This window comes from Oryza brachyantha, chromosome 10 (assembly GCF_000231095.2).
Source record: "Oryza brachyantha chromosome 10, ObraRS2, whole genome shotgun sequence".
Classification (NCBI taxonomy): Eukaryota; Viridiplantae; Streptophyta; class Magnoliopsida; order Poales; family Poaceae; genus Oryza; species Oryza brachyantha.
Window position 1 is genome coordinate 2,895,389 of NC_023172.2, and position 65,679 is coordinate 2,961,067.

Here is a 65,679-nt window from a genome sequence, read left to right on the forward strand (position 1 = left end):
CCCGCGCCTGGTACACTCGGTTTGCATCCTTCCTGTTGACGCTTGGTTTCTCGGAGGCCAAGTCCGACACCTCACTCTTCGTCCTCCACTGTGGCCGCGACACCGCCTACCTCCTCCTCTACGTCGACGACATCTTGCTGACTGCTTCTTCCACCAAGCTCCTCCGCAAGTCCATCTCGGCTCTCCAGTCCGAGTTCGCCATGAAGGATCTCGACGATCTTCACCACTTCCTCGGCGTTCGGGTCTCACGCCACGCCTTTGGTCTCCTGCTCAGCCAGCGCCAGTACTGCCTCGACATCCTGGACCGCGCCGGCATGACGGACTGCAAGCTGCACCACGCCTGTCGACACCTGCGCCAAGCTCTCCGCCTCTGATAGAGCCCCGGTCACCGACACTATCGACTTCCGCAGCTTCGCTGGGGCGCTGCAGTATCTCACCTTCACCCGCCCCGACATCGCCTATTCCATCCAGCAAGTGTGCCTCCACATGCATGACCCTCGCGAGCCATATCTCTGTGCTCTCAAGAGGATCCTTCGCTACATCCGCGGCACTTTGGACCTCGGGTTACACATTTAGCGCTCCTCCGCCACAGATCTCATCGTCTACTCCGACGCCGACTGGGCTGGTTGCCCCGACACACGGCGATCTACCTCCGGCTACGCCGTCTTTCTTGGTGACAACCTGGTTTCTTGGTCTTCCAAGCGCCAGGTCACGGTATCCCGCTCTAGTGTCGAGGCCGAGTACCGTGCTGTCGCCAATGCAGTCGCTGAGGTCACATGGCTCCGTCAGCTTCTCCACGAGCTCCACTCGCCCCCTTCCAAGGCTACCTTGGTCTACTGCGATAATGTGAGTGCGGTGTACCTCTCCTCCAACCCGGTGCAACACCAAGGGACCAAGCATGTGGAGATCGATCTCCATTTCGTCCGTGAGAAGGTGGCGGTCGGTGCCCTCCGGGTCCTACATGTCCCTACTTCCTCGCAATACGCCGACATCTTCACCAAGGGACTTCCTACTCTGGTGTTCATTGAGTTTCGCTCCAGTCTCAACATCCGTTAGCTCGATGTTGTGCGTGCGGGGGGTGTTGGAATATAATCTTCTCCTCCTCCATTCACGGCTTCCTTCCATCTCCTCCCGATCATACTTCTATAAATCGGTGAGTGCAGTATGGAAGGTAGAGGCTATATATGTGTATTGCTCTGTGATGAATACACCTATCGCATTGAGTCATATCGTCTATCACGCGGTGGCGCCGTGGCGGCGGACTCGAGCGCGGCCACCTCCCTGACCATCTGATGCTCCTCCGCCTGCAGGCGCTGGATGTACTCGATCGTGTCCTTGATGATCGATGCCTTGTCCATCTGCATTGACAAGAGCACCGACGATGCGTGCGACCTGTCCGGCGAACCGATGCGTGCAACCTGTCCAGCGAGCTGGAGTAGTAGTTGGTGAGGGAAAGAAAGAGAAAGAAGAGAAGGAAGAGAAATACAAATAGAAAGAGGGAGAGGGAGAGGGAGAGGGGGAGGGGGAGGGAGAAAAGGAGACTGATATGTGGGACTCGATGATGTCAGAGACTCAGAATAGAGAGAATGGATGTAGAAACTATTGAAGTAAAAAATAAATTAATTTGCTAAATAAAAATAGAGAGTGGGCAAATAGATATTTGAAAAGTAAAATTTAACCATGCTGTTGGAGATGCTCTAAGATGTGGCAAAACAGGCCCCTTCTCCACCAGCCCCAACCCACACAAAGTTGTTATGGAACCCCATATCTTGTATATAGGCCACCGGAGTTTCATTCCGTAAATTGAAAGAGAGACAGAGAGTTTATGGGTAAATCCTTCTTTCTTCTCATTCATCGTTCTGTTGTTTACAACAATGAGTCTCCTCTCTTTTATATATATATATATATATATATATATATATATATATATATATATATATATATATATATATATATATATATATATGCTAAATTCTCGTACATGTAACAGTGAAATATAAATTATATAGTATGTTAGTATTGTTTGAAACGATTTGTATATGAGCGATGAAAACTATAGTCAATGTAAGACTATTTATAATATTTTATATATAAATTATTAGTTAGTAAGACAATATATATAATATACATAATAGAGTTGGTGTACGACAAATTCCACAAAATCTGTAGGTAGTATATTGAGGGATGGCCCTATTTAGTGGATAATTTGGCTGGGACCTTTGTGGGCAGTGGTTTCCCTAACAAAAGTAGTAATAAGTTCTTTAACTTAAAACCAACAATCTAAAAGAGAAATTTTGTGATGCGCCTTGGCCAGACTTCTTATACAAAATATCATCTATGAACGTAGGTTTTCCCATAGTGCGCACTTTTTCTTTCTCCCTATGCATTACCGTTTGCAAACAGTTAATTTAACTACATTTGGCACCATAAAAGATCGAGGCGGTGATTGTTTGGAATAGTAGAAATAAAAAATAATTTATAAATAAAATATTTGTATACATATTTTTAGTGATCTAAAAACAAAGGCTAAAATAAACTTTGGCGAGAAAAAAAACAAAGGCTAAAATAAACTTTGGTGACAAAACTAAAAAATATTTTAGCTATCCAAGCATTCAAGTACTCTCGGAAAAAAAACACAGGCCACCGTGCAATAATTCACAGCCAGAGCAGACCAGGGCTTCAAGTCTGCAGGAGTAGTAGCTGCGAGCTGCAAGCAGCAGTGTACTATAGTGTATAGGCTGGTCCCTAGGATGAGTTAAGACTGCTCATGTCCCAAAAATTACGTGGTTTAGCACGATTTAAGAGCCTGCTCGCTTTCCTCTGATTTATTTAGCCATGTCAAATCGAATGTTTAGACACTAATTAAAAGTATTAAATATAGACTACTAACTAAATCTATCTCATACTCTGGACTATTTCGCGAGATGAATCTATTGAGCCTAATTAGTCCATGATTACTGAATGCGATGCTACAGTAAACATTTGCTAATCGTGGCTTAATTAGGCTTAAAAAATTTGTCTAATAAAATAGTCTGTATTTATGTAATTAGTTTCGTTATCGGTCTATATTTAATACTACTAATTAACGTCCAAACATCTGATGTGACAAGAGACTAAAAAAGTCCCTGGATCCAAATAGCCACTAAGTCTATGGAGAAAAAACTACAATGTCACAAATAAGGAATAGATATGTATGAGGATATAGGCCGTGTTCGGCTCATGAATAAGTTAGCCTAGATCCACCATCGTTGGTACGTCTTTTGAACATCGTGGACGAAAAAGGGCGGAGAAGGTAGGGGAACAACACCGCCGATGTCGCCATGCCTCCGCTTCTCCGATGACAACATTCATGACTTCCTGGAGGATGCATGACCATTCCGGTAGCTTCTGTGCGCCTTTGCTTCGTCGGTGGTGACTGCGACTACAACTTGCAAAGGGAAGCTCATCGTTGCCTGTATAACAACCGACAAAATGGGCTCCCGTCCGACCTTGCCATCAGCCTGGCTCCTCTTCCCCTCGTTCGCACTTGTTGCCGCCAGTCCATTCCTCCTCCCCTTGTCACCCCTCATCGTCATCGCTGCTGCCTACAGTGTCACCTCTCTGCCCTACCGATGGAAAGTAGAGGAAAAGACGGACATAGGAGAGAGAGGAGATAGTTTTTATTTTTTTTCTCTATTTGACTAATAGTTGAGTCCTACAAGCTGACGGGATGTCATGTAAGCAAACTCATCTTCCATACTACCTAGAAACCTCTATATGATGGGGTTCATGAGTTTAAGGTCCAAGATTTCTTTTATTAGGATATGGGGATGGTTTTGAAACTAAGCATCATCCGTTCAAGGAAAAAAAAAACTAAGCATCAATAGGAGGGACCCAATATGGACTTATTCCAATGCACAAAACCTTTTTGGTAAGGCCTATTGGCCCATCAGCAAAGGCAACCTAGGAGAGTTTGATTCAGCAAGTTGTCATACTAATTTTAAATTCGTGAGACTGCTTTTAGAGGTGCTAAATATGTGTTTTTAAAATATTTTACTTTCTTAGAAATCAAATAAATCTTATTTTTAAGTGAGTAATAACTAATACGTAACTAATATCGCACAAATGATTGTGTTTGTTTCGTGGGTCACCAATAGGGATGAAAATGGTACGGATAGTTTCCGAGTTCTGGAACTGTTTTTGAATTCGGATAGCTTCGGTTCGGATTTTTTTTGGATTTTTTCGGATTTGGATATTTTTTATCGGATATGGATTCAGATACAGTAGTGCTGTTATCCGGTGGATAGTGGAAACGGTCAAAAACTATCTGGAACTTTTTACCAGATATCCGCAGCTCTCATATGCTATAGGCCAGCCCACAGCCCAAAATTCGTTAAAGCCCACAGCCCATAACCAGTTAACGCTGTGCTGTGCTATTCGTGTGTACGTGCAGCTGTGCTGTGCGGGCTGCTTGCGCGCGGAGAGAACGAGAGACCGAGAGTACGAGAGAACGCGTGAATTGTACGGCTATTGTTTTAGATAAATAATGAGCTCGGTTTGAAGGATTTTTTATACTTTGGTAATTATTCGTTACCGTATTCGTTCCGTTTCGTATTCGCTCCATATTTGTATTCGACAATATTCGATTTCGTTTTCGTATCCGGAGTTTCCGATTCCAAAAAAATATAAAAACAAATATGATAAAGCTAGTTTACGTCCGTATCCGATCCGTTTTAGTCACCAATAAGCTTAGCCGAAACGCTGATCCTAACTGGTTTGGTAGGTTGTCCAACACCTTATAGCTTAACTATAGAATTACCTTACCTTGGGTGTTAGAACAGGGTATTCATATCTGAATCCATATCCACTACATTACATGTAAATAATTCTTGCTATTGTCTCGTACCGATGGATGGTATATTATGGTGCTAATTTTTTCATGACTTCTGCTCACTGCAGGACTTGTGGTTCGATTAATAAACTTGTTTGGCCATTTTATAAATTTTAACTACACAATTTGAAATACTAGTAAGCACACTAAAAAAATTAGGGCGCACGGCCGCACGCAGAACAGAAGAATTTGCGTTATTTCCCGCGGAAATAAGACGCGCGCGCAAACGGCTCGGAGCGCGCCAAAGTGCGAAAAGAAAACCCCCACTCCCGCGCTTTCCTACTTCCCGCGACCTTTCTCTCGTCCTCCCATTCCGCGACCGCCGTTGCCACCACCGCCGGCGTTCGTAGCAATGGTGCAGCCTGTTGATTCCTCTGCCTCCATCGCTAGCGGCGGCCTCGCCGCGCCTCCCGCAACCAATCCGCCGCCACCGCCGGCGGTTCCCGTCTCCGGCGCGGCTCAGATGGTCCATTCGGGTCCGGAGAACCTTCGTCCATCTCCGCCTCCACCGGCGCCCGAGGCCCCTGTCGCGCCGCCGCGCCGCCCCAAACGCAAGTGGTACGAGGTTGACGAAGAGACGATCCTCGAGATCCTCCGAGACGACTTCCGGCGTCACGACGATCTGCCGCGCGGCGTCGACCTCCTCATGTCCGTCTTCGGCCGCCTCAGGAAGACGGACTACAGCCTCGGCGACGTTGAGGAGCTTGTCGCCGACCTCAGGCGGCGCTTCCAGGAAACCGACGCGCTGCTCTGCAGCGGAAGCGGCGGCCCTGCTCCCGGCCACGAGCTCCGGCTGTACACCTCTCCCTCGAGGTGTGGGGCGCCGCTCGGAAGCCCGCCCCGGGGCCAGCCAAGAACGCGCCGGGGCCGAAGAACCCGACCCCGCCAAATGGCCGCGCCGCTGCCGGCGAAGAAGATGCGGTACGAGGTGATGCGCGTCAAGTACCCGAGGCTGGCGGCGAAGGTGGACAAAATGACGAGGAAGGCACTCGAGGGCCTCAGCGACATGACGGCGTGGTCGCTAGAGCTGAAGCTGAAGAATCAGAAGCTCGCCGGTGTCTCGTCGGCGGCGCGTACTAAGGACCGCGCGAAGGAGCTCACAGGCTTCATCTCCACCCTGATTTGAGACTCATCGGATCTCACATTTCGGGGGACCAAACCAAGGTACAAACTTTGTTAGGAAATAGCACGGAAATGGGCGGGTTTCGTGCTCTTTGATCTCTCGCTTGCTACCACCATTGAACTGCAATTTGGTGATTTCGATGGTGTCAGACATGCTGCTGATGTTCATGTGGTTTTTGTTCTTGATTAGAACAGTGCTGCCTACTTGATTTTGCAGTGTCGCTAAATTAAGATCAGTCTTCAGTGTATCATACTTAGCGTAATCATGTGATGGGAACTTTAGAATGTTAGGGCAATTTGGGGATTTTAGGATGCTGAATACTTCAGTTCACTTTGATGATCCCTTTCTTGATTAGCATGACATGGGATGAGATGTGCCTTATGTTGTGCTGCCAGGGATGCTAATCTCTTTTAGATAATGGAATAAAAATCCCTTCTTCTGCATCACATTATGTACACAGCTGCTATAAGGATGCTAATGACATTGTTGTGCCATCTTCATTTCCTTTCCCTGAGATAATTTGCTAACCGCATCAACGGCATACGCCCTTGTGCATATTTAAGTCTGCATCTTACTCTGAGCTTGCATATTGTTTTCTTCTGAACAACGGGATTGTGTTCTCGTCTATTAATGCTTTATGTTTCATAAACAATAAATATGAATTCTATGATAGTAAGTAATCAAATCTGATTTCTTATCTCTCAGTTGCAGTAGGTGAACCATATTACATTTTTCTTGAAGTTTACTGGAAAATGGTAGACCTTGTTCGTTTGTATTGTACGAGAATCCACAGTGAAGCAGATCTTTTGATTAGGAAAAAACATGTTACATGTTTTGTGCAATAACAGCCTCATACTGATGTTTGCAGATTGCCATCTTTTGATTCATAACACATCAGTTTTTAGTGCTCTGTCTGCTAAATATCTTTGTGGTTTTGACAGGCATATTCTACATTTCAAGCGTATAATGCAAGGTTTTAGGTCTACCGTATCATTTTTTTTCTAATTTCTTGAATTTCACGCTCTGTTATCGTTTCACTCGTTCCTAAGAATGTTAACTCTTCTGATAATACGGAGTGTCTCTTTATTCTGCTTTCATAATAAAAGTGACAGTTTACTATAACCTTGTATTATTAATGCCAAACAAAAGGCCCAGGAAAACACTTCAAATTTCCAGACACTAATTACATACCCGTACTTCGCAATGAAACTATATATGACAAGAAAGTAGTAAGCTTAAAGCACAAATTTCATTCCAGTATACCAACCACAAATACGCTTTATAAATCTTAAGTAAAACATGTAAAAAAAATAATAACATATAAAATATTCCACATCCATACATACTACTATTTAATAACTTAAACAACCCATATAATATAAACATGTCTTATTTGATATTGCAATATAATTTTTTAGTATAAAGAAGCAGTTGTATGGCAAGGTCTAAGAAGTTAGCACATCTCTGTGGGCAATATTTTTGGTATATGTGCTAACAACACATATATTTTTGTTCTTTTCTGGCGCAGCAAGTAGTTTTAAATTGCTCCTTGAGAAAGTGCAACATAAAGTTGAGCATGTGAGAACACTAGTTTTGGAAGGTAGACACCAACATTTGGGGTCGTTTGATCTTGAGCCTTGTAATACTAGTAGGGTTCAAAACGGTACGGGAAATTTCAACCGTACCGGCTACCGTTTTCGTTTTGTGCCGACCGTTTTAGCCGGTAACGGTAATCCTCGGAAGCGGTAACGGTAAAGTTATCCGGAAACGGTAGCGGAAAGGGTAATGCATTTTTTTTGACCGTTTTGTCGGAATTCTGTATTGGGCCGGAAATTTCTGAAAATTTCTGAAAAATTTCCGAAAGCCCAGCTAGCCAAGTCCCAAGTTCACAGAAGTCAAGTGTTGGCCCATTAGCTATAAAGTCCAAAATGCCTAACACTAACCAGTCACCACGAGTCCACAGTCCAGTACACGCATATGTGATAGGAGAGTAGGCAAGACTACAGGAGACGCCGACGCCGCCGCACACCGCTCACGCACCTGACGCACGACACGACACCACCGCCGCGCCATCGTCATTGCTCTGTCGGCCGCCACTGCTGCTAGCCTCAAATGGTGACCTGATCTGCCCCGCTGGCTGTTGTCGCCGCTGCACATGGCTACGCCGTCGGCCGTCACAACGCCCAAAGCCATCGGTCGTCGCTGCTCCTTCTCTGGGAGTATTTTGTCCACGCTACTGCCGCTGCTCGCCTGCTCTGCACGACCGCGCCGCCGCTGCTCGCCTCCTTCATGTCGTTATAGACTTATCTTATTCATCGACTCTCCAACGATGTGATCGACTATATATCATTATTTTTGACATGCATTTCCGCTTACCGACCATTATCGATACATTTCCGTTTCGGTTGTTCCGTTTCCGGAATTCTGACAATGCCGATATCGTTTCCGTTTTTGTCTTTACCGTACTGTTTTCGTTTCCGGACAAAAAATATGGAAATGGAAATGGGAGAGGCAGTTTTCCAACCGTTTCCGACCGTTTTCAACCCTAAATACTTGTAATGGCAAAGCTTAATCTAATTGAAAATTGCTTCCTCCTAAGCCTAAAAGAGAACACCTCATTATTAGATGGTCATGAAGGTATTCGAGGTAGAAAAACCCTCTTTCCTGCAGGTTGTCTTACCATAATTTTAGCGTCCAAAGAATTCCTTTGGAAGGAACTAATGACTAGCTTTGTTTCGTTACATGATCCATTTGCTAGATCCAAGTTCCTGAGCAAAATCATAAGGCAATTGACTTTTAGTTTGAGCATGTGAGGAGGCAATCCATTTGGTGTAAGACAATTTAGAAACTTGGGAGTATAGTAGCTGTGTGGGTCATCCTCTACACGATCGAAGCTATGATATGTTATCTTATCCCTATGAAATTGTTTGATCATTCGAATGCTTATATTGTCAACATACTCGTTTCAAGTCGATAAAACAACTTGCAACGTGATGTAGTTTGGATCATACATGTTCGATGACAACATAGGAAATATATCACTTATGAGGTCATTGATATTAGGAAGTTGCACATAATCATGTTCAATGGCTTCCTTGGTCTCATTTCCAACACATAGAAAGTATTCCAAAAACCATGCGTTTGATTGAGCCCTCATGTTACGAGTGATTTTCAATTGTCGCATAATACTCCATAAGCGAGACTTACATAATGCTGCATCTGTTATTTGTGGTCTTGTTCCTTTCCTTACAATAGGAAGAACTTGTCGGAAGTCTCCTCCAAACACAATTGTCTTTCCACCAAATGGAAGATGTCACGCCCTGAGTTTTTCCCTAGCAAAAACTTAATTAAATGATGCATTAAAAATAAATTGTTTAATTGAGTTCAAGAGAAAACCTTGCATTAATTAATTAAATTAATGGAAGCTTTTCCGAATATTTTCAAATGTCCCAAAAGTATTTTAAATGATTAACAAGATTTAAATTTGAATTTCAGATAACAAAATTTGCTTAGATAAATTTAATAAAAATCAACAAAAGTTGGAGGCAAAATCTTTTTCCTTTTTCCCTCTCTTCTTTTTCCCCTTTTTCCTTTCTCTTTTTCTCCCTCCTCCTTTCTCTCTTTTCTTTTTTGCTAGTCAGCTGGGCCGGCAGCCTATCTCCCTCCTCTCTCCTAGCTGGCCTCCTCTCCTTTTTCTCTTTTACCTAGGCCGGCTCAACTTCTTTCCCTGGCCCGCTCACTCCCGCCTCCCTCCTCTCTCTTCTCTTCCGCTTCGGGCCGAGTCGCAATCACGGCCCAACTCGCCCCAAAGTCCACTTCACTGCCCTCCCTCTCCCTCGGCTACCGATAGGTGGGACCCAGCTATCAGAGGCGTCTCCTTCTCTAGTCGACGCCCATGCGTGCCGCGCCGCATGCCGTGGCCGTCATCCCACCCAAGTCGGCCCCCTCCCCCGCTACTGGCACCGCGCCTGCACGCGGGCATCTTGCCATGCTGCCGCTCTGCCCTGTGCCACGTCGTGTTGCCACCTCGCCACGCCTACGGCCTCGCCGCCGCTCTCCTTTGCCTCGCCTCTGCTCGCGCCCTCGCCATCCTGCGCTCGCGTTGCCGCGCCGTGGTCACCGCGCCCATGTTAGCGTGCACATCGCGTCTCAGTCGTGCTGCACGCGCTGCTCGCAACGGCCACCGCCATTTTTGCCCGGCCCACAATCGCCGCCACGAAAATGTTGGCCTCTGCCGATTCTGCAAATCCGCAATCCCCACCACCAATCCCGCGCGGCGCGCGCTGCTGCCGCCAACCACCTCCCCGCCTCCTCCATGTCCGCATGCCACAATTCGCGCGTCGCCGCGATGCCAGCCTCCCAATAAATTCCCTTATGGCAGCACCGCCACCTTCCTTCGCCTTGTGCGCTTGCCGTCATCGACGAGCTAATCTGCCACTGATCTCCACCGTCGAGCATCGCTCGTCGCCGCTTGTCCACGCCTTCCAAGCCATCGCATGCACATCAACCCGCCACCGCTGCCACCCCGGTGAGCCCGCTCTCCTCCCTTCTTTCTCGCTTCCTCTGTTTCTTCGCGCTGCCGTGAGCGTGCCCCACTGCTCGCCGTCGGCCGTCATCCTCCGCTGCTTCTCGGCCATCCACCGTCGCCCGCCGCCATCTTCCCGTGCCGTGCCGACTTTACACCGTCGCCCGCATGTCGTCTCTCCCCTGTCGCCGCTCTCCTCCCCTTCTTTGCCGAGCCGCTGCTGTCGTGTGTAGCCGCCATCGGCCTTCACTGTCGTCGTCGTGTGCAGCCGCGCTGCTCGCTGCGGGCCGCCGCTTGCCGCCCACCGTCGTGCGGTGTAAGTCCACGCCGCCACTGTCGTCGCCAAGCCGCCGCCACGCGTTGCCCCTTGCTGCTGCTCCTCCACCGCCGCTCCCTGGCTGCTGCTCTTGCGTCGCCGTCGCCCCCTCTCGGGTTGTCGTCGCCCGTCACCTAGCACCGCCGGTCTCGTTGGCCGTCCGCCTTGCGCCACCGCCCACCGTTGCTGCTGCCACCAGCCGCGCCGCTTGGCTGAGCGCCAGCACCCCCTCTCTGTTTGCCCCCACTGACGGGTGGAGCCTACGCGTCATGCTCACTCTGTCTCCCTTCGCGGGGTCAGTGTTAGAAATTTTTTAAATAAGACGGATGGTTAAACGTTGGATATATAGATATAAAAAATAAAGTTTTTTAAGGATGGAGTAGTATTATGTAGCGCCAGTATGGTAGGTCTCGTAGCCCATTCGACATATAGATGTTTGAAAAATACAACTATAGTCTAGCTTAGGTTGGTGTTATGGTCCAACCGTGCATGCGTGCTTTAGATGGGTCAGGCTTAATGGGCTAGTTAACGAGAACTAAAATATCAACCACATTAAAGTTACCATTCTAGATGGTTAGAATACGTTCCAGGATTCTCTGTAGATAGTCAATAGCACTTAGGTTGGCAAGCATTCGGGAGGACAGAGTAAGGTCGAGATTGGTTGAAAAAAATTGCGGGAGCTCAAAGTTAATTAAATGATTTTTTTACCCTGTGATTTTTTTGTTAGCTGTACAATATTAGTTGATTAGTTTTAATGCAAACGATGGTAAAAGAAACTCGAAATCCGTGCAAGCATTACATCAAGCAAGAAACTCAACAATCAAACACATAAAGAGCACAAAATACCTCTCTAGAAAAAAAAACATTTGGCAGTTGACTTTTCTAACGGTCTTAATATGCAAATTTCACCATAATTTATTATTAGAATGAGTTTACAGTAATAATAAGTCTTGGGATTATGAAAATAGCCTTTTTCAAGGAAAATGCACAGAATGTTTTTATGCTCTCAAACTAAGTGTTTTAACTGAAAGTCATTTGTAGTTAGAAGTTCAAAAATTCACTCGATCTCCGAAATGTTAAAGTACTTGTGATCGGAGGGAGTAGCGGATTGTTAGGGGCAATTCCAGTTTATGCCTTTGTAAAATCAGTTATCTATGGCAAATAGCAAAAATACAGACCTGTATTATTTTTCTTCTCTCGAGTACAATACCAGGTTTTTGCTCTTTGATAGTGCATTCTTGGAGTCAGCTTAAGTTTATAGCTCTGTGCAAAATAACTTCATTCTAACGAATAGCAAAAATAATCTCGACCAAAACCATTTGTTTCCTCTAGTACAGGTACAAGCTAGAGATAGTTCTCAAAATGGTCCATATGGGACATGAAACTATTTGCATCATTTGGTTAGATATCCACTTTCCTACTACGTATTATCTAGATAGTCATAAAAAATTTAAAAGAGATAACAATATAGAGTAATATAAAATATATAAGTACACAAAATTAAATACAAATTAAAATTAACAAATTTGAATTTGAATGTACGCATATTAGTTTTACTTTAACTTTTTTACAACTTGTAGGAATTGAATTTGAATTGCATGTTTTTGAAGTGATAGCTCTCATATTAACTGTCCTGATAATATTTTTTTCAATTTTTATAACTATTTAGTCGATATGGATAAAAGGAGTTGACATCCAACCGAGCTATGAAAATCCATCTCCATATGAGACAACTCTGATTTAGTCCTGTATTTGACAATATTTTGTTAGATAGGGACAGTGAAAAATCGTATATGACGACCTAGAATTATCATATGAATAAGTATGCTCTTTCCGAGATGACTACATATACCTTTTGGTGGTTTTTAACTTGATTCTTGTGAAAATGAAGAGAGGACTCCAACGAAATGGAAATGGTTCGTTTATTTCCTAACGTAGATCATAAACAAAGCAAGCAAGCTAGTCTATAGAACTGGAGATTTGATTTGGTCTAACAAAAAGTAACTTAAGGTACTAGTACTTCACGGTAGTAAATCGTTTTCTACCATTGAATCTAGCTTAATTAGCAGGATGAACATCGTTAGATCCAAAGTTAAAAAACGATTTATTACTGTGAGGTACCGGTATCTCGAGATACATTTTGTTAGACTGGAGCAAATCTCATACAGCTGATATTCGTTTATGGCAGATACACATGCGCGCAATCTCAACACCACAGCTGGATCATCAGTTCACCAATTTATGCAAGCAGTTCAAGTATCAAACCACAGCAGCATACATGCATGTGTTTTTCGTGTACAGACAGATTAACATTAGAGATGGCGATGAAGGCCCGCGACTCGAGACCCGATGGGTATTTACTCCATTAGGGTATGGGTATGGGCTAAATGCATTACCCGTGGGTAAGTAAACGGATAAATGCCTTCACCCAACGGGTACGTGGGTACGAGAACGTTTCTATAATACCCATACCTGTTTACCCCCAGGTAATAAATACCCGGAAGCCTAAATGAACATTCTGGCCCATATATGAAATTAGGCTAGTCCAATATGAAACTCTAGGTATTTAAGCCTCAACCCATATATGAAATTACGTGGATTTATATATTGTCTACTACTACTTAAGGACTACTTGATGGGATTTATGATATTGTGTGACTGATGCGGATGCCTTGTCGTTGGCTGGTTGCTACAATTAGATCAAAACATTTTGTGTTATTTTTATCGTCATGTCAAATTTGGCGGGTAAATGGGTGACTCGCGGGTGAGGCTTACCCAGGCGGGTACGGGTATGGGAAATTTTTTATACCCGTGGCGGGCATGGGGATTTTGGTAGGTCTAAATTTTAATAATGGGTATGGGTATAGGGTACCAATACCCGATGGATATTTACCCATTGCCGTCCCTAATTAACATACGCATATAAGTCTTCCTAAATTGAATTAACATGACATACTTATTTGAAGTCTAACCACTTGAGAGACCCTGAACACAAGCAACAGGTCAGTAAACTCCCATGTCAACTTCTCTACGGGCAGAGCACATACAAACGCTTGACATCCATAACAATATAACTGCAGCCTTCCCTATACGATAACAGCAAGCAGTAATACACAACAAATGTTATTTTAACATTCACACCAACGTTGACTTGAATATCTATGTACAAGTCAACCGAAGGAGTCCATACGTGGCTGGGACACGTAGCTGGATTAATAACAAAGAACATGCATGCATGCACGCAAAAGCTGGTATCATGGACACCTCGTCCATCCTGCTCTATCTAATGTAGCGTAATCTCGATCCTTTATTAGACAAATAGAATGGCATCAAACATCAACAAATTTTTCCTATAAATACATCAACTTATTGGCACAAACTCACCAACAAACCAAAGCGCACACAAGCCCCCAACACTCAGCCAAACAGCATCAGCAATGGCTCCCAAGTCTGCAGCTTTCCTTGCCCTAGTCATCACCATGAGCTTTCTCTCCCTGGAGGTTGTCCATGGCTGCGGCGACACAAGCTGCTCAAACCCGTCTCCGCCGCCGCCGGCTGTGCCGTCGCCGTCGGGGGGAACGTGCCCGATCAATGCGCTTGATCTCGCGGTGTGCGCCGATGTGCTGCAATACGTTCTCAGGATCACCACAAATGCTCCGTCCTCGCAGTGCTGCCCGCTGCTTGCACGGCTCGTCGATCTCGATGCCGCGGTTTGCCTGTGCACCGCCATCAAGGCGAATGTCCTGGGTGTTGTCGCCGTCGATGTCCCGCTTGATATCACTCTCGTTCTTAACTACTGCAACAAGACATGCCCTCCTGGCTTCACTTGCCCACTCTAAGTGTATATGTACTCCTCCCCATGTTTGTTTTGCTTGCTGCGAAGTTTAATTCCACTGTTCTTGTACGTACCTTTCAGTAGGTACTATGTATCATCACAGCCTTAAGGGCTTATGAATAAACGTTCCTGTTCTACTTGTTGAATCACACTATATGTGTACAACACTACAACTAGGTTGTTGTGTTGTTTATCCTGTCTACGCATTATAGGGGTAAGCCAAACGGCATATAATTTGTGAATAAAACTTTCATATCCAAATTTATAGTGATCTAATAGCTAATAGTGTAACAAAAATTAATATGGTAGAGAAAAAAACTTAAAATCAAATCTAAATATAAGGTTGAAGATTCAAATTTTAGCTTATAAGTAAAAAGCAAAAGCCACAAGATGGGGGCGTTTATGTTTAACTCATTTCCATATTACTTAGATTCACAAGCATATCTCACAAAGTCAGCTTGGCATCCTGTTATGTGAACATATATCTCTTGTTGGACATGATTTGCACCTGAGTGAATATTTTTCAGAGATTTTTTAGGTGAGTTACTAATTAAAATTATGCCCACTTTACAAGTTTTGGTACCAACAATTGTTTGGTAAAAAGGATTGAAGTTTGCCAAATTTATGTGGATTGCTCTTATGCATCCCAAATCGAGTGGATATTGCAAGTTGCTCCCAAACCCATTATATATGTACATATATACATATATACACACACACACATATATATAGTCTAGCTACGATGAGTTGCAACTCACGGGCTGCTCCGTGAGTTCATCTCTAAATTTCGATTTACGTGGCTCACTAGATTCTTCATATTAAAATCTTGTAGCACGCAAAAAAATTTTCATTTTTGAAGATTTTTAAGTAATTGTTTAAGATTTTTAAGTATTTGTTTGAGATTTTTTCACTTTTAAAAATCTCAAATAAATACTTAAAAATCTCCAAAATGAAAATTTTTTGCGTGCTATAAGATTTTGATATGAAGAATCATTGAGCCATATGAATCGAAATTTAGAGGTGATTTGATATGTTTTTGGACCCCGACTCACGGAGCAGCGCATAAGTTACAACTCACCGTAGCTAGACTATATATATATATATATACATACATACATATATATATATATAGGAAACTAATATGTGCACCCCTCGTAGAATTACTCCCCCCGTAAGACTCAAAACCACCCCCACCCTCTTCCAAGAGCCCAAAACCTCTCAACTAGCCTGGTCAAAACTCTCCCCGCCAGTTAAACCCGTCCTTTGACCTTTCTCCACACCCCACATTTGTCTAGTCCCATCTATCTGAAAAATATAGTAACACGAAGACAAAAATACAGTAATATGTCTTATAAAATACAGTAACAAAATCATGACAGGTCTAGTTTTTTAAATCATATTTTTTTAACCACGATAGTGAAAACGGTTTTAAAAATAATGTAAGACACATGAGATATTGCTCTCTAAAGATTGAGAATATAACATTTTAGCTATCCCACATGTATTAGTTGTAGTGTAGCAATAATATGCAGTCACACCTCGTGTTACTGCACTTTTATGCTGATGTTACTATACTTATATTATGATGTTACTGCAATTACAATTATACAGTAAAACACACATGTTACTGTATTTATATCACTGTGTTACTGCAATTATGCAGTACCACTTATAGTAACATGACGTTATTGCTACATAGAATGTATAGTGTTACTGTAGCTATTGCCATAGCATTAGTGTATACTAACACAAATCATATAGATATTTCTTAAGATTTCAAACTTTAAACAACTTTATCTCTCAACTCATATATTATTTTTTAAAAACATTTGTACAATATTGTTAGAAAAAATGCTTTAAAAAAGTCGATCTCTAATTGGTATGTTTCGATGTTGTTACTGTAAAGTAGTTATCGTGTTACTGTATTTTTGTCTTCGTGTTACTGCAGAATTCACATGAATAATCTCGTGCTTAAAATAAACTCGTCCTTTGACCTTCCCCTACACCCTACCTTTATTCACTCTCGTCTGGCTGAAAAGTGCAATAACACGAAGGTAAAAACTTCGATTAATAAATTTAAAATCAACTCTGAACTTAGATTAAAAATTAAAAATTTGGTTTATAAGAAGCGAAAAGGTTGAGAAATTAACCATGCTCTATCTCCCATCAACTCACTGCATGCAATTGATCATCCATTGTACAGCTAGCTAACGCGTGGCGCCCGCACGGCAGGATGCAAGACCCACAGCCAGCTGCCACGCGGATCCTTTCCGCCCGGTTGATTGATCTCAACGGAGGCGCGCGTGAGGCCCATCCATCCATCTACTTACCTGTGACGCGAGCGCGGCGCGAGGCGGAGAAGATTGCGCCCGGTGACGTAGGGAGGGGTAAAAAATAACTTAGTCTAAGAGTACACATTAGTGTGTGTATATATATATAAACCCATATATCTTAAAGCCAGCCAATGCATGAGTCTATAGGTCTGCTTGCAACATAATGCCTATAAAACTATAAAAATAAGCATCTATTTGATAAAACGAAGTCTTCTAACAGCACGTAATGATTAATGGACTGTGCATATCATTCAGTTTAGCCCATCCAGCAGACTTGAAATATAATAATATTGCTCTGTCATATATGCGTTGAAAATATGAAGTATCCAATACAGCTGATAGTCAACTCTGAATTTTGGCTACGTGTTGAGACTACATGCAGTTGACTTCTACAGACCTCAAAAGTTGGCGCATATCAAGTGTACTTATGTGAACAGACGACTAATACACACATAACGCAGAAATAAAATATAGTGTGCATATGTATACTCTTATAAAAAAAATAGTGCTAGTGATGTGTGATGGTGAATCTATCACCTATCTCACCAACCAACTCCCTTCTATTTGTTAAAATGAAAAACAACTTAAATCTATATATCAAACCACTTTTTAAACTTTATTTTCATAACATGCTAATGATATATTTTATTAAAAATCCATTGTAATGCATGGGCAATACACTCGTACATATATAGCACAAACGAAGAACAGAACTTTTCCCCCGTGTGGCAGCTTCCTGCACATGCATGTAGCGTAGTTTTCATTATTTCGTTCCTATAAGTAGCAGTTTTGACGTACATTTTCCTATACTAGTACTAAACATCAAAATAATATCTAGGAGGTGAGTGACATTTGCATATGGGTGTGTTTTTTTTCAACTGAAAATAAAAGATAAAAGGTTATCTAAATTTTATTATAGCTATTTAATGGTGTAGACAATAGAATTGCTACTACAAAGTTAAAAAATATATTTTAGAAATATATTGTGATGAACTTCTATATATAATTTTTTGTAAAAAGAAATTTACCGTTTAGTAGTTGGAGAAGTGTGCACCGAGAAAAAGCTGAGAATAATCATGAGAAAAAACACAGCAAGTAGCCAGGTTGGATTAGTATAGTTGATTTCAACATTTTGCTCGTGTAAATAATGGCAAAAAAGATAAAGTAATAATTAAACAAGTACATGTAGATATATCATGTCATATAAATTTCTGTATTTTTTATTATGCTGAGAGAGAAAGAAAAAAGAGAATATTTATGAGGAATATGAAATGAAAATATGCTAATTTTCACCCTAATTAATTCTGTGATATGTGTAGCAGGCCTTGTTAGCGAAAAACGCAGATCGAACACCTTGCTCACAGACTGCAGCTGTCCGGCACGGCAAATGACAAGCACAAGCTTCTGACGAAGCTGAAGAAATGGACACAAGACAGAACAGCGAGAAGTTTCAGAAAACGAGAGAACTCGAGAGCGATTGCGGCACGATTTTCTGGGGTTTATATCCAACTGAATGCATAAACTTCCAAGAGAATTAACGAGCTACCTACTACTTAAACTCTAGTAAACAGAAAACGAATCCTAGGCCTAAAATCGTGCCATCCCACGACTCGGTTTCTCCTGGATTCATGCAGATGCAGAATGCAGATACTTGCGCCCGAAGTTGTCGCCATCTCCATGAACTCTGCGGCATCTTCGAGCATGCAAAACAAACTTTTCTAGCCGTTGGACAACGACTTTGGATGCATTGGGGCCAGAGCTGAAATAACAGCAACAGGCCAGTTGCTCCGGTTTCATGGTGCAGAATCTCTCCTGGCCGTTTTCTGCGACGTCCAAGCTAGCCATCGCATGCGACTAAAAGATGATGCCAGAGCTAACTAAAATCCCCGCTAGAGCTGCCACTGCGAGGTATGGGTAACCCATATCCATATACAATTTTACTCATATATATTTTCAAAGAAAATTATCCATACCTAAATTAAGTATGTATTACCTAGGATAGCCAATGGATAAGAGCATAGACATATATGGCTCTCACATGTATAAATTGATCAATTTGTACAAAGTTGCTCTTATACATCATAAATCATCCCTCCAAATTTCAGTCAAATTTGATAAATTTTAGGTTTGAGTTTATACATGCTAAATGAGTATGAATAAAACGGGTAAAATGGATAATACTCTTCCTATACCCTAACCAAACGACATGGGTATGGGTATGAGATTAAACTAATAAATGTTAGCATAGAGATATGCATTCCAAAGTTCACCGGGGTAAAATGATATATCTCTCAAGGGGGCTAACAGACGTCATTTGTATGATGACGTTGCAAAAAAAAAAGAAAATTATTTATATGATTGTATTTTATAGAACTTGCATTTATTGATGATAACAATAATTAAAATTAGATCTATTGTGGGCTATTATCGACGGAAAATTATTGGGTTTCTTAGGAATACCTATACCGAGCAGTCTATGGCCATAAAACCTAGAGCCTAAAAATTCTATTAAAATATTTGACCTTCGTTGCACTGGCAAAAATTTAATTTCGTGGTTGTTGCCTTGTAGTGCTAGGTGTGACTCTTTCTATACGAATTCTCTCATAATATGCAGTCTATAATCGAAAATTGTATGTTTTATGTTTTTGCATGAGGTGGTGCAAAAGCCTCTACTAGCATCTAATTAAGGTTGCCACCGGTGATGCCAACTAGCTAGTCTTATTGCAGCTATGACATGCATCGTTAGACTCGTTCGGATCAACTATGGTATCCAGTACGTAGATTTGTCTATCTTGGCTACTGTACGTATTCGTTTTGTTTCATACAATAACTCACACAAATAATAACTTTTTTACAATAATTTTTTTACTCCGAGACAGTTGTGTTCACTATTCAGCCTCTCAATGTGATATATATGTAGTTGTATGACACAGATTTTTATACAAGTTCTAGCCCGCTGATCTAAGTAATAATCTTATATCCTGATCTGAGCGGACCTTAATTAGGATCTTGCCAAAGCTAAATTGTAGCATTTATCTGCTTAGAATTCTGACGGATTGCTTTCCGTATTGGTACAATTCTCTCGGATTCATATTAGCAAATTAACATCTTTAGGGTATCCCATATTTTGTACACCGACTGCATCCCATTGACTTCTATCTGTCATCATGGTAGCATGACGAACTGTAGGATTTTGCTGTACCTTTGAACTTCTAAATAATATATATATATATATATATATCAAAGTTTAGAGATAATTTGATATGTTTTTTTGACACCGACTCATGGAGCAGCCCGTGAGTTGCAACTCACCGTAGCTAGACTCCACACCCCACCTTTGTCAACTCCTGTCTATCTAAAAAGTGCAGTAACACAAAGCCAAAAATACAATAACATGCCTTATAAAATACAGTAACAATGTTAAAATATAGTCATAGCGGATCTAGTTTTTTAAGTAACATTTTTTTAACCATTGCGGTGAAAACGGTTTTGAAAAGTAATATAAACACATGACATATTGCTCTCTAAAGGTTGAGAATACAAGTTTTACTATAGCAATAGTATGCATTTATGATGTTACTGTACTTACTGCATGTATATCGTGATATTACTGCAACTATTTCACGACATTAGTGCAATTGTGTAGTAACAACACATATATTTTATAGCAACATAGCGTTATTATTAGAAGGCACATTGTTACTGCACTTATAAATATTTCTTAAGATTTCAAACTTTAAACAACTTTATCTCTCACCTCATATATTAATTTTTAAAAACATTTATACGACATTGTTAGAAAAAAGTGCTTTAAAATAGTAGATCTCTCGTGGGAATGTTTTGATTGTTACTGTAAATTAGTTGTCGTGTTATTGCATTTTTGCCTTCGTGTTACTGCAGAATTTCTGCGAGATGAGATGTGGTCTTAGATAGATATGAGGGGAAGCCTATAAGGGGTTGACCCACGGGGAAACTCTTTGACCAACCTTTAATTGAGATTAAAGTGATGTTTAGGCCTTAGAAAGAGAGGTGGGAGATGAGATGGGCCTTAGGAGGCCTTGGAAGTGAGGGGTGTAGAATAGCTTATACTAAGTGGGTGCACATATTAGTCTTGCTATATATTATAGAAAAATTATATACTATTACCAGGTGTAGTACTCCCTTCACGTCCATGATGAAAAACACTTTCATAACTGTTTTTGATCCCTCCCCGTCCTCCTCCTCCCCCCTCCAAGGCTGTATCACCCCCTCCTCGTCTTCCTCCTTCCCCATCAAACGCGGTAGCACCCCCCTCCCCCGTCCTCCTCCCCCGTCCTCCTCCTACCCGGTAGCATCGCCTCGCCCCCCTCCCCGTCCTCCTCATCAACTGCAAGGCAGCAGGGAGCACCTCGCCATCCCTTCCCCTCCGGCAGGTTTGTTCTCCATCCCTCCCCACCATCCCTCCTTAGTTTCGGCCTCCTCCCCTGCAGCAATCACAATCTCGGCCTACTCCCTATCCCCGTTGTAAACAGAAAACTGCTATATTGATGATGGTGCTGCATAATTTTTTTTGTTACTGCAAATTCAGACGTTATGTTACTGCAAATTCAGGTTTCGAACTAAATGCATCAATTACGTTGGTTACTGCCAAAAATGTACTGTTCTTTGTTTCTGCGGGAAAAAACAGCATTTCCCCTCTTTTTGAGGTTTCGTGTTTACTGCATGTTAATTATGTTGCTGCAGAAAATTCATGCTTCGTTGCTACAAAAATACCGAGACATTTTCCGTGTTTTTGTGCTGCCGCATGAATAGTTCGGTTTACTGTAAAAAATTAGGTTTGTGTTACTGCATAAAAAGGAGAATAATCCCTCACCAATTGAGAAATTTTTGTGTTACTGCATATTGACAATGTTTTACTGTAAATTCATGCTGATTTTTTTTGTTCCAAAAAAATCATGCTGAAAAAATGAGGCATTTCAAGGTTTTATGATACTACATGAATAGTCTGGTTACTGTGAAAAATTTATGGTTTGTGTTACTGCAAAAAAAGCAGGATCACCCCTTCCCAAATTGAGGCTCTGTGTTACTGTATATTGATTAAGTATTTACTGTAAATTCATGCTTTATGTTGATGAAAAAAATTCAGAACATGTACGAAGTGTTTGAGAAAGGAAAAGAACACGCGATAAGGTCGACGAGGAAGAAGACGAAGATGATCTTTTGTACTTAAACAAGTTTAATGTACTGTTTTGGTAGTTGTTGCTCCAGACATACACTTATAATGCTATAATGATAATGCAATGTTACTGTAGTTCTGCTGCATTTCGTGGTCTGGTTGGTTTGTTGATTGCAACATTGTACAGCTAGACGTCTATTACTGTATATATACACATATGTTACTGTGGAAATGTACATACGTTACTGTGTACTATGCAAAATTTTGGCAGAGTTCTACCTGTAGATATGAACATGCATGACAGGAGATTAGTGGAAAATATACAAGGATGTATGATAAAAAGAATCACAATGTTAGCATTGTTACTGCAGATATACACATGTGTTGCTACAAACATACACATATGCTATTGCATATTATGGAAGCAATGGATGTATGTTACTGTATATGTATTACTACAGAAATCTACGTATGTTACATGCAATATGGAAAATTTTGGCAGAGTTTCTCCTACAGATATGGACATCCAGGATAGGCAATTAGTGAAAAAAATATACAAGGATGTACGATAAAAAGAATCACAATGTTACCACTGTTACTGTATAGAGTTTTTCTTGAAAATATGGACATCTACGACAGACAATTAGCAAACACTCATATATATATAGCAGTGGAGCAGTTTATGAAACAAAAAAATCACAATGTTATCACAAGCTGCCACCAAACACAGTTATAAACACATGAAACTAAACTTTCAATGCCCCCACATTTTGGCACAAAATACATGCCATTCACAAAAAGGACGCTGCTGCAACCACTTAGGTATATATGTTTGGTTTTTACATAACGAGGATACTAATTGGGGGCCTTTGCATTTACATAACTAGGATACTCTCTTCATCATCAGCTTGTTTTGGCTTTTCTTTTCTTTGGCCAGTTTGTTTTTGATTACGTCGGCGCCCTGGTGTTGTCGTCGTACTTTGTGTTTGCGTGATCGAAAGAAACCTCCAGGTCATGTTCACCATATCTAACCACGACCTTGGTTACTTTCAGTTGCTTCCCTTACTTTATAACTGACCTTACTGCAATGCATCAAAAAACAATAGTTTACGTATGAACCATATTCATTAACATCAAAAAAAACTTATCCCTACAAAATGAGTTACTGCATATTTAGAGTATTGTTACTACACACTCAAAGCTATGTTACTGCATATACAGGGTTGCGGTGGTGCACATTGAAAAACAAAATTGAATTTGTAAACTGTTCATTGATATTGAAGGAAAATTTAAATGTGTTTTTGCAAATTTATAAATGTGTTACTGCATATTCAGATTTGTGTTACTTCATGTACACGGTAATATTACTATATATTAATTGCATGTTTTCTACATATTAAGGGCAGTATTACTGTAAATTCTAATTCACACACATAAAAATGGTCATCACACACCCGTCATAAATTCAGACGCAACAAAACATTCCATATTTCATTTCCACAACCAAACAACATAAATGATCACACACTTTTATCGATTAAATAACATGAAGTACTCCTCCGAATAAACATGACATACTCCACATTTCATTTTTGATCCAATAAACATGAAGTAATCACATTTCATTTTTATATGAGGAAGTATCACTAAATCAAAAAATGCCTCTCCACATCACCGTTCACTGCAATCCGAAACAAAAATAATCACAACCAAAAATCACTTTAAGTTGAAGATATGAAAACATGAGTTTGAAAAAAAGGAGGCGAAGAGAAAGGGGACAAAAAATTACCATCCAAGGTTGGGTGCCTCCACCTCCTGCCCACCATAGATGGCCGACCTCCCCCGACGCCGGGTGCCTTCCCCTAGGATTTTCCCCGTCTGCGTCGGCCCCCTGCAGCCCTGACGCCGGCAGTCCCCTGCAGCCCCGCCGTCGGCAGACTGCGACGACTGCCCTGCCTTTTTAGCCCACGTGAGCGCGGCCTGCATCGACGTCAGGCGCCCATGATAGAATCTGCCCCCGACGCCAGTTGCCCGTCCCTCTGCCCGTTGCATGCCGCCCGTAGCTGCCGCCGGAATCCGCGTGACGCTGACGAAAATCGCCCAACCCTAACCCTACCGCATGAGCACGGGCGCACGACTTGCGGTTTTTTCTGATTTTGGGTTTTTTTCCTAGCATATTATCTTTCTTGATTTTTTGTTAGTGGGCCGGTGAGAGCGCAAGCCGCGCAAGCGGGTGGGAGGGGAGGTCGCGCGCACACAGGCGAGGGGAGGGAGGGCGCAAAATAAGTTATTCTGCACTTTAGACGTGAAAGGAGTAGTTGCACCTGATAGTAGGATAGAGACTTTATACATATATATATATATATATATATATAAAAGAGGAACAGAACATATATGAAGCAGTAAATTGATGTACTGGACAGAGCTAAATGACTATTAGATAGAACAGATGAAAAGGCAAAGAGTTTTCTTGCATCACCTGGAGGGTTTATACATCCCAACTACTATGAGACGAAAAAGATTTAAATCGGCCAGATTTGAACAAGAAATGGAACTGTCCATAGTATCTAGGTCTTTTATCTTCTTGGATGGTTTTTTTTTACCGAAAAACAGTTGGAGATGCCTTTACGGTATATTAATTTTTGAATTATAACAGGCTTATTTACAAGCAGCATAGTGACATAATGTCAATCCATGGTTGAAGAAAATATCGATACACATCTCTAAGTCTAATTAAATGTAGGCTTAGTTATTTCTTAACTAACACCTTCCAGGAGGATAAAGATGGCTGGACATTGTTGAAGATTAAATTATTTCGCTGCAACCAAATGTTACCATGCTGTCACCAAGAAAACTTACAGAAAACATGTTGAGCCAATGATATTCTTCTGATTCTGTGTTATCTGATAAAATTCCAAAACTTTTTTGTTAGCTTTCTTAATTTTGGAGTAAGACAAATACTATGTAAACTGAATGGTTGACTGCATGTCTCATACAGAGGCTAGCTAGAATAAATATATTCCTTTTGTTGAAATGGACAATTAGAATATGGGAGTTCTAACTTTAGAGAGCATTTTTCTCATCCTTGAGGAGGTACCATGAGGTACCACTATTTTCTATGTAAAATTTGGTACCATCTAGTATCTATGGTACTAAGAGATACTAAATTTTACATAGAAAACAATAGTAACTTATGCTACCTCCTTAAGGATAGGAAAAATGCTTGACTTTAGAAGTTTTACATGACTTATTATGCCCTATTATAGCCACACTAAGGTCTACTTATAGCACTAACAAATTGGGGGAGGGGTTATATGTTTGATTACGTACAAGATTTCGCAGGACATTTTTAGGGTACAACCGAGAAGTTACCTAGGTATAAGCTTAGTTGAGCCAAACTAATAATGGGCCACCCCCTGTTCTCTAATTGTGATGAATCACCACTTGCCAAACGCCCTTGTAGCCACAAGCGTTCCCCCACAGAGGCGCACTCACTTGCCATGAGTCGGTGTCTCCTCTGATGGAAGGTAGTCTCTGATCGAAGCCCTGGTCAGGCAAAGACCTTCTGGTCCGAACACTTATTAGGGCCGTGTTAGTTGGTGGCTTATTTAACCGGTACGGAAGACGTTACACCAGATTAACATATAATTAATTAATTAATTATTAATAATAAAAAACTTGTAAAATGGATTAATATGGTTTTTAAATCAACATTACTATGTAATTTTTTAAAAAAAATTAAACTGTTTAGCAGTTTGGGAAGCATGCGGGCGAAAATCGAGAGAATATGTGCTACTTAGCTAGGCAAACGAACGTGGCCTAGGTCGCTTTCGTAGCCCAGATTACCTGAGACCTTTACCAGGCCGGTACTCAGCCTCCTTGATTCCTAAATATGAAAAATTCCAAATTTGTTATCACTGTTTTAAAATATAAGTATTTTAGTATTTTGATTTTTTACCAAAATATAAGCATGTTAGCACTATTTATAGTACTGGTTATCCCATCAATCATTTATAGTTTATTTTTTCCATTTTATCCCCAATTACTCTTCCACCACCATTTATTCCTCATTTATGGAGAGAGACTTTACTTTCTCTTTGAATCCAACAGGAAATCGTGAAGACCAAGGCCTAGCAGCATAAATTTATCTATTAATTAGAGTTAGTTTAGTATTTTCCTTTATCTCTAAGGGAGCTAGAGTCCGATCGGGACTTGCTTGTTTTATTTTATCTATTAGAGACCGTGTCGTGTCAGAGATAGAGTTTGTTATTTCCTTTTATCTATTAGAAGTCGTGTGCTGTATCCGATATGGACTTGTGTCCACCCGAGGGTATAAATATGTATGCCTAGGGTCATTGCAAATTATCTACTTCCCAATTAATAGATCAATTACTCTTGCCGCATCGCCACCCTCCTAACCGAGGTTTTAACTATGGCGGAACTTGGCACCTGATGCGGGGCTGCATCGCTTCGATCTCCGGCGGAGGGGTAAGTCCTACGTTCCGCTGGCCAAGGTAATCGTATCGGCTAGATTAGAATTGTCTTGGTTCATTCCAATCTTCTAACTAATGTAGTTGTGCGATTACTAGTTACCGTATCAGTTTCAGTTTGGGTTACTTCTGTATCTTGAGTTGATCTGGTCGACCACTTTGGATGGTCTATGTTAGTTTGATATCTGCTATTTGACATATTCAATCTAATATTGTCTCAGTTCAGTCCGATCTAGTAGATTGCATTTATCAGACAGTTTATCAGATCAATGTATTATGTTCATTGTTTTATTGGAGTACCAGTTGATAAGTTATTAGTCATTGGCTCACTGGCTTGATAGCAATATAGATCTGTTTAGTATCTATCCTGATATTGCTAGGAGTAATCTTGAATTGTCTCGGTTAGGTCCAATCTTTTATGATTATTCTTAGCAATTTGGGCTAGATATTTTATAGATCTTGGTCGTTTGTCAGTCGTTTATAGCCGATGATCTTTGCCGATCTACATGCTTATCATATTTACATCAATAAAGTAGCCAATTGCCTTACTATATTATTTTTATACCAATCAACTTGATTTATGTAGATCGCATTTATTTATGTTGCATCGGCTCGCGAGAATTACATACAAATTGGTTTTGGCAAATCATAGCACAGTGCTCATTGTTTATTTAATTATTCCAAGTAATTCATCGGTTTATTTTTTAGCCTTATCGATCTTCATGTTTCATATAATTATATTGTGCTTGATTACATACTGTCTTAGTTAAGTCCGATATATGTATATCTGGTTCGATCTGGTTATATGGGCTCGTTCGATTGACTAATATTAATAAGTAACTTGGCAGATTACGTTGGTCTAATATTTAATTCAAGTCTATTTCTATCAAGTTTCTAGCCAATCTAAGCTTTTAATAGCCGATCGTTCATCCTATCGGCTAAACGCTGCTACACCAATATCCGATCTGCTGGATTTTTTGTTACCTATCGACTCGATAGCTGATCCGCTTATTTTATTCTTCATCTGGACCGCGCAATCTAAGAATTTAGGTCGTGCACTGGAGCTGTCTGAGATTGACTCCTAGGCCTTCGTGTGACACGTCGGATCATATTTTCGACGTCAACGGAAGTTTGTTAGGTGTTGGCACAATTGGCAGAAAAAGAATTGTTCCTGATCAAGATTCTTATGCGCAGGCTCATTTCGTCATGCTTCAACACATGGCTGAAGTGACCCCATACTTCGAGGAGCATCTAGAGAAGGTCCGACAAGAGAATATGGGTCGATCAGATACGTGGATCAATAGAACATAGTACTCGCTTCAACGAATGGTTCAAGAATCGTATCGATCACACGGTCGACCGATGGTCCAAGTGAGCTACTGCAAAGGTTGGCAAGGGGCCCATGTTGGGATGGGGGGACAGGGGACCCTCAAGACAACGACGTGCAATACCCCTTGATACACATGGTGTAATGAATCAACCAAACAAGAGTAGGGTATTACCTTACATTGAGGGCCAGAACCTATATTATTTTTTGTCTTCTATGTACCATCATAGTTTTGGTCTCGTATGCCAACCCCCCATATAAAACATGAACATTAGTAGAGTATAATATTTAGGAAAGGAATGTCGATCGGTTGTTTGTAACCATATCAGACTATACTGGATCCCAAGGGTATTAATGCATCCACCCAAAGGTCTGCTAAACAACAATAGTTCAAGTCATGTAACTTTTAGTGCATCACCATAATAGTAGTTTCTTCGACCGAGTCAGGCTCTTGAGCTAGGCTGCATTGACTCGATATCCAACGCCTGAGTGAGTTCTCATCACCCGATAATCGTACCGGCCTCAGTCAGTACATTCTTACTTCAATCCATTATTCTAATCAAACTTGTATAATTGCCAGTTGACCTATTGGCTCAATTTAAGTGACTTTTGTATCTTATATTGATTTGATTTATCCATCATTTTGTGCAGGTATTATCATCTTGACTTTTTTTATTATCATCAATCTCGTTATGTCTCATTTAAGTTTGATCTTTTAGATTGTGTTAACTAAATAGTTTTTTGTTAAGTTCATAAGTTTATCTAATTATTTCATTGGAGTTTTAGCCAATGACTTAACTTATTATTACCTAGAAAATATCAACATCAATTTACTAGATTGATAATTCACATTCTATTATTGCTTCATTTATTCTTATTGATTGTAATCTTATACTGTCTCAGTTAAGTGTGATCTACCAAGATTTTTTTTAATAAGTTGAACTGAGTAATTTAGTAGGGACTTTTTTTCTTATTGTTGGTTTACCATAGGTGATGGTATGTGCTTCTTTTATTTAATTATTAAACCTAAGCTAAAGTTATGGCTGATTGCATTGTAGTCGAGAACTCACGTCAATCGGCTAGCCACATTGATGTCCATTGGCCGATTGTCTTAGTTGATATAATTGAATTCATATTTCTTGTCAATTGCATGATCAAATTAATTGGCATGTCTTGAATCTTGAAGCTAAGGACTTGCACTAGAGTTAAGTAGATATCTCAGACCTCCATGTGTTCGTGCAAATTTTCCATCAACAAGAACACAATGGCATGTAGGTTGAAATTTTGTCATCTGTATGCATCCCAAACTTGTATTCCATAGAGAATATATAGGTCATAAACTATGAGTCCCAAATATACGTCACTATCATTACCAAGATGCTTTTGATTAGCATTACTTTGATAAGATTTGTGTTTTTTGTACACAACCATGCAGGAATGTTATAGTTGCAAAGAATAATTGACCATGTACCGTAATGACTATTCACATCAACAAGAGGGTTGATGTCATCTATGCTCAATACAAACATAATATTTCTCGAGCCGGCAGCAAGTTCAAGAAAGATTCTATCAATGCTTCCTTTACTAGACTGAATCTGCAGTTCTGTATGGCAGCAAACTAGTTCAACTTCCTCTAGGTTCGTAAATAGTCTCTTCAAATAAAAAAATGGCAAGTACCGCACAACCTTTGCAAGCTCTATCTTCTTTGTATTAATGCTATTGTTCCTCCTCTGCCGGTATCTTAGATGCCTTACAAACTAGATATGCATGTAAGTGTTCATGCTCACTGTCATATAGTATGAAATTCTTTGGACATGTATGCATTCTTCATGCTGCAAGTAATAGTGGACAAAACACTTTTTTCCTTGTTTGTTGATTTGGGAAACACGGTGTCAACTAGAAGCATGTCAACTAGTAACCGTAAAAAGTTCTGCGGGACTCTTTATCATACCATCCATTGCTTGCCTTCAACTTCATAGGCTTGAGCATGAATGATAATCCTGTATACTTTGTCCTACTTATTGATATTTTTTTCATATTCTCTCTCACTATATATAGTCTCTTCTACATCACGTAGTATCTAGGAAAGCTTACTATCTATGTTCAATTTACCATCTTTGGCAAAACATGAATATATGTCATCATCAAGCTCTTGGCTACTCTCTCCTCCTTCCTTTTCTATGACCAACTCCTCTACATGTTCTTCTTCACAATGTTTGACCAAAATGCATAGTTTCGCATGAAATGACCATGACTTCATTTTTTTTGTTTGGATATGATCGTGGCTCTATTATACATTCATCAACTAAAGGTGCACACTTTATATGTGAGAATTACTTGTTATATGTTTCAACAAGTAATGATACATCATGGGTTTATATATCGTCATATGCATAAGTGCTAGCATGGAAGTAACAAAGGGGAGTGAGTGCAAAAAATACATGGATGACTAATCATGTTGATTGGGGACCAAGTCATACATTCCTCTTGTCTTCTTCCATGACACCATTTCACTATGGGGCCATACAAAGTATGATATTAAGTTTTCCATGTTTCAAATTCGGATTTGGGCCTACTGAGAGCATCAACTTCAAATAGACTTAGCCACTGATCCAAAAGGAATTTTGGAGCCCATGAGTACTTTTTCAAAAGATTTCAGAGTTTACTTTCCGATGCTTTTGGACCCACGTCAAAAGTCGTTCTAAGCTATTTGTAATCACCAAAAGAGGCCACTTATCTCATCTAGTGTGAATGTGTTTTTAGCTATGGACCATGTAATTGTGTTGTGGGCTAGCTAAGCCCATGGGATGTACACCCCTAGGGCTAATCCTAGGATGTCTCTAGTCTTATATATTCAATAGTCGTCATCGTTTATGTCAGGTTTTGCTTAAATTGTTTTGTCACGTGTAGTTTTGCTACCTATTCTATTTGTGAAACCCCAACACTTGAGATTCATATATATTTACAATATATTAAAATTGGTCTTCTACTCTCTTCCTTGTGTTCTTGATTCAGTGTGGGAGATAGCCTTCTTGGCAAGATCAACCGTGTTTTAGCACATTTGATATCCAACAGAGCGGTGGTGCAGTAATTATGGGAGGTTTGATTGTTATGGTTGGAGCCTTTGGATCATCAACCTCGAGTCTCCATAATTGACCTATTTCTTACCTTTAGAAGATCGGGACCCTAGTACTAATCAGCATAGTTACTCATAATAAAACCCCTTTAAATCAAATTAGGTTCTATTTGCACTCCATCAGAGAACGTTCTCTCATTTCTAGAGTCGTTACCTGGACAATGCATGTAACTTGTCCTCCTCAGCGACATGTAAAAAAAATGGATGCCATGTTAACATATCTTTGGTTGTATAATTTCCATACAACCATCTCAGCTCCATCTGACTAACAAATACTCCCTCCTTCCCTAAGTATTTGACGTCGTTGACTTTTTATACACGTTTGACCATTCGTCTTATTCAATTTTTTTTAAAATATGTAAAGTTATATATGTGCATAAAAGTATACTTAACAATAAATAAAATGATATAAAAATAATTAGTAATTATGTAATTTTTTTTAATAAGACGAATGATCAAACATGCATTAAAAAGTCAACGGCGTTAAACATTTAGGGACGGAGGTAGTATCATTTATACATGTGAATACATTGGTATATAAGGAAATGTAATCAGTGTACATGCACTATTAGGCTTAACTAGTGCACAGCATTAGTCCATCAATACACTATTTTTTTTCTCCTACATTACTTATCTGTGACACTGTTATATTCATCGTAATTAACTCTTTAAAACAAGATCACATGTGATTATACTTTTATAAAGGACTTTAAATTACTTTTAGATTTCATTAGATTACTTCTTACAAATATAAAAATAAATTTAATAAAACCTAAAAGTAATTTACAAACATTATAAATGTAACTTAAAATTAAATAAAAATAACCTGTCACCACATTAAATGTAATTCTAATGTGAGGGTTAAAAACATGAGTCTTGTACAAATTAATTTCATCAACAATTACAAAAGAACCAATAAAGTAAAATTCACAACATTACAACTATCTAAGATGTAATCTAATCAAATATAAAATTAATTTACATCTGTGATAAAAGTAATTTACATATATGATAAAATTAATTTGCAAATATAATGAAAGTAATTTGCAACAAACATTTTTAAATTACTGGTATAACATATGTAAATTACTTTACATTTGATTAAATTACTTCTTAGATATTTATAAAAGAAACTAAATAACACATAAAAATAATTTATTCAAATTGTAACGGTAACTGAAAGCAAAATGAAAGTAAATTGTCGCTTCATTAAGACCAAATCTACTATGGGGGTAAAACATGTGAGTCTATCTAAAATTATATTTAATAAACACATATTATAAAACTAACTCATGAAGTAAATCATTCACAACATTATAAATGTCTAAGATGTAATTAATCAAATGGAAAAGTAATTTACATATGAGATAAAACTAATTTACATATGTAATAAAAGTAATTTACAACACAAATACATCTATTTTAGTTAAAACTAGTCATATGTCTGTGCTTCGCAATGAAACTATATTTTTATGATAAATAAAAGATAAAAGATTATATTTATAAAGATACAGGTAGGTTGCAGTGGCAGGCATCTGTTGCTTGTGCCACCGGTCCTTGACGCGGTGACACCTCTTCTGGCCATGGCAACCCCGATGACAATAACAAGTAGGAGTAAGACGAGGTAGCCCAGTAAGGCTCGAGCGGGGTGAAGGAGATGTAGGCGACCATAAGGAAGAAGTAGTTGGCGGCACTGCGGAAACTGCTCGACCAACGACTTGGGCACACAAAACTCTCCGATGTGCACTTGATAGTCGAGATCGCATTTTCCCGTGTACGCGCCTGTGTCGCCAACCCTACCGTTGTTGTCGTCGACGAAGGGCGAGGAGCACCCCGAGCCAGCCATTGTAGCACACCAGACTGTTAACACCAAAATTTGATAAATTTCCGTATTGGATTCGGATAAGGAAAGGTGCAATCACGATAGAAAATCTTATCCACAAGAAGTTGAATTCGAGAAGGAATCGTGAAGACCCAGGGCTTGGCGGTGCAAATTCATCTATTAATTAGAGTTATTTAGGATTTTTATTTTATCTCTAAGGGAGTTATAGTCCAATCGAGACTTGTGTGTTAGAGATAAAATCTAAGTAGGAATTTGTTATTTCTTTTTATCTACTAGGAGTTGTATGTCGTGTCTAACACGGCCTAGCCTCAAGCCGAGGGTATAAATATGTATGCCCAGGGTCATTATTTTTTATCTACACATTAATAGATCAATTACTCGAGGCGCATGGCCACCCTCCTAATCGAGGTTTCAACTCCGGCGGAACTTGGCACCTGTCGTGGGGCTGCATCGTCTCGATCTCCGACAGAGGGGTAAGTCCTACATTCCGCCGGGCCACGGTAATCGTTCGGCTAGATTAGAACTGTCTCGGTTCGGTCCGATCTTCTAATCTTGTTGCGCGATTGCTAGTTATCGTATCAGTTTTAACTTAGATCATTTTCATGTTCTAAGTTGATCTGGTCGACCACTTTGGACAATCTATGTTAGTTTGATATTCGCTATTTGACATATTCAATCTAGTACTGTCTTGGTTAGGTCCGATCTAGTAGATTGCGTTTGTCAGATGGTTTATATCAGATCGATGTATTTTGTTCATTGTTTTATCGGAGTACCAGCCGATAAGTTACCAGTCATTGGCTCATTGGCTTGATTGTAATCTAGATCTGTTTAGTATCTATCCTGACATTGCTAGATTTAATCTTGAACTGTCTCGGTTGGGTTCGATCTTCTATGATTATTCTTAACAATCCGGGCTAGGTATTTTATAGATCTTGGTTGTTTGTCCGCCGTCTATAGCCGATGATTTTTGCCGATCTACATGCTTATCATATTTACATCAATAGAGTAGTCGATTGATTTACTGCATTATTTCTATACCAATTAGCTTGATTTAGTTAGATCGGCAGTTATTTATGTTGCATCGGCTTGTGAGAATTACATGCAAGTTCAGTTTAGCCGATCGTAACACATAATTCATCGATTTATCTATTAGCCTTATCGATCTTCATGTTTCCTATAATCATATCGTGTTTGACTGCATACTGTCTTGGTTAAGTCCAATCTCTGTACGTCTAGTTTGATTTGGTTATAGGAGCTTGTCCGATCGACTAGGATTAATAAGTAACTTGGCAGATTAGGTTGGTCTAATATTTGATTCAAGTATATCTCTATCGAGTTTCTAACCGATCCAAGCTTTTTATAGCCGATTGCTCTGCCTATCGGCTAACTGTCGCAGCACCAACGTCTGATCGGCTGAATTAATAATTACCTATCGGCTCGATAGCTGATCGACTTGTTTTACTGTTTATCTTGTTAGTTGCAGGATCAAACTGGCTGGCACGCCCGCGCACCTTTTCTAATATTTAGGTCCTGCACTGGAGCTGTCTAAGATTGACTCCCAGACCTTCATGTGTGACACGTCAACGTTCACATTTTGACGTCAATACAGACATGTAAATCTCGAGGCACACGTATTGTCATTTTGTTTTCCTTTTCTCTTTTTTTCCTTTTCTTTCTTTTATCCTTCATTTTCTTCTTTTTTTCCATTTCTTTCCTCGTGTGCAAGCCGTTCTACCCCATGCAAATTTTTGACCGGAGGATCAAAAGCTGTATTGAATGTGAATTTTTTATCAAGTTCAGACGAAACATCTGTTTTGTTTTTTATAAAAAAGTGTACGATGTAATCATTATGCTACTGCAATCCTAGATTTATCGCTAATTGTATTTTTACTTGGACTTTACAAAAGTAAAAGGTAAATTGTGTTCCTATTTTTACTTGGGCTTAGATGTTGTGTGTTTCAAGAAACCATGAATACTTCAACACATAATGGATATTAGTTTTGTGAGTACATGAAAGAGCTAGCACAAAAGCTTATGCATGCATGTAATTTTTTATGTCATTATCTTAACGATATAATTTAAGGTTTTGTTAACTTACCTCACTAAGTATTAAAAATTAAAAAATCATTTTTATTGTACCGTAAAAAATCTATGGAAAAGAAAAAATGTAATTTCTCGTATTCAGTATGAAACCTTCTTAGCAATTTTTTCTTAGATTAGGTTCTCTTATGAAATAAAAGTGAACAAAAAATTTCAAACTTCTACTTAAAATTACATATAGGAAAAATAGTTTCCATTGATAAACTCTACAAATGAACGAAACGAAATGTTTTTATTCATAAATATTATATATAAATAAAATATTTCTAGTCACAAAATTTAAACACAAATAAAATAGAATTATTTTGCTTGTCAACTTTGTACAATAATCAAAGAAAATTAAATCTATTCTAATCGTGCTTCATGCTTCACGAGAGAATTGAACTCATAACCTTCTACCTTTAGAGAGAAAAGAGGACCTTAACAATATGCTGAGAGAAGAGGACCTTAACAATATGCTATGAAGCTAATTGATCGTTTAGTTGAACGTTAATTTAATTAACCTTTATTTGATCCACAGGTGCACAGATCGCACGTGCAGAGGGGAGGGGTGCTGTGCGACTTGGGGAGAAGAGGGGTGAACGGACAGTAAAGAAATGTAATCATGTAAGATATTGTTATAAAAGTTTAATTGTAATAAACATAATGGTGTAACTGAATCGTGAATTGGATAAGTAATTTAAGAGAAAATTTATTTGAATCCTGGGTGTTAGAAAATTTAGGCGGTAGTTAGTTAAGGCTAATTAGTTCATACGCACGGTGTATCCCCTGCTTTATGTGTTGATTCAAAAATTATCCTTATTTCGAAAGTAACAATAGTATATAAAAGACTTTTGTGGAGTTATACTTTTAAATAAGGGACAACTGTGCTTTAATTCTATTTGAAGGCTAGCTACCGATTTTCCTCATTTTCTTAACTTTGCTTATTTAATCTTGCTTTTTTTTATTTAAAAAATGATGTTATCGTCTGATCATATTCTGTGAATCCAAATTAACATTGTCAAAATGTTGTGAGTATTCTTTTAAATATTCATAAATACTATTTGATAAGAAAAGGTTAAAGTCATTAAGACAAAACGATGTGAGATGTAAGAACAACGGATCATTGAGATTATATTATTTATGTGAAAAACTATTTTTCGGTTAACCAAACTGGTCCTAGCGGATTTCAGTCAAAAGAAATATAGTTACCGGAGGTATTTAGCGTTCTAAATTACCTTTATCTTTCTATTGTACATTTGAACTACGATTGTACCATTATGGAGTAAGGTAGTAATGTCTTTATTTTAAAATATAAGAATTTCTAGCATTTTAACATTGACTTAAAAATATAACTGTTTTTAGCACTATTCGTATTAACGTTGATGTCATGAATGAATTCTTTCTTTCGATTTTACGCCCAACTAATGTCTCATCTCATCTATTTGTCATTATTCTTTTGAGTGAACTATTTCTCATTATTATAGAACTACTCTAGTCTTTTTTTTTCTTAATCTTAATCTTTATTAAACAATAAAAAATAATTATATTTTACAATAAGAGGTAGTATATCAGTTGCCCAATGTATAATGAAAAAAAATTAAAAGAAAAAAAAGGCAAACGGAGATGGAGTATCTGGAAAAGCTAATATGTTCCCGTGTTGATGGTCAGCACTCAGCACTGGCAGCAGCCCAGCAGGTCCCATCCTCCTTTCCCCCCGAACCAGCAAAGCAACCCAATCTTGTAACATCAGCATCTCACGAAATCGAGCCTCCCCTCCGATCCATTCCCCTCCCAGCTTCGACGCCATGTCTGAGTAAGTGATTTCATCTCCCCTCTTTCCTCTCGTTCCACCATGTCGATCTGCTGCAGAAACCACACAGCCAGAAATCTGCATTGTTCGATTCGATAAAGCACTCCATTTCTTGAAAGATGAGAGAAAAAAAAAATGCACCAAGAACTCGATTCAGAGCTGATCCAATGTTGTTTTTGCCGTCCAGATTCGAGGAGCACAGCAACGGTGGCGGCGGCGGGGGGCACCTCCACGGGTACGAGTGGAAGCTGCCGGCGACGCTGTCGGCGAACACGACGAGCGTGCACGTGACGGCGCTGGACGGGGTGGTGAACGTGAACTCGCTCTTCACGGTGGCCGTCTTCGTGGGGCTCTCCCTGGCCACCCCCGGCGAGCTCCGCAGCCTCGCCGGCGACCCGTCCTGCGACGCCGGGCCGGGGGTGGCGCGGTCGCTGCTGGTGCTGGAGGTGGTGGCCTTCTCCTCCTTCCTCTTCTCCAGCCTCGTCGCGCAGGGGCTCAAGCTGGCGCTCAACCTCATCAACTCCAAGGACCCCCACGACACGCTCCACGCCCACATCGACGCCCGCCTGCTCCGCCTCGGCATGCTCGCCTCCGCCGTCGGCTCCGTCGTCGGGTGCGTCTTCCTCGTCGTGTCCATGGTAATGGTCGTCCAGATCCGCCTCGGCACGCTCGGCTGCGCCACCAACCGCGCCGCCGCCAAGGCCGCCGCCGGCCTCGTCGGCCTCGTCTCCACCGCGCTCGCCGTCTACGTCGGCACCGTTTTCTACACCTTCACCCACTGATGAACTAACCCCGGTGAGTTCCATGGATCTTTTCTTGGCATTGCATCTGTACAATCTGCATCGCTAGCTGCTGTGTATCTGAGTGAGTATTTATGTCCTTGGAAATGTTGCTGGGATGAGGAAATCAAAGACCTTGATGATGATATATAGTGTTTTTTTGGCTTTAATCTGTAATATTGTTAGTGAATTTCATCGTTTTGAATTCCTTGGCCTTGAACTGGATTTTGTTGTTCAAGAAAAAGGAACTGGATAATAGTAATACAACTATGTTGCAAGATGAGCTAGTTTCTTGAGATGAATCTGCAGTAGCGTTAACGATTTTCATTAGCTCATCCTGATTTTCATGAAATTGAACTTTATTCAGCGGCGTTCTTCAAGAAACAAGATACCTGAAGAATTCTAGTGCCTGATTATTCACCAAATCATTGAATTGCACCATGTTTTGAAAATTACGTTTTCTTAAAGAACATTTCTCTAAAGGATGAATTAAATCACTTTTTAAATTATTCAATTTATCATTATAGTCAAATAGAGGATCCACAGCAATAATCACACTGAATAATCTTTAATATGGAGCAAAATGTTGGATTGTAAAGACGATAAGTTCTTTAATATGGATTACCACGGGCGTATGCTTATCCTTATTCATATGGCTTATTAACAAATTATGGTAACACTTTTATACGAATGCCCGTAGCGATTTAAGAACAATGCTGTAAAATAAATTATTATAAACATGCCATAAAATTATTTCGAAAACTAAGTTTTATAATTCAAATTTTAACTTATGATAATAAGGATAAGCAAAATGATAAAGACCGACATGATCGCCACCCTCGGGCCACTCCCATCAGGTCGCCGCTCTCGAGCCTCGTCCCAAGGTTGTGGTAAGTATTCAAAAAGATTGTGAAGATTTTTCCTCACCCACGAAAGTGAATAGGTAATTGAGTAAGAGCCAAACTTGATCTTAGAGGCTACTTCGTAGAGTAAGCTTCATGGAAGATGATTGCTTGTAATCTAAGATTGGACCAGTAGTGGTCACCTGGGAACGATGGTTGACGTTGGTGGTTACTTGAAGGCCAATGCTTTATCCTTGGTACTTGGAGTTCCTAAATATATATATATATATATATATAGGATTGTTGGGATATGAACTTCGATGAAAAATCATATCTCCCACTCTCTATTGCATTATCTCCCACTCTATGATTTCCTTACATGACCTATTGTAGATGTGTACATGTGTATTTATTGTTCTTTACATAATTTGGTTCTTCTTTGTGTTTTAGGGGTTGTCTCTAGTTGCATCCCATCTAGTTGCGAAGTTTTTAAATTTTAAAAGTCACCTATTCACCCTATCTAGATGACATCAATGTCCTTTCAAACAAGCCTATGTGGATAGAGAGAACTACAACACTCAAGATCAATGTTTCGATGGTGCGCCTAGCAGTCGTTGATGGATACCATATGTAGGATGAAAGAGGCGAACACTAGCACCACCCTCAATCTTTACCAAAAATTAAAGGTGGGAGAATTGATGTATATCACGGTTAACCCAACTAAAGAGACCACAAGGAGAGGGAGCCAAAAGAGACGAAGAGGCTATTGCTTGTTGTTGAGTAACCTCTCACATCGCAACCAACAAAGAGTGGGAAGGGGGACATATAGGGTGGGTCTAATGCGCGTAGGTTCACGTGCATGGAAGGGCTTAGCTATTTTTTTGCGAGTGGTCTGGGTTATAAGAGCATGAGCAGGCGTGTGTATATTCCTCTGGTTTCTTACTTATTTTGGACACACCTAGTATACACACTTTTTTGGCCCATATGTAAAATTTAAGTCCATACAAATAAAAAGGCCACATGAATTTGCTTGAATGGTTAGTACTTATATACAAAATCATTTTATACATGGAGTTTATATTAGAAACATTCGGTGCAGATGCTTTATACTATAAACAATGAATATTTTATACATACCAGTATACCACTACTCAGAATACAAAATTTGTAGACATATATATTATAAAAAAATATGGGAACTTTAGATATATAATTTATACATATAAAGCGTTACCTATAGATTCTTGGTACATAGAAATACTGCCTCCGTCCCTAAATATTTGATGTCGTTGACTTTTTTATACGAGTTTGACTATTCGTCTTATTCAAAATAATTTATCAAATATGTAAAGCTATATATATGTATAAAAATATATTTAACAATACACGAAATGATATAAAAATAATTAATAATTATGTAAATTTGTTGAATAAGACGAACAGTCAAACCTTTAGGGATGGAGAGAGTATAACCTTTAGGGATGGAGAGGGATGGAGAGAGTATAACGTAACAAACTTCATGCACAGAAATATTTGGTATATAAATGTACAAATATTCAATCTAAAGAAAACACAGAAATTTTATACATGTAAATTTATATGTAAGTCATTTGGTATGGTCGTATGGATACCTATATGGGCTGTTAGGCCATCATTTTGTTGCTAACAGCAATCCGGCCCAAATCCGCACATGCATGAGGCCAGAAAAGGAGAAAAACGGACCTCATGCAAGCAAAATTAGAATCCGGCCACCCATAAATATGGAGAGGAAACCGGGCCCAACCGAGTACTGTATTGGTTGAAAAGAAAGATAGCTTGTCCGATCAATTCTTGCTAGAAACAATAAAGCGAATGTTATATATGTAGCCTCTTTTTGAACTTAAGGTTTTTTAAAAGTTTATTTGTAAAGTAAATTTTTGAAGGGGTTACAATGTAAAAATTCTCGTCTATAACTGCCCATGTGACAGAGTACAGGAAGAGAGGTTCGGCATACTTAAGCCAACTCGTAAAGCCGTGAACGCTTCTTCTTTCCATTTTCTGCTCAGGCTCATATCCGTTTCTGGGCAGTGGTATGGGCTCATATCCAGGCCTAATGGCCCACCTGGATCGTGTATAGATACGGAACAATAATGGGTTATTTAAAATAAAAGGTTCGGTGGGCTAAAATTTAAGACAAGACAAAAATTCAAGTGGACCTACGAGGAGTGATCGAACCGCCGTCTCATGTATCTTATGCCATTCACACCGGCGGCTTCAGACCACTATCTTTACCATACATATATCCTTGGATAGGCCAACGCAATAATATTTCTCTGTTGATTGCTTCATTCTTCCACCCACAAACACTTCTCTCCCCTCCCCTATCCATCGCACCCTCCTTTCTCTCCACTCTTTCATCTCCTTCCCTAAACTCCAGATCGAGCAACGGGAATATGGCTCATGGCGGCGCGGGGATAAACTCGACGGCCTCTAGATTTCAAGCGATCGTGGTGGGAGGATGAGTTCGGTGGCCTATAGATCTGAGCAACGACGACAAGAAGACGGGTTCAGCAGTGGCATGGAGGAGGGACCAGACCAAGAGGTGCAACCTCCCCAGCACGGACCTACGTTGTGTCCCTGCACTGCTTCAGATGAAGCTCCACGTGTCTGGTAGAAGCACTGGGCATCTTAGTCATTTACACTATGTACGCTGACGTGGCGAGGAGCCCTAGCCCCCGATGTCGGCTATAGTGCATATGGACCCTGTTGACGTTTAAAATGACAATCAATCGTCACACACGTAGGCCTAGGAGTCAATTTTAGACAACTCCAGTGCAGGACCTAATTCTTAGAATACGCAGACGTGCCAGTCAGTTTGATCCTGCAACTGACAAGATGAATAGTAAAACAAGCTGATCAGCTATCGAGCCGATAGGTGACCAAATACCTAGCAGATCAAATGTTGATGCTACAACAGTTAGCCGATAGGATAAACGATCGGTTGTAAAAAGTTTGGATTGGTTAGAAACTTGATAGAAACATACTTGAATTAAATATTAAACCAACGTAATCCGCCAAGTTACTTATTAATCTTAGTCGATCGGACGAACCCCTATAACCAGATCGAACCAAACATATATAGATCAGACTTAACCAAGACAGTATGTAGTCGAGCACGATATAATTATAGGAAACATGAAGATCGATAAGGCTAATAAATAAACCGACAAATTACTTAGAATAAACAATGAGTCATGTGTTGCGATCAGCTAGAACCAACTTGCATGTAATTCTCATAAGCCGATGCAACATAAATAACTGCTGCTCTAACTAAATCAAACCGATTGGTATAAAAATAATGCAGTAAGGCAATCGGCTACACCGTTGCTGTGAATATGTAGATCGGTAAAGATCATCGGCTATAAACGACTGACAAACGACCAAGATCTATAAAATATCTAGCCCAGATTGCTAATAATAATCATAGAAGATTGGACCCAACCAAGACAGTTCAAGATTACGCCTACCAATGTTAGGCTAGATACTAAACAGATCTAGATCGCTATCAAGCTGATGATGGATAACTTATCGGCTGGTACTCCGGGTAAAACTATGAGTAAGATACATCAATCCGATATAAACCATCTGACAAACGCAATCTACTACATCGGACCTAACCGAGACAATACTAGATTGAATATGCCAAATAGCAAAATCAAACTAATGTAAATCACCCAAAGTGGTCGACCAGATCAACCCAAGATACAGAAGTAACTCAAGTTGAAACTGATACGATAACTAGCAATCACACAACCAGATTAGAAGATTGGACCGAACCGAGACAATCCTAATCTAGCCGATGCGATTACCGTGGCCCGGCGGAACGTAGGACTTACCCCTCCACCGGAGATCAAAGCGATGCAGTCCTGCGTCAGGTGCGAAGTTCCACCGGAGTTGAAACCTTAGTTGAGAGGGTGATGATGCGCCGAAGGTAATTCATCTAATTGATGAGTAGATGGTTTACAATGACCCCGGGCATATATATTTATACCCTCGGGTAGAGGCTAATCCGTGTTGGACACGACGTACAACTCCTAATAGATAAAAAGAAATAACAAACTCTTATTTAGATTCTATCCCTAACACACAAGTCCCGATCGGACTCTAACAACCTTAGAGATAAAATAAAAATCCTAACTAACTCTAATTAATAGATAAATTTACGCCGCCAAGCCTTGGTCCTCACGATTCCTTCTTGAATCCGGTCTCTTCTTGATAAGATTTTCATCTGCTATTTGTGTCTTTCCTTAACTGAATCCACGAAGAAAATTTACCAAATTTTGGTGTTAACAGACCCACATTTTCATCACCTCGCAGAGGACACTGAATCTTGGCGAAGACGCGTGGATCTCTACCTCAGGCTCGTCGAAGGCACGAACTGGCAACGCACTATGAAGCAAGTGGTTTCGGCGTCGGCTTCCAAGAGAGGGGTCGCCGACGGAGGGAGGCGCGTCGCCGGTTGAGCCTAGCCGCTCTGCGTCGGCGGAGGATGAAGAGGATGGCGTCGATCCGCGCCAGCCCAAGCTTCGAGTTACCCAACCACCGAACATCGGATCTACGTTGTCCGAAGTCGGATCTGTGTTGCGATCGCTAGATCTGCACCGCCCAACGCTTGCACCATTGTCGTCGTCCGCAGCCTCCGATTGGAGCTTCGTCTGCCTCGACCACCATCGCCGACTTCTCTAAGCCCTACCAGCGCCCACTTGTTGAGAATTGAGGAAAGGTGAGAGACCGAGAGAAGGGGGAAAGGTGGAGAGAGAGGTGGAGGGAGAGTGCTGAATAAAAAATATCGTATGTCTCACTTTAAGGGCCCCTTTGAATCACAGTAATAAAAAAACAGAGAAATAAGAAAAATTCAGGATTCTGACAAAAATGTAAGTGTAAAATAGAGGATTGCAAAACATAGAAAAAACGTAGGAATTGCCGTTTAATTGGACCACATGAAAAACATAGGAATTTAAGGAGAGATAAAAACTCAAAGGATTTTTTCCATGAGGTTCTAACTCTTGTTGAATATCCTCCAAAATGGCATAGGAAGAGGTATTCCATAGAAATTTCATAGGGTTCATTCCTTTGATTCAAAGGGCTTTATAGAAAAATTTCTATAGAAATGAAATCCTCTAAAATTCCTATGAATTTTCTTTGAATCAAAGGAGGCCTAAATAGCTTGTATTGTATGGGATGTGTCTTTTGCAATGGTTTCATCTATGTGTTGCAATGGCCTTAAAAGAGATGCGGTCTCTATCCTTCTCTCCTCCACATGTGACATGGCGAGATCACTGGCAATGTTCCGGTAGTGTGAGGGTACACACAGTACTCTGACGTGGCAAGGAGCTCTAGCTCACCACGTCGGAGCCGGCGCGTCACCTCGCCATGAACCGTGCCCCCGTAGAGGCGCGCACGCCCTGCAGAGGGCATTGGTGGCTTTGTCAGAACCGGAGAGAGAGGAGATAGACGCCAAAGAAAGGAAGAGAGAGAGGAGAGAAAGGCGCCCTCACCCCTCAGATCTACCCGCCGTTGAGGGCGAGGCCGACCACCGCCGCCGCTCCTGACCCGGGTCACCGTCGACGGCGGTCACCGCCGCCGCTCCTAACTTGGGTCGCCGTCGACGCCGGCCATCGCCCCCACGCGCCGCCGTCCCCCAGATCTGCCGCAGGACGTGGCCGCTGCCGGGATCCGACGCTCCCGAATAGTTAGGATGTGACCGCTGCCGAAATCTGCCACCTCGACTGCCCGAGCGAGCTGCCGCGCTACCGCGGCCCGAAGTGCCCGCGAGCTCCACTGTTAAGCCCGCCCTCCGCCCGACTACTCCACTGTCCAGTGAGAAAGAGAGGGGATGCACTGGGGGTGGAAAGGGGAAAAAGAAAAGCTTAAAAAATGTATAGGTCCCTTTAAAATAGTCTGCAATGTAGAGTGTGGGGCTTCATTCTAAATACTATCTTATTTTTCTCTAGAATCACTTCCTGGCATCCTTGCACTGTGTATGTCCTGGATGGCCTTATCTGAGCGCGTGGTCCCAGCGCGTTTGCGTGGCTCGCGTACTGACACGAAGCATAACTTGGCAATGACGTCACCTCACCCTCCGCCCGTCTATCCGGCCAATCCGCCGTCGCCACGGCGCGACGCGACAAACCCAGCCGTCGGCGTCGACCGTCCACGGCGTGACGGCGTGTACAACACGTACCTTAGCTAGTCCCTTCCACGCCTCCAGCCTCCTCACTCGATCTCGTCCTCTTGCTGCGCGCGCCATTGCCGTCGTCTTCGCCTCGCCGGTTCGACGACCAGAGCTAGCTAGACCGAGGCAGCGAGCTCAGGAGATGGCGGCGGCGGAGGAGCTCCACTTCCTGTTGGTTCCGCTCGCGGCGCAGGGCCACATCATCCCGATGGTGGAAGTGGGGCGCCTCCTCGCGGCCCGGGGCGCGCGCGTCACCGTCGTCACCACGCCGGTCAACGCCGCGCGGAACAGGGCGGCCGTGGAGGGAGCGCGGAGGGAAGGCGTGGAGATCGAGCTCACCGAGGTCGCGTTCCCCGGCCGGGAGTTCGGCCTTCCGGACGGCGTGGAGAACATGGACCAGCTGGTGGACTTGGCCATGTACCAGGCGTTCTTCAAGGCCTTCTGGAGCATGGAGGCGGCGCTGGAGGAGTACGTGCGGGCGCTGCCTCGCCGGCCGGACTGCCTCGTCGCCGACGCCTGCAACCCGTGGACGGCGCCCGTCTGCGACCGACTCGGCATCCCGCGCCTCGTCATGCACTGCCCGTCGGCCTACTTCCTTCTCGCCGTCCACTGTCTCGCCAAGCACGGCGTGTACGACCGCGTCGTCGACCACCTGGAGCCGTTCGAGGTGCCGGCCTTCCCGGTGCGCGCCGTCGGAAACAAGGCCACGTTCCACGGCTTCTTCAAGTGGCCCGGCGCGGAGAAGTTCGACCACGACGTGGACGAGGCCGAGGCCACCGCCGACGGCCTGCTCATCAACACGTTCCGCGACATCGAGGGCGTCTTCGTGGACGCCTACGCGGCGGCGCTCGGCCGGACGACGTGGGCAATCGGGCCGACGTGCGCCGCCAGGTTGGACGCCGAAGCCAGCGCCAGCCGGGGCAACCGCGCCGACGTCGACGCCGGCCGGATCGTGTCGTGGCTCGACGCCCGGCCGCCGGAGTCCGTGCTGTACGTCAGCTTCGGCAGCCTCGCGCACCTCCGGCCCAAGCAGGTAATCGAGCTCGCCCTTGGCCTCGAGGCGTCGGGGCGGCCATTCATCTGGGCGATCAAGGAGGCCAAGCTCGCCGCCGTGAGCGAGTGGCTCGACGGCGAGGGGTACGAGGAGCGCGTCGGCGACAGGGGCCTCCTGGTGCGCGGGTGGGCGCCGCAGGTGACCATCCTCTCCCACCCGGCGGCGGGCGGGTTCGTCACCCACTGCGGGTGGAACGCGACGCTGGAGGCCATCTCCCACGGCGTGCCGACGCTGACGTGGCCCATCTTCTCCGACCAGTTCAGCAGCGAGCGGCTACTCGTGGACGTGCTCGGCGTCGGCGTCAGGTCGGGCGTGAAGGTGCCCACCCTGTTCCTCCCCGCGGAGGCCGAGGGTGTGCACGTTGCCAGCGCCGACGTCGTCAAGGTGGTGACCGAGCTGATGGACGGCGGAGCGGAAGGCGCGGCGAGGAGGGCGCGCGCCAAGGAGTTCGCCGCGAAGGCGACGGCGGCGGTGGAGGAAGGTGGGTCGTCGCACGCCGACCTGACGGACATGATCGGCTACATCTCGGAGCTGTCGACGAAGAAGCAGCTCGGAGAGAAGAGCACCAACAACACCGAAGCAGATGCTGCCTTGTCAGTAGTACCATCCTAGATCGATACTGTAATTTTTCGGCAAGATTATTATAACATTTTTTTGCTATTTGGCAGTCTACTGCCCTTTTTGGTATCCATTGGTTGATTTTATCGACCCTTCGATCTGAAATAATCGACTGCCCTTTGCTTTGTGGTTTTTGACTGTTTTCATGCAAGTCCAGCATTAATCAATCGACTGATACCATCAACCAAAATCAAAATCAGTTGACTGCTGAATAGGCGGTCCCTTATTATAATTATATGTCATTAGCATATAGGAAATATGCATGATTAATCATCAAAAGGATTCTTGCTAGTGGAGCAAAGTAATTATATGCATGATTAAATTACTTTGCTCCAAATTCGTTTTAAAAATATTAAAACCTAATACGTACTAGATTAAATATACATGGAGTAGTATATTATAATAATTTAAATGAAACATTTATTTAGATTCGTTATACATGCTATCAAATTTGGACAAATGCTTCGGAGTAATCATACATTTGATGTAAATTTCATGAAAAAAGTGTATTGTAAATAAAAATTTTACATGCGTATCCTTATCCATAAAAAGTCAAGGGTAGAAAATAAATTTCGGTAAAAAGAAACTCCAAAACTAACTGAAAGTTTAAGATTAAAAATCTAAATTTACGACCGTTAGTCCATATATAGTCGTCGATGTCAGCTGATCACTATTTTTCTGTAACACGGACGACCACAAACCAACAATCAACCTGGCAGCAAGCCAAGCAGTATCAACGACCGTTCGACGCCTTACAGTTGAGAAAAAACGACATAAAACAGTTTGAGACGGGAGTGGCGGAGCTCCCACTGGTCATCAACGTCAGAGAGGGGCTGCTGTACAGCCACTCGGAGTCAGGCAATAAATGGTCATTTTGTTGAATTGTAAAATTATACCGTGCTTTTTTCCGAATTATGGATTAGTGTATGTATATGTGGTATGGGATATATAGCAATTGGACTAGGACCAGGTAGGAATACGTCGGTCGGTCGGTGCAACGTATTCCGTATGTAGTAGTTAATCTAGCAATACATCAGTACAAGGTACATCCCTAATAAAGTGATTAGGATTATTTTAGTACTTAAACTTGGCATAAGTCGATGCTTAGAGCATCTCCAAGAGATTGCCAAAATTTGGTTTCTAAAATTACTGTATTAGGAGTTATTCTATAAAAATTTTCTTCCTAAATCTCCTTCAAGTCCAAGAGTATCCCTATATTTAAATTTCTAAAATTAGTTAGTTTATCTAAGGGTGGGGCTAATAGTTGGTTAAGCTGTTTTTATCTGTTCCGTGCACGTGCGAGATCAGTCAGGACGACGCAAGATCGGCCACGACGTCTTTTCTTTGGTGAACAGAATCGGCCATGGCGGCTTCTTGGCCAGCCCATCTTCTTTCTCTTGCTGTGAACGACGCCCTAGACGAATCTGGTAGCCTAGATGGAAGCGGCGCCCTCGGTTGAGGCGATTTCTGGATGGAGGGACGAGGAACTCGCGGGCAGAGGTGGCCGTCAATAGAGGCAATGAAGGATGTGCGCAAGCAGAGGCAAAGAAAGAAATAGCGTGCGGGGAAGATGGAAAAAGCGCGCGCATAGAGACGGAAAAGGTACGAGATGCCAGTAATTGGGAATACCAAAACGAACTCCAAATCTAGCACATTTTTGGGTCAATATTAGGAGCAAGGTAAAATTAGGAGTAGTTATTGGGGACTCTTGGAAATGCTCTTAGCAAAAAGGAATACGTCGGGCGGAGGCGAAGATAGGTTAGTCACGGTGCGCCCGAACGGAGAGGGCGAGAGATGCGACGCGCATCCCGCATGTAGTCATCCCTATGGATCGGCCTAACACAGTCCAAAGATTGTAGGTTTTCCAAGCTAATATTTTGAAAGACGATAATACGTCTCTATATTTTTACCACTACTGATACAAGTGGTACTATGATTTAATCAGAATCATTTGATAAAAACTTATCAACTATGTAGATTAGATTAAATTGTATTGTTATCAGAGAGCACCGAAAATGGTCTCTTATCTATACTTCCTATATAACCACTACCTATAAAGTTCAATATACACACATGTCATATCATCATCCACTAACAACTATTATATTTTAAGTTCATACAAACATGCTACATAAGCTCAACATACCAACATGACATATAACTATTATATTTGAAGTTTATGTAATCCGACTACATCATTTATAATTTATTAGATCGTAAAGATTAATATAAAACAATAACAAATCATGATCCTCTTTACTATTTTCATAATATTATTTGTTAATATTTAAACGTATATTCATCCATTATTTCAACTTATTTAACATGTATTCATCGATGTATCTCATATTAAGTATATTCATGTATTATCTCAACATATTTAACATATGTTCATCTATATATCTCGCAGTAAAACACGGGGTACCATCTAGTTGACATTATATTCGATGTACTTGTTAAACAAGATCATGTTTTTAATGGATGACCGGGATTGTAGAATGGATATACTATCACGATTTGGTAGAGGATCATGCGAAAGTAAATAGTAAGATCACGGTTACAAATTTAAGATGGGATGAGTATCATTTCAGCTTGGTGGAATATTATATGATATACGAATCGGGGTACTGACAACATTGTGTATGGGCTTGCTTACTACTCCCACCGTTTCATAATACAAGACGTTTGACTCTTTTGCTTGTAATATTTAATTATTTGTTTTATTTAAAAAATTATGGAAATATAATTTATTTTGCTTGTGATTTACTTTATTATCAAAAGAACTTTAAGCATGACCTGTCTTTTTTTATTTGTACTAAATTTTTGAATAAGACAAATGATCAAACGTTACAACCAAAAAATCAAACGTTTTACATTATGAAACGGATGTAGTATCTACTAGCCTATATAGCAAACGTGGGCCAAGTGGAGAATTTTTTGAATTTTATTTATTAAATAATTTACAAATTTAATTTTGTATTTCAAAAAGTCATAAAAATAACCTCATGCCGCCCTCTAGGAGTGCGGAAAGAGAAGAAAATATGCGTCTCCTAAATAGTAGAGGGGGATGGTAACCACTGAGTTAAGTACTACTAACTAAATAATTTCATACATTATACATATATTTATATGTATCAAATCATAGTCGTAAAATTTTCGAACGGCACCGTAAATTTTACACTTAGGTCCTTGCCATCTTTACAGAGGGCGGAAATGATCTAAATACAAAATTCGTTGTGTCGCCGTTTCCAGCCGTTGCTTGGGACCGAGTGGCCGTTTGTCACGTTACCTTTTCGTCCTCTTAGAGGGCGGTAGGAGGTTAGTTTTATGATTTTTTAAAATACAAATTAAATTTGTAAATTATTTAATAAATAAAATTGAAAAAATTCGCCAAGTGGAACAACCATGTGCCCATATGATCGCCGCCAAGTGTGTTCGGGCAACCTCACGACTGCATGAGCATGGGCCGCATTGCATGGCCAGTTCGGCAAGTTTGGGCCGCCGTCTTACCTGGTTTTTGGGCTTTTTGGCTGGAGCGCGGGTGGCAGTTTTGCTCTGACTGTTCTTACCGATAACTTTTGGAGCTGGATGATAGTCTGGTTTTGGGATTTCGACCAAATGAGCAAACTGAATTTTTCATTGCCATCTTGTGTATATAATATAGATGTAATTAGAGGTTTAAACTAACGAAACGATGTGAAACAGAATTTTTGTTTTATTTAGAGTAGGACTATTACATTCACTATCCTTACACAAAAAAGTCAGTAGAAATTTCAATTTCAATTTCCAAGAATGGAGTCTTTTCACAATCTATCGAAAATTCATCGTAATATATAGTTTGGTACTTTTTCATACTACTAAATTGTTGTTCTGGTCTTTGTTCCTTAGGTTTGTAGAAATCCATTTTCATATTAAAAAAAAAGGGATTGAACACTTTATTGAAGTGGCTAACCTACTCAATATGTGTAATTATTTGCCATGTTTTTTATATTCCTCCACAAGATTGTACCAATTACCATTTTTATATTGTTGCATCTGCAAAACGTTTTGATATGTCCATTCCACCAAGAATGCCCCAAGAGCAACAAGAGAATGGATATTAACTTGTTAATAGTGTCACTTTATGAAACACTAATATGATAATTCATAATTCTTCAAATTAAGTGCTAAGTTCCAAAAATATTCCTGATTTTCTACGAACTTAGACCATAGAACATGCGGTTAGGTGAAATTTACCCTTAAGACAAAATGTATTAACTTGTATATGCAATTCATAGTATTAGGATATATATGTTTGGAATTGACCCAATATTCCTGGATTTTCGCCCAAAAAGGAGTTTGTAAACTAAAATGGAGTTTTAGAATAGTTTTATGTGACATGGCACCGTAAAAAACAAATTCTTACTCAAATCTAGTACTCATTTAAAATTAATTTACCATTCTGCTTTTCCCTTATATGTATCGTCCAAGTGAACATGACATTATAATTAGGTCCAAGTTTAATAATAGTGTATTATGCATATTCCTTTATATTTATTTTTCGGAAATTATTTTAACTATATACACATTATATTTACTGCCATGGTAAATGTGACATCCAAACTAGTCCATCCGCCTAAAAAAGAATTAACTTGCACGGATGAACCTGGATAACTGGGTGTCAAGTTCACCCTCAGAATTTCTTTTTTCCTGGTACGAAGGGAGCAACGAAAAATCTTTCTACTTGCAAATTGGAGGCAAAATGTTTTTGTTGACTTCACATTAGTCGAACGTACGTGCATTGCACATGCACAATTACAAGTCATCTATAATACACTACCACAGTAACAAAGTTCAAAAGAGAGGGAGAGAGAGAGAGAGCTTAGCTTAATTAGCAGGTGGAGATAGAAGGGACGAATGAGCTTTACATTTAATGGTGTGGTTCACTCACCAACACATATAGTAGTATATCTCAGCTTCGTTGATGATCATCAGCTTCTCATCTGGGTTGCATCATTTACACAAAAACATGCACACCATGGTGATGCATGCATGGTCCAGCACTATATGTATGTATCTATCGAGCTTGCTAGCTAGCTACCATGGCTTGAGGTCCTCCGGCGTCCCCTCCGTCCAGTTGAGCACCTTCTGGCCGGGCTCCAGGAAGACGCCCCTGCCATGGGGCAGCTTCCGCGCCAGCGCGTTGAGGATCTGGTGGAAGGCGTCGCCGGCCTCGGCGTGCAGCGGGAACAGCATCGTCTTCTTCATCGCCGGGCTGTCGAGCAGCGCCTGCTTCCGGAGGATCGCCTCCAGCGGGATGGAGGTGAGGATGGTGTCCAGCCTCGGGACGTCGTCCTCGGCCACGAACACGGCGATGTCCTCCCACGGGATGGCGTCCGCGAAGGGGAGCACGATGTCGTCGGCGATGATCACCGGGATGCAGCCGAACACCACGGCCTCCACCAGGCGCGGGCTCCACGGGGCCCAGCCGAGCGGGCAGAGGCAGAAGACGGAGCGCTGCATGTCCTCGTAGTAGGTCGCCGGGTGGTCCGTCGAGATGTCGAAGAACGGATTGTTCTTGAAGTTCTCCCACACCGATGCACGGGCGCCCCTGCGTTTCCATAGGGTAGCCAGGGTTCAGCTTTTCGGTTTCGAATTTTGAGACTCGTCTTTTGGCTTTACCAAAGAAAAAAGTCAATTGGTATATTTTTAAACGAAAAATAATTCGTAATAAAAAAATTATATAAGGATTTTTGAGAGATTTATAAGCAAATGATGAAAAATAAAATATCATAAAAAAACTTAAATCAACCTAAATTTAAAGCTAAAAAATTTAAATTTTGGTTTACAAGCAAAATGAAAAGTGAAAAGACGAGACCCTTCAGCATTTTCTGTCCCCTCCACACAAAAGTTTGGTCAAACCATAGTTCAAAGTTTCTACCAAGATTCAAATTTTGGTGATTTTTATCAAGATTCAAATTCAAACACAAAAGACGAGACCAATATGTTTTGGCGACTTTTATCAAGATTCAAATTCAGCCAAAAATAGTTCAGGTTTCAAATTCTTTTTGGGCAAATCAAAAATTTAGGATGTAACTCCGCCCCCCGTCACACCACACCACAAAAAAAAAGGTTTTTGCGCTTTTCGCATTATATAAACAAGTCTTGTGTTAGGTGCATCGAGACTTTCGAAAACAACGATGGAATAAGAGTGTTTGTCAGGTCAGTTAGGTGCGCACCTTGCATAGTAACCACCCTCAGGATCATTGGAAGTATCGTAGAACAAACCACGGAAGTAGACGAAGATGGAGCGAGGGGTCTCGGGAGGAAGAAGGCGAGCTCTTATCTTGTGAGCAGGAGTGTACGGCGGAATGGTGATGGAGCCATCCTTGAGGCACGCATGGTTCTTCTGCCCAAATGTCTGGACCAGCGTTGCACGCCGCAGCACCGGGAGAATGCCTCGCTCGATCGCTTTCGCTTCCTGAACAGTAACGAGATGTTCTGAATCCATGTTGGATTGATGATCGATGCTCAGGGTTCAAAATTAAAATTCCAGATTGAAATTTCCGTAATTACAGTTTTAGTTTTTTTTAATTTTAATAAATTCTTTCGAATTTGGGGCCCGATTTTGCTTAAAATTTGTATAATCTTGAACCGAGATTCCCATAATTTGTGAAATTTCCAGTTCTATCGATGCCCTCAGATACAATGGGCTAAATCGAAATATTAAACCCTGATTGATGCTAAACAGCCGGCTCCTTTTCTAGGGTAGGATACAGCACCGGATGACCGGGGGTGATTGTTTGGCTTTTTAGCCCAAAAGCTAAACGGTATATTTATACGCAAGAAATAGTTTATGAATAAAAATTTTATATAAATATTCTTAGGTAATAAAAAACCAGGCAAAAAAAACTTGGATGAAAAAACAAAATCAATTTAATATTTAAAATTTAAATTTTGGCTTATACGTATACGTATAAGTAGAACAGAAAATGGGTGATTGTTTAGATTTTTTATGGCATATTTGCAAACGAAAAACAGTTTGGGAATAAAAACATTTATACACTTATTTTCAATCTGAAATTTAAAAATTTAAAGTTGAACAACTTACCTGGAAATAGAAGCAAGCCGCAAAGTCATGCGGCACGACGAAGAAATGGTCGGCCCCCTCGGTGCGGTTCCAGTAGGGCATGCTCCGCGCGACGAACCGGATGGCGCTCCGCATGATGCGCGGCGACCTGGTGGTGAGCGGGTGGCCCCACGGCGTGAGGTCGCAGGTCGTGTACACCGGGGCGTAGAACCAGTCGGCCTCCTCGGGGTCCCGCGTCCGGACGGCGCTCGACAGCAGGAAGCGGTGGATGAAGATCTCCGTGGCGAACATGTGGCTCAGGCACCTCGAGTCCTTCGCCAGTATGTTCTTGTTGTATTTGGGAGGCAGATCGTAGACGTACACCTTGAGCCTTCCAGTTGGATCGTCTTCTCTAGCACATGGCCAGCAAGTTCGTCAGTTTTTTTTTTATCATATATATCCATGGGGATTATTATGCGTTATAATACGTAGTATTTATGAGACTATTCAATGCAATGAGAGTTTGAAGAAAATAACATAGTTTATTGATAGTATTACTATGTTAGCAAGTAGGCACGCGAGATGGTCATGGAACAGCTAGGATAGCATAAAGATGTTGTTACTGGACAGTGTAGCGAGTTTGGTCATACTACTTTGGAAAGGAATCAAAGTTCATTTATGCTCAGCTGCTCTCAGCGCAGCAGAGGCAGGATCACATATAATCCATTTCACTCTTTGCAGATCAATCGCATATATAGAATTAAATTGCTAGCAGGTAGTATTGATCTCAAGATTTCGGAGCACTGGCAATCCGAATTCTGCTCCTTGAGATGAGATCGATGGAATATAATTCAGTGCGCACACGATGGGAAGAACAGGATCAAATTCTCAAACCGAATCCATTTCTGCTCCTGGCCAACAAGAACTCGACGAGAACAGAACCGATATGATTCCCCCCAACATCACTCGCAAGAACGCAAGAAACCAATCGGAGTCGGAGGAGCCTACCTTGGATCCGGCCGATGGCCTCCGCCGCGCCGACCTGAGCGGCGTCGTCGGAGAAGGCGAGAAGCAAGGCGAGCGCCAGGGCCAGCGCCGGCGCCCTCCTCGCCGCCATTACCGCACCGCTCCGGCGGTCCGGCCGCGCTGCCTTGGCTCGACGAGATGGAGGGTGGAAGTAGGTGGTGGTTGGATTAATTCTTGGCATGGAAGTGTAGAATTAGAATAGATGAGATAGTTGGTGATGGTGGTGGTGGACGCTGATGCTTGCTTGCGCTGTCGGCGGAGGGGGAGGTTGGGTTGGCGCCTTTGGTGGGTGCCACGTTCAATTCTCCTTTTGTTTCCATCATTGAATTTTGCAATATTCCCGTGTAGACGCAGCCAGTTTCCGTTCCGTCGTGCATTCGTAAATAAATTCTACAAAAGTACTCCATCGTTTTTTAAGTGCAGGTATTTTTCAAGAGGTAAATACTGTACTCCCTCTTTTTTTTCGTCGTTGACTTTTTGATTTACGTTTGAACATTCGTCTTATTCAAAAATTTTATTCAAATATACAAAATTATAAATTATATATCAAATTACTTTAGCAATAAATCAAATCATAATAAAATAGTCAATAGTTATATAAATTTTTTGAATAAGACGAAGGATCAAAATGTAAATCAAAACTCAACGGCGTCAAATAAAAGTAGTAAAATCTGAGTATTGTTATTTATAGTATTGGTGGTCCAATTAATCAATTCTACTTCCATCCATTCCTCATTTGTTATAAGATATTATAGTTTTTTCTTTTTATCTTAATTTATACTCTCTCTGTTTCATAATGTAAGATGTTTTAATTTTTTACTTGCAATGTTTATCATTTGTCTTATTAAAAGAATATGAATATATCATTTATTTTGCTTGTGACTTGCTTTATTATTATTAAAAGAACTTTAAGCACGAGATTATTTTTTATATTTGTACTAAATTCTTGAGTAATACGAATAGTCAAATATTACGACCAACAAATCAAACATTTTACATTATGTAGTACTAAACAAACTATAAATATTTATATTTTGAAATAGAGGCAACATGTAATATGTACTTTAATTCGTTATTCGTTATTCCTAGAGAAAATCTAAAAAATGCCATCGAAAAACGTCCAAGCGTAAGAAATGTCATTGACAAACGTTAGTTCTAAAAAATATCATTGTACAAATGAATTTGTCTAAAAAATGCCCTCGTCGTTAGGGTTCCGTCCATTTCCGCCGTTAAAAACACTGTTCATACTATAGCACTTAACGGAAAAAAGTTAACAGAACCCTAACGGCGATGGTATTTCTTAGATAAATTCGTTTGTACGATGGTATTTTCTTAGAACTCACACTCGTCGATGGTATTTCTTATAATTAATTGTTTGTCAATGACATTCGATAGATTTTCTATTATTTCTACTTCTGCATCTGGTTAGCGATGAATAGTTAGCTAACGAGAATCGGCAAATTTTGTTTTTGCAGGTTACGTCAAGATTTCCAAAATCTAGACAGAAATCTGAACTATTCAAAAGGCGGTTATTCTTAAAAGAATGTCGTAACTTCATTAAACTCTCCAAATAATATCTAAGTAAGCTGCAAAAAGCAAGCACCAGGCACTGAGATGGTGTCTAGATTGAGAAAATTTTTAGGACAATTGTCATATTAAATGCTTGACCGGATGTTGAAAGAGGTTTTCGGACACGAATGAAAAAACGAATTTCACGGCTAGCCTAGAAACCACGAGACGAATCTTTTGAGCCTAATTAATCCATCATTAGCACATGTTGGTGACTGTAGCACTTATGGCTAATCACGGGCTAATTAGGCTCAAAGATTCGTCTCAAGATTTCTTTCATAACTGTGCAATTAGTTTTTTAGTTTTTTAGTTCATCTATGTTTAATGCTTTATTTAGGTGTTAAAAATTCAATTTGATGTTTTTGAAAAAAAATTTTAACAACTAAACAATGCCTGGGCACAATATATAGTAGGCTTGCCAGCTGTACGGCTTCCTTGTTTCAATATTGTTTTGTTTGTCTACTGCAGTTTGACTTTATCACCTCATCTGCCATTGTGTTAGGTGGTCATTTTTCGTCATGTTCTCCAGCTAGTTAGGTCAGGCGAGAATACGCGTCGTTGACGTAATGACCTTATTAGGTCAGTCCAGAGTACTAACCTTTCAAACCTAAAATTTGATCTTTAAATTTTTCGCTCACCTAGATTCTAGACATACAAGTATTGTTGCGAGTATGATTTTGTACGGATTACTACCCGATCTTTTGGCTTATACTTATACATATAAGCCAAATTATATATGATTTTGATGGTTTTTTCACTGAAAATTAACTTCTAGTCTTAGCTGTTGTTAGATCACTACAAATATAAATACAAAAGTTTTGTTCATAAATTTTATTTATCTATAAATATACCGATTAACTTTTTTTGTTAAAAAAGCTAAACTATCATCCTCTACCACCCATGGTGTCGAAGGTTTGTGGCATCTACGAACATGACACTAAACCCGACGTACAGGTTTTGAGATATATTTCTGAAGTAGAATCCATACTATTTCTGCTCGTTCAGCTCGTGACATACTGGATTTTTTTTTATCATTCCTACTTTTTAATTTTCTAATTTTAAAACTACACATCCCAATAACTTATATGTCTATTTGAACCATTTAGCCCGCCACTTTTTTTTAGAATGGACAATGTTATCACGCCATAAAAAGCGAGCGTACGTGGCCATGTTTTCCATGGCCGACAAATAGCGTTATTCGGTTTACTCTATTTTTATTAATACAACCAAAAGGTTTAGATCCATTATTATGGGTTAAGTATTAAAATTAAAAAAATCAAAAGGATCAAATAACAAAAAAGAAATTGACATACTGACATCCCAACCAATGAAGTGTATGTGCAGGTAGCAAATAGCTCAGTAATACCAGCTGATCACCTCACGGACAGAACAAAGGCGTTGATGTACGTTGGCCTCATTTTCCAACCTAACTAATACTAGCACCCAATTTACACCAACCAACAATCTTTCTCTATCCATCTCCAAATAAAGGGCAATTTCTCTTGGTAATGCACTCACATCACATGTGAATTTGGTCTAACAATATTCCTTGCGAACTCAGCAACATTATTCAGTCGAAGGCCTGAAGCGACATTCTGCCTGATAGATAAATAATTCGGAAAGGCTAGCTTCCCCTCTACGACCTTTGCTTCAGATGGTGGTTTAACCTTTCTCACCGAACTGTTTGGAGCTACAAATATCTAAAGAAGGGCATATGGTTGCTTTTCAAAAAAAAAAAACAAACCACGTATTTAAAAAAATAATTTATAAATATAATTTTCATATATGTGTTTTTAACGATCTAAAAGACAATACTGAAAAATAAATTACGATGAGAAAATCTTAAAATTAACTTTAAATTTAAGTTTAAAAATTCAAATTTGCTTATAAGTACCAACAAGAGCTAAAAGATGTGGATGTTAGAGAGCCAAAATTAGTCCGGTTTGCTGCGATTTTTGTGGAAGGAGATGCTGAGCTATTGGTCGAGGGAAGATCGGTCATCAATTCGGTCGCATATCGTCCATCTTGTTCGGGGTGGTTGTCGGTCATCTTCAAAGGCTACAGTTGACCGATGAGTGGTGGACTTTCAAGGATGTGTGAGATGCTTTAGATGTCGTATTCATCGCCTTTTTTTCTCCAAAGGACAAAACTTTAGCACCTGTTAAAATTCTAGTTAAATTTTGGCTTATTTTAATCCAGAAAATCATGAAAGTAAATAAGATAATCATCAACATGGACAATCTATTGCTAACACTAAACATATATATGCTATCAACAGGTACAACATCTAAGAACATATTTAGCGAAAAAAAAAATACCCGAAGGCGAGTCCTCTAGACTAGGAACCAATACCGTTGCTATTGTTGTCGCTACTGCCTCAGTCAGCACCGCTGCTGCTGGAAGTCGACATGTCCTAGTCATAGTAGTTCTAAGTAGTCGATCATCCTCTCACCAAAACCGAGAAAAAACGCAGAGCAGCTACACGTTCATGTAAACCATTAGGTGAGTGCGGTTTCGGAGGCCTGCTAGTTCGGAATGCTCGTGCACGTAAGCAAGCTGAACCGAAGTGGATATGTAAAATTTCAAGTTCATATGGATTTTGGAGAGATAGAGAGGACTCACATTCTCTAGGAATCTGAGGAGGCTCAATCAACTGGAATGAATATGATTGAATACACCGAGTTAGTCAAAAGTTAAGTCCTCGTCTTTACCGTTGCACAAAACTGTAATACGTAGGCATAGGCACAAACCCCTTCTCTTTATTGTTGCAAAATGAATGATTTAATGGAAGCTAGGAGATGCTTGCCATGCCTCCGCGTGCGCGTGTGGCTTTCCATCTATCTCCTCTAACCATTCAATTGGCGCTCATCATAACATCCTATTTTAGCTGAATCAATTCCTTGTTAATATCCCATATGGGACTATTCTACTTAGTATTGATTGTGGGCCCGAAATTAATAGATTATTTTGGGCTAGGCCCACGTAATTACAACACGACCGTCTCGCAAGACAGTGCGTGATATATACAGCATCATACTTGTTCTTTGTAGTCTTGGAAGTACGGCATATGGATAACTGGTTTTGGACTACCCTTCGATTAGTACTAGCTACTTGATCGGATAATCAGCACGAGTAAAACCTTGTAAATTTGACTATATCATATTGACCTATGATTGACAGAGAGGCTGCCATTCTTATAATCTAATGAATGAGGTATATGGGAAAACAAGAAATGAAGACCATACAAAACTTAACATAAATTTGGCTTGTGGTCACAGCTCAGCACTATATTGCATCATTGGTAATCCATCATAGTTAACAGGCACAAGTATGTCGTCATGTTTTGAGAATCCCCCTCCCAAAAAGTCTGATGCATCTCTAATCAGGTGATGCTACCAAGGCCTCAGGTCATCCAGTGGTCCATCCGTCCAGTTCAGGACCCTCTCTCCCTGCCTTACAAGAAGACATTGTCAATGTGTGGGAGCTTCTGCATTTGGAATCCGGTGGAATGTACCTCTCGGTTCAGCAGGCTATATAGCTGGGGCTTGTTTTTCTGTCCAGCTTCAGCACATCATCGGCAACGAACACAGGTACTCACCGATCGATCGATCTCCACCCATGGGATGCCATCTGCGTAGGAGTTGGGACCGCGATTGACAAACAGGACCAGTGCGTGAAGATCTCAGCGGCAAAATTGTGGTTCAGGAACCTAAGATCCTTCTTCAGCAGTTTCTTGTTGTATATGCAGGCTATATCATAGACATATATATCGACCTTGAGCCTCCCAGAGAGATTTTATGATTTTTGAGAGGTACGTAACAGTATGGAGAGGTGGTACGGTGCACTTTTCGCTGTTGACTACTGAGGGACAAGGTATAGCAAATAAAGTGTTGGGATCGATGGTAGTGATGTAATTACATAGGTAATTTAGTGGAGTGTTTAGTCTCAATACCTCCACCATTCAAAAAGGTATTGATCTCAAGAAATATTGTGCATTCGGTCGGTAGGAGACAAGATTGATCGTGTCTTATTCTTGTTGGAAATATGGTCACAATTCCGTATATTTTAGTTCAAAATAATAAGATAACATACATGACAATCATAAGGAATAATCTAGTGAACGTAGACAGCAAACTAATCATCATGCTTAATATAAAATAAGCATAAACGATCATCATATGGCAATTAGACTATTGCAAGAAGGCAGGTTAAAACAAAGAACGAAATAAACAGGTGAGCGGTATACCTTGACAACGGTCCTCCGCTGGTGTTTGAGGCAATACTGCCTTCGTTGGTATTGTTCCCATCGCTGTTGCCGCCTCCTCTGTGCGCAATGCTGCCATCTCCATGCGCGCCACTGCCATCTCCGTGCGCACCGCGGTTGCCACCGTTGCCACCACCAGTTGACATGATGAGGATTAGCACGAGCAGTTGTGTGAATGTACTCCCCAAAAACCATAGCACCCGCCTACTCGTGCAGGTACTCGGGCGAATGGGGTTTCAGAGGGCTGCTTGTCCCGCTCACTCGTGCACGCAAGTGAGAGGACCAGGGTAAGCAAAAGAGCAGCACAAGAACTTGAGTGACTAGAGAGGATAAAAAAAAAAGAAATGGAGTCTAGTTACCTATGGCCTCGGGAAAAAGAAGGAGAGAATGGTAACGAATCCCACGCCCCCGCATTCCGTTACATGATTATCCCATAATAAATCATGGCGGACGTTACGGGCGGCAATCACGGAGATTCGAATATCCTTTCCTTAAAGACCCACCCGTTGCAAAAGGAAGGCAGCAGCAGTGGGCCGGCCGCGCCGCACCACGCCCCATAGGCTCGGCTCAGCTTGGCGCGCGCATGGCAATCTTCCCTTTTTTTTTGAGTATATAAGTCAAACTCCACGCCTTTCTTGAGCATCTAGAGATTACATAAATCTTATAGACTGTGACTTGTAGTTGAACTCATATAGGTGTGTTCCTTCTAAGGTGTTCTGTAGGTCAACAACTCTGCTTTAAGAAAAGACACTCGGATCACATTAAGGCATAACCACATAAGCCATCCTACCATATATAGTAGAAGAGAAGTGCATCATGGAAATGAGTTCATTTAAGGGTCTCTTCTCTTAGTTATACAATAGCTTGTCTCGCTATCCAAATTCACGGGATCTCCGATCACAATGGATAGGTTTCCACTATTGTGCAACTTTAAGTGGGTCTTAGGCCCATTTCCCTCGATGCATCGTCTATCACATTACGTGATAGTCCCTTGGTAAACTGATCTACTTGATTTTTAGTTGTCTAGACATAGTCCAGTGCTATCACTCTGGAGTTTTTCTGTTTCTGAGAGATTTCAGTCTTCTTATTACATGACTAGATGACTTCATGTTGTTCTTTGAACTGTTCACCTTAATAATCACTGTATTATCACAGTTTATTAGAGTTGCTAGAACTGTTCACCTCAACTATGGCAGTATCTAGTGCTGTGAGTTTTGCTTTCATTGTTGACCTTGTTAAGATTGTCTGCTTGCAAGACTTCTTGGAAACAGCGCCACCTCTAGTGTGAACACATATCCACTAGTGGCTTTTATCTCATTAGCATAAGATATCCAGTTAGAATCACTATACCCTTCTAGTACTTTTGGGTACCCAGTATAATCAATTTCAAAACTCATTGTCGCCTTTAGATAGCGCATGATTCTTTTTAGAACCCACCAGTGATCATCTCTTGAATTTGAAACAAACGGGCCCAGTTTGCCAACAACAAATGAGATATCAGGCCTCATTGCACTAGCTAAGTACATCCGTGAGCCAATGATTTGGGAGTATCTCAACTGATCCCTTGCAATTCTTCTTTTTTTTCCTTAATAGCATGTTGGGATCATAAGGAATAGGAGCTAACTTGTAGTCATTGTACCCAAAGCGACTCAAGACCTTGTCCACATAGTGAGATTGCACGAGTGTAATCCCACCACCATCTCCTCTCAGTAGCTTAATGTTAAGAATAACATCAGCCACTCCCAAGTCCTTTATTTCAAAGCTTTTGACAGAAGGTCCTTAACCTCCTCAATCATATTGAGGCTAGTTTAAAAAATCAATATGTCATCGACATATAAACACAAGATTACTTCCCTCCCCCACCATAGCTATAGTATACACATTTATCAACTTTGTTCACAACAAAGCCAGTAGATGTAAGTGTTGTGTCAAACTTCTAATGCTATTGCTTAGGTGCATATATGCTTAAGGTCGTACAATAATTTCAATAGCTTACACACCATTTCCTCATGACCTTTTAGTACATAGCTGTCTGGTTGATCCATATAGATCTCCTACTCTAGCTCTCTTTTTAGGAAAGCTGTCTTAACATTCATCTAATGGACGAGAAGACCATGGGAGGCTGCCAGAGCCAATAGTACCCTAATAGTTGTCAAGCGAGTAACTGGTGAGCTAGTAAGTATCGAAAATGTCTCCGCCTTCTTTCTGGGTATAACTCTTGGCCACAAGCCTTGCCTTGTACTTTTCAATTGTACCATCAGACCTAAGCTTTTGCTTCAAAACCCATTTGCACCAACAGGTTTGCATTCATATGGACGCTCAATGACTTCCCAAGTACCATTAGACATAATAGAGTTCATTTCACTACGTACCACTTCCTTCCAATAATCAGTGTCAGGAGATGAATATACCTCTTCTATGGTTCTTTGAGTATCATTTATGAGATATACAATGTAGTCATCTCTAAAGAATTTTGCAATCCTTTGTCTCTTACTCTTTCAAGTATCTACAGTGTTATTCTCCTCAGGATTTTTCTCAACAGTTTGATCATTATGTTCTATCGATTCAAAGTGCTCATGGGATAGAATAGGTTCTTGACTAGAAGTGCTGTACTCTTCATGGGAAATTCATTCTAAAAAAATATAGCGTCTCTAGACTTGAAAATTGTACCTACACGTATATCGAGTACAACAGAGTTTACTATTAAGAATCTATAACCCACGCTATGGATAGCATAACCAAGGAATACATAATCAACTGTTTTTGGTCCAAGTTTTCGCTTTTTGGCTATAGGTACATTTTCCTTTGCCAAGCAGCCCCATGTGCGTAGGTATGAGATATTGAACTTCTTTCTTTCCCATTCCTCGAAAGCAGTCAAAATTGTCTTGCCCCACCCTTCCTTAGAGAGCCCCGCTGTGTCTAACATGGCATTCACCATTTCAGTTAGAGTGTGGTTCCTTCTTCTGGCTACTCCGTTTGATTGGGATGAATAAGGAGGCGTCCTGTCATGAATGATTTCAAGTTCTTCGCAAAAGGATGTAAACTCATTGGAAAAATACTTTCCACCCCCGTTAGAACTTTGACTAAGCTGAATTTTTAAATTAAACTCATGTTGGCTAAGAGCATCATACAACCGAAATTCACATGACAAAGTCACGAATGCCATACATTGAACTCATCATTCTCACAAATATGGTTCACAACTTTGTTATTACACATGTCATCCAAAGAAAAGCGGAAAACAAGCCTCCGCTGTCATAGTATTTTTCAATAAAAGTTCTATACTTAGAAACAACACATTTATTGGACTAAAAAAACAAGTCTAAAACCATCTCTACATAGTAGAGAGCCGCTAACTAGATTCTTTTTTATTGAAGGGACATGCTGCACGTTCTTGAGTTACACGGTTTTTCCTGAAGTAAACTTCAGATTGATCATACCAACGCCATGAACAATCTCAAGTGACTCATTTCCCATCAACAAGGAGGAACCTCTCCTGACCTGATAAGAAGAAAACAAGGAAATATCGGCACACACATGAATTTTAGCACCAGTATCAATCCACCAATCAGGTCAATGAAAAAGGAGAAAACAGTAGGTAAAAAATTACCATACGCCGATGTTCCGCCACGCTCACTAATGATCATATTGGCAGACTTCTTGTCCTTGCGATCAGGACAATTCTTGGCCCAATGCCTAGGTTTACCGCACACAAAGCAGTCTCCTTTGGCCTTTCCCTTGCCTTTCTTCTTAAAGGCGGTGGTAGCATTTGGTTTGACATCAGGCTTGACTTTCTTCTTGTTGTGGGATGCATGAGGGTTCTTCTTCTACACCAAATTGGCGCTAGAATCTCCGTCTATCTTAATGCCTTTGTTGTCCTTTGTGAAAGTGCATCTAGCCCCCAAACGAAGTTTTGGATGATTAATGACAATGCTAGCCAAGCATGTGTACGCTAATGAGTTGTGATTGCAGAGAACATGAGAGATCATTTTGAGTGAAGGATTACTTGATCAAACTTAGAGCATGTGCGACCCGAAGCGATGGCTCTACGAAGACGAAGGCGCTCGAAGGCGTATTTTATTTTTTCTTTTTGAGTCGTAGGAACTCCGTACTACTAAGAGGGGTCACTGGAATCTCTACATGCATCCTAGAGTAAGCCTAAGCCGAGTGGAGTAAGTTTAGGTCCAGTTGTAGCCTATGTTGTTTTTTCTGAAGCAGGGACAGGACGGTCCGGTCCTTGGTCCGGCCCTTGGTCCGGTGAAAGGACGGTCCAGTCCTTGGTCTGGTTTCTACTTGGTCCGGCCCTTTGTCCGGTGACAGGACGGTCCGGCCCCAAGCCGGACAGTCCGGTGGCAGGACGGTCCGGACCTTGGTCCGGCCCCTGTTCTGAGTGAGTGAGTTAAGTGTCGGCGGGACGGTTCGGCCCCCTAGCCGGACAGTCCGGTTAGGTTTTTTTTCCAACGGCTAAGTGACGTCTGCCAGCCTATAAAAGGGGCTCTTGAGATCTAGCCGTTGGAGAGGCTCTCTTTCGAGTTTTCTGGTTGCTAGGGCAAGTTTAGCACCTCTCAAGCCTCCCCTCTAACCCAATACACCTCCTAGAGAGATTAATCGTTGGATCATGTCTTAGAGAGAGTGTTAAGGTTAGTGAGTGATAGAGTGTTCATTCTCGGGCGTTGATGGATGCATGTGGAGTCAAGGTGGCCTATTACTCTTGGAGATTGATCTCCTAGACGGATAGGCATCGCCCGCGAGCCCCTATTCGTGTGGATCGCCCGAGAGCAAGTTGTGAAGGTTGGTGACTAACCTCCGCAAGGGAATAGGTAAAATTGATAGTGGATTCTTGTGCTTTCTCATAGAAGGCTGTAGGGTAGAGCGAATTGCAATATAGGGCTGGGCAAGCCGCCTTGATCTTGACCTTGGTGGTCGATCGAAGGGGTTGGTAGTCCCTAGTTGTGAATTCGGAGACCCGTGTTGGTCTTGTGGGAGGAAGCCAACAGAGGGAAAGGATCGAGAGAGATCCCGCTCGTAGGAGCGCCTCAACGGAGAGTAGGATCGAAAGATCCGAACTTCGGGATAAATCTCTCGTGTCTTTGTTCTTATGATTTCGTGTTTTGTTTGTTCCTGCGATCTTTCTGCTGTTTTATTACACACATAATCACATCACGTTTCCAGGAACATTACCAGAAAGGTAGACTGTCAAGTCTGCATTTTTCACTGACCGGACGGTCCGGTGTTCTAACCAGGACGGTCCGGCCAGAGCTCTCGGCCCAACCCGAGACTGCCAACCGGACGGTCCGGCCATAAGCCCGGACATCTGAATCTCATAAGCCTGTTCTACTACAGAACGGTCATTGATCATTTTTAGTTATAGAACTGCTCCATGACATACAACTCGCTGCCATCATCAGAAATTCCGAACT

The 65,679-nt window shown here is 41.1% G+C and overlaps 4 protein-coding genes and 1 long non-coding RNA gene across 6 annotated transcripts; 3 read left to right on the forward strand and 2 right to left on the reverse strand.

The window, feature by feature from the left end:
* The first annotated feature begins 14,271 nt into the window (after window positions 1-14,271).
* LOC102707154 (cortical cell-delineating protein-like) lies at window positions 14,272-14,673 on the forward strand. The gene has a single exon (XM_006661607.1). It carries the CDS (start codon window positions 14,272-14,274, stop codon window positions 14,671-14,673), a length of 402 nt encoding a protein of 133 aa, XP_006661670.1.
* A 2,628-nt stretch (window positions 14,674-17,301) lies between these two features.
* LOC107305156 lies at window positions 17,302-18,594 on the reverse strand. Its single transcript, XR_001551262.1, has 3 exons — window positions 18,356-18,594; window positions 18,031-18,066; window positions 17,302-17,738 (listed from the first exon to the last, which is right to left on the reverse strand). It is a non-coding gene; the product is annotated as an uncharacterized LOC107305156 (long non-coding RNA).
* An 18,099-nt stretch (window positions 18,595-36,693) lies between these two features.
* On the forward strand, window positions 36,694-37,990 carry LOC102722898. Its single transcript, XM_006662161.3, has 2 exons — window positions 36,694-36,848; window positions 37,033-37,990. Exons 1-2 carry the CDS (start codon window positions 36,841-36,843, stop codon window positions 37,625-37,627), a joined length of 603 nt encoding a protein of 200 aa, XP_006662224.2. The 5' UTR covers window positions 36,694-36,840; the 3' UTR covers window positions 37,628-37,990.
* Window positions 37,991-44,698: 6,708 nt separating this feature from the next.
* Window positions 44,699-46,484, forward strand: LOC102699344 (UDP-glycosyltransferase 73C1-like). Its single transcript, XM_040527976.1, has one exon. The coding sequence runs from the start codon at window positions 44,823-44,825 to the stop codon at window positions 46,344-46,346; it is 1,524 nt and encodes a 507-aa protein (XP_040383910.1). The 5' UTR covers window positions 44,699-44,822; the 3' UTR covers window positions 46,347-46,484.
* Window positions 46,485-51,242: 4,758 nt separating this feature from the next.
* LOC102699626 (probable glucuronosyltransferase GUT1) lies at window positions 51,243-54,662 on the reverse strand. Of its 2 annotated transcripts, none has more exons than XM_006662163.3 (4): window positions 54,409-54,662; window positions 53,443-53,807; window positions 52,571-52,812; window positions 51,243-51,942 (listed from the first exon to the last, which is right to left on the reverse strand). In XM_006662163.3, exons 1-4 carry the CDS (start codon window positions 54,605-54,607, stop codon window positions 51,429-51,431), a joined length of 1,320 nt encoding a protein of 439 aa, XP_006662226.2. In that variant the 5' UTR covers window positions 54,608-54,662; the 3' UTR covers window positions 51,243-51,428. The 2 variants fall into 2 exon arrangements, with proteins under 2 accessions (XP_006662226.2, XP_040384421.1); XM_040528487.1 differs by having other exon boundaries at window positions 53,443-53,812; window positions 54,409-54,587.
* Between the last annotated feature and the right edge of the window lie 11,017 nt (window positions 54,663-65,679).

Excerpts from the sequence above, each read along its gene's own strand:
- LOC102707154 (XM_006661607.1), top strand. The coding sequence starts at position 14,272 with ATGGCTCCCAAGTCTGCAGCTTTCCTTGCCCTAGTCATCACCATGAGC.
- LOC102699626 (XM_006662163.3), bottom strand. The coding sequence starts at position 54,607 with ATGCCAAGAATTAATCCAACCACCACCTACTTCCACCCTCCATCTCGT. Across the intron at positions 53,808-54,408 it reads GGCCATCGGCCGGATCCAAG|ACGATCCAACTGGAAGGCTC; the intron begins GTAGGCTCCTCC and ends GTGCTAGAGAAG. Across the intron at positions 52,813-53,442 it reads CGGCTTGCTTCTATTTCCAG|GAAGCGAAAGCGATCGAGCG; the intron begins GTAAGTTGTTCA and ends GTTACTGTTCAG.
- LOC102699344 (XM_040527976.1), top strand. The coding sequence starts at position 44,823 with ATGGCGGCGGCGGAGGAGCTCCACTTCCTGTTGGTTCCGCTCGCGGCG.